A 72,089-nucleotide genomic window follows, 5' to 3' on the forward strand; every position below is an offset into this window, starting at 1 on the left:
TATCTGTTTATAATGAATGATGCACTTTTGAAGACTTAAACAGCTGTTACACCAACAAACAGCATAAATCTGCTGCTCTTTCAAATAACTCGATTACATGACACAGACTGTAACTGTCTTGCGCACAAAATACTTGTACATGTTGGACTCTACATGCATGTCTAAACCTAGAATAACCGTTAGTAAATACTCTGAATGTATGCAGCACCAAACTGGGTTTGATATGATGCTTATATTATGGATTATGACCTAAAGACTCACGGTTTAGTTCCAGATTATGCTTCTTCTAAATTTAAAATGATCATTTCCAGTCTAGAAGTCTTTCTTATTCTTTCTTGTATCACCATACTGACACTAAAATTCAGACAAACAAGTTCATCTCTATTGAAAATAGCTTGAGAAATGTTTATTTATTATTATGAATTGGCTTTGTTTTCAATAAAGAGCAGTGACTGGATGTTGTGTGTTTTTCACAGTGTAATGCACACTTATGCATCCAACTTGAATATGTACAAACACTGTGCCTAAGTTCCCTATGTTCTTAGCATTCTAGATCCTGACAGTGGTGATAGTCACATATCGGAACGGCCTCAGTGAACAGCAGCCGCTGTTTATTCAGGTTTAGTTGGGGCTTGTTTGAATAGAGCTCATTCATTCTCCACCAGAAGAGAAAAGAGAGCGAGAGTGTGCGCTCTCTCCATCCTTCACAGATCTCCACGCGTTTTATTCGTCTTTTCCTGAACCCCCCCCCTCCCCAACCTCCGCTCTCGTCCACCCCCTCCCCCCTCCTGGAGCGACACTCTCCCAGGTTGTGTTGCAGGCGCTCGTTATAAAGCGGAAAGCTCCGCCGTTCCCTTCAGATCGGAGCGCTCCGTCCGCTGCGTGCGCCGGCCGCCAGACAACCAGGACTCGAACCCTGCGCACAGCGATGACCCCGCTGCTCTCTCCACCTGGATTAACTCTCCACTAACCGCTGTTTGTTGCCCCCTCCCCCCGAACCCTCTGACAGCACCCCCACCCCTCCACCCTCACCCGGAGCAGCAGCATCAGCATCAACTGATCCTCCGTCCCCTGCGCCTCCTCCCCCCCCTCCCCCTCGCCGTCTCCAACTCTCAGTCTGTGTTCCGCGGACATGGGGCGCACCGTGTTCTTCTCGCCTGGGCTGCTGAGGAGCTTGGCCGCGCTGTGAGACAGACACCGGGTGGATTTATGGTCGGCAAAGCTTGCAACTACCAGCCGAGTGGGACATTAGTGGAAGTTTGAGTGCCGGGAGGATGCGGGTGACGTGCTGGTGCGCCGTGGTCCTCCTGACGCCCGCGCTTTGCCTGGTGAGTTTGATTCTCCCGCTCTGTCTGTATTTCTGCTTTTACACTGCCTCACACTCAAAGTCTGGAGCACACACTTGTGATTATGAACTCACAGTGGAGCACTTTACTCCGCTCACACGCACAGCTGCCCGCGGCTGTTCACTGGCTCCACCGGGTGCCACTTTGGATAAACTGTGTGTAAAGCAAGAATCCAAACTTTATTTAGACTTTTTTGTGGTTGCTTTTGTCACTGCACTTAGTACACAAATGTAAAGTTGGACAGTGAAACTTGCACCGCGTGTTCCCTGCCCTGTGTCTATGTGCGTAATACGCAGCTCCTTAATATTGTTGAGGAAAATTGAGCTTCCACAAAGAAAGAACGGGTCAAAATGAGTCTGATGCTATTTTAGAGACAGCTTGTCTTTTTATTGGATATTTATAGGCTTTTGTTCAGAAATAATACAGAAACGATGCGCCTACAACAGAAATCTTTAAACAGCACATGCAGCAAAATGGTCTCACGGGGGCGCCCTAACAAACCAAACCTGCCCTGACTGCCTGGACTGTCGGAGAACACACTCTCCGAGCGGGCTAGGCAGGGACCCGGTGACTTGTCCGGCTGGTTAAATAACCAGGCGCGTCGTGGAAAACAAACTGAAGCTGTGGGAGATGCACTTTTTACTTTTGGTTCAGTTTATTTTAAATTAATCAACAAGGTAAAAATAACAAGGTGGCAATCGGTCGTTGAGTTAAACTTCAACTCCTGGACGAACTTAATGTGTTTGGTTATAAACATGGAAATATGTTCTAATACATGATCCAGCTTTGTGAGTGTATAACAAATGATGTTTTTTAAACTGAAGTCATTAATGGTTTTATTTTGACTAAAGTAAAAAGCAGCATGATTTAAACTTGCAGTGTCTCACATAAACAGGTAGAATGCATAGAACATTTAAATTGATCCTCTTTAAACCTTTTACATTTTCACACCATTCTTTTTAGATGTTCAGACCATATGAAAAAACAGAAAACGCAAAACTTCTAAATTCTTATTTCCTCTAATCAAACATACAACTCAAAGATCCATGACCAGATTCTTTATTTTATCTAAATATATTTGTTGTAATAACTTAGAGATGTCAGACCACTACCAACAGGTGCAATCACTGTGAATTCAATGAATTACATATGGAAATTTATATGAAAGTCGGTGAAGTATAAAGTGCATGAATTAGTCAAATGTATCACACACACACACACACACACACACACACACACACACACACACACACACACACACTGTTTAATATAATCCTGCAAAATGTAAATATGTGTGTATTACTTTTTGGTGGCAGTATTGTAGCTTGTGTTTGCAGTTGTTCAAGCGTGTTCGTGCGCGTGTGTGATCGTGCGTGTCCGTGCGCGTGTGTGTCCTCTTCATTGTCTCAAAGCCACCACGTAGCGGGTGGACGTGGAGCTCTCCAAGGTGCTGAAAGCGGTTCAATCCCCTCCGCGCCTCACACCTTAAATATCTGCAGAACGGGGATTAAACCAGGCCAGACCAGAAACATATATTCCATAATTTATATATTTTTTTTACAAAACTTGAGATTTTTTAAATTGAAATTGTCTTCGCTTATTTTTAAACTTTTCCATTCTTTTTTTTTGCCTTTGCAAATTGTTCGGCCTTTTCTTCTTCTTCTACTAAATATATATATATATATATATATATATATATATATATATTTATTTTTTACCTCGCCTGCTGTCTTTTCGGATGAAATTGTGAAGCTAGATTTAATTTGTCGACATCAAATATCGTAAGGAATTTATTGTAACAAAAAAATTCTGCTGTCGAGGAAAAGATGTGTGTGTGTTTGAGTACAGCGCAGCAGTGATTAAAAATACGAATTTCCAACTAAATCCTGTTGTCAAAGTTGAATTATAGCTGGTAAACACACACACACACACACACACACACACACACACACACACACACACACACACACACACACACACACACACCCCGCCTAGAGTAAACGGAGTTTATTGTGCAGCGCGTTAACCATCAGCCTTATCCTCAGCAGCGGAGGATTAGAGCTGAACTTTGATGGTTTTATTTCGTGTTTAAGGCTCCAGTCTCCGTTTAAGCCTCTTGTCTGCGAGCCGCGCCTTGACCCCGATAACAGGGCGGCAGGTAGACTGTTGCCGTACAGAGGCTGAGCGGGACCATCACCTATGACTCTACTTATTTAATTAACACACCTCTCATTATTCCCGGAGAAAAGAATTCCATTTGGGATTATCATGATTTCTATTCATACATTATTTGAATGGGAATTCCGCACGTGTAAACCGCAGCAGTTTATAGGGATAAATGATAGAGGTGTTGTGTCTTTTTCGGCATCCTTATTATACTCTAATCTGGTATCAAATTGTAGTTAAAGTTTTAGTTTTCTTTCCATTTTTGAATAACCTGCAATTTTGCTGCTACACATGATTTTCCTCATTCAACACAGTAAATAAGTTGATAGATATGAATGAGAGAAGAACTGTGCTGAGGTTTTGACGTTAATAGCTGTCTGTCTATTTGAGACTAATGTGGGTTCAGGGATCTCAGTGAAAGACATTTTGAAAACAGAGTTCTCAGCTCTTGAATTTCATAGCTGCTCGATCTGGCCTTTGACAATGGCTTAAATGTTACTGTATCATATTTCATCCATATTTGAGCACTGCTGATTTTGCTTATCTGCTCTCACAATATTTTTCTTATATATCCTCCTTTGCTTTATCATTATTATTTGCTGGCAAAAGATTTTTTATTTTCTGGGGGAATCGTTGGATTTCATGTCCTCAGTTTGACTTCTTCTCATATTCATAGACAAAAACATACTACAGGAGGGATTGTAGGATTTGAGCCATGTTGACATTGTTTTAATGAAAACAAAAAATGGCAGATATTCTTTTCGCCCAGGATGTGGTGCAGCATGATGTGAGGTCTCTGTGGTTGGCGGCTTCCTCTGCCGCTGCTGCCAAACCCCCACCCGCCCAAACCGCCTCTCCCTCCTGTCTCCCCTGGGAATAACAGATGCAGTGGTCCCACTGGCAACAGCCACCGCAGTCACATTAAAGTGTTATTATCAAACAGCGCAAATGGGGCCTGGAGTGTCAAGCAGTCTGCACGGTGGGGAGGGAAGGAAAGTCCCACTGAGATCACTACAACACAGTTCACACAGTGTGAACACCCACCACCACCACCAGCAGCAGCAGCAGCACCCGGCGACCCCCATCTCACACACCCCCTCTTCAGTCCACAGGCTTGGAAATGAGCTCAACATAATGAAAAAGCAATATGTTTTCAATGAGCTGTTTGAAGCTGAAATCAAGAGTGGACCAGTATTAATTAAATTATATAGCAAAGGCATTTGTGCAAATGCCCACATGCTGTGCGACACACACGCGCACACACACACTCACACACATAGTAAGAACAAGTGCATTGTGTGGCCATCAAGTGGGAGCAGTGGGGTGTGCGAATGGTAAATTGTCTGTATTTATACAACACTTTTCTAGTCTTGATGACGACTCAAAGCGCTTTACAGTACAGTTCAGTGCAGTGTTATGTTTTTTTTCTCTCTGCCCAGATGTCAACAAAGTGAACATTTCTCTCAGTTCCTTGTTCAACCTTTGTGCTACTTAGCTTTTAGAGCAGCATGGAGGTGTCACCTCAGAGCTATTCAAGCCCCGGCTGCTGGAGAGAGCCGAGTACAAAAGGGCTGAGAGTTCAGTCTTGGAGAACAACATGGCAATTCCCCCCGCTGCCATCTCACTGTCCTCAGCTCAGCCCTGTTACCCAGCTCTGTGCATTCAGCAGCTTTCGCACACAACGCTCACACAAACCGCCACTCCTTTTGAGGCGTTGACAAGTGGGGTGGGAGGTCTTGAAATGGAGCCCGAGGAAGATTTGAGGGCCTCCAGGGGGCCTCAGCGGGTCTTTAAACATCCCAGAGGTTCCACTGCAGGCTCGAAGGCATTTGTGTTGTTCTTAATGAGCGCGTTTGAGGAGGCTCCAGAGGTGTTTGCAGGTATCATGGGATGTTGAAAGTGTTTTAGGGGTCATTCATGCCGGTGGGGATTCTTGATTCCTTTGGTTGTTTTTTACAACTGAAGTATAATCTTCAGCAAAATAAAGATCACACAAGGGATTTTAATAACAGGAATAATCAATACAGACAGAGTCTGTCCACAAGAGAGCACTGACAAGTTTACTTTTACACTGTAAAATGTCCTAGTCACTTTTTGTATTTTGGTTTAAATTATTTTATAAACAAATGTATTTATACAAAAAAACAAAAAATGAATAAGTAAACTCTTATATTCATGTGATTTTGTTTTACTCTCAAATGTAAATTTTGGTATTGAGATTTTTGTGATGATAAAAAAACTGAACACTTCAATAGAATATCGAGGTACTTGATAAATATTAAAATAAATCAATTTATAGTGTCAGCTTTGTGCGAACATATAGCTTAAATCTCCAAATTTGTATGTTCCGTTGTTCTCATGTAAATTAAAACCTCTGGGAGTAAAATGATGATAAAATGCCATGAAGTCACCAAAGAGACACATTAACATGACTAAAATGAAACTATAATTGAAACTGAGGTCGCTTCTGTAGAGCTGACCTTTGACCTATAATCCCAGTGCATCTCGGTAGGCGGATTGAAAAGGCACAACTTTGGAAATGACATGTCAAGGTGACCTAGTCTTGTAGCAGCACTTAACACTGTGTGAACTGTCACCTCTGTGAACCTGCCTGTGAGTCCTGGGCTCCTCTGATCTGATCTCAGCCTCCCCAGGCGGCTGCACGCTCACACAAACAGCCAAAACAACACTTGACCTTGGTGATGGCCATAAAGTCAATGATAATAGCACACACTGTGGTGTCTGGAGTCCAGAGGGGGGCTGAACGAGGGGAATCATCCTTGGATTTGGATCTTTGAAGGTGTTAAATTGGAGACCAAGATCCCTTAAATATTCCCACAATAACCAGCCAGTTTGACTCCGCAGCCTGTATTTCGCCTGTGTGTGTGTGTGTGTGTGTGTGTGTCTGCGTGTGCGCACACGCAAGGTGGTAGGTGTGATTAATGACCACAGCCTCTATTCTCTACACAATGCACTGCTCCAGATTTTCAATCGCGTTCCACAGTTCAGAGGTCAAACCTGGAGCTGATCACTGAAGGGTGTTCTCTGGAAATAGAGCGCCTGTTCACGACCCGGGTTTGATCCTGAGGGAAGCTTCACACCCCTCGATTCTCCCTCTCCTCATAGTGCAATCCTTTTATGGCGAAGCAGCACCTCGATAGAGGCGCTTTGAAGTAGCCCGGGGAGAGGGATGTCTCTGAAAGTAGGGAGCGACTGGATAACCCAGTCCACCCTGCTTTGCATCTCCAGGTGCTCCTGTGGCTCCAGAGTCTTTGGCGTGCACGGCTCGGTCTCAGCTGAAAGCGACGGAGCAGCCCTCTCTAAAACTCACATCTGCATTCACATGAGAGGATTCAACAGCCCTGTTTGATGGCACTAGGCCTCTGTATCCACCATACTTCTCAGACACTGATCCTGTGCAATGAGCAATTTGCATTTAAAATGAAGACCAAAAAAAAAAAAATCATATATGGGTATCTGTGAGTGTAGTAGCTCCACTGATTCTTAAAGCCGCACTTATTGTTTTGATTTGATGGCCTGCAGCCTTACACTCTGGTTCAGTCCCAGCACTCTAATTAATCTCATTTTCAGCCGCATCAGTGAAAACCCCAAAAAACTGTTCACTTCCTGCCCAGCAGCAAATAGCACAGTTATCAACTAGCTGTGAAGCTAAACAGAACAATAAGGAGAATGAATACTGTATCTTTGACTCCAAATGAGTGTTAAGATGACTTGTTTTTCGTTTTTGTGGAACATATTGAATTTCTGTGATGGTTCTTGTTGCATTAATGCTCAACTGTTCAGTCCAAATGATCAGCAGGAGCTAAAATGTGCTGAGAGTGTGTCTAATGACAGCTTCTCAGGTGACATATTCGGTGTGATCAGAATCTGGCTCGTTCTCACTGAGTGCTGGTCCATAAAATCTTCCTCTGCAGCTTTTATTACTCTCCACTGTCTGTAACATTTTGGCTGCTTCTCTTTACAGTTTTCTGTTCTATTTTACCAGATTTACCAGAAGGTCAATTAACAGCCGGGCCTCCCCTCTGATCCATGGGATATGCATTATGTGGGCTTTTTTTTTTGCCCTTAATCAGATCAAGGTGCTCAGCCAGATGTAAATGGAGGGTGGAGCAACTACGTGATCATGGTCTTAATCAGGCCACCACAACACCTGCCCTCCAGATATGACTGAGGTTATGAGCCCAATTCATGCTTCTGCATCAAATCTACGCAGTAGCTCCGGCGTAGCCTTTGATAGACGTGTACCCTGACGTGCACCTTCCATAAAATGTAACTATGTGTCGAGGCAACACGATCTGCAAGAGCTGGGATTGTCTGCTTGGCAGCATCGTATTTCCAGAATTGTCTGACTCTGTTTAAAGGTTGTACAGACCATCTCCTCCCACATCCTTCTTTTCTTCTTTGTGGTTTTTTAAGAAAGAGTAATTCTTCAACATCTATCAGCTCCAACTCAAACATGATTACACTCTCCATTGTTGTGAAGTAAACAGAGACTCTGAGAATTTGTAAATAGGCGGAGAGGAAGCAGGAAGACATTCTATGGCCACTAGTGTTTCGGCTCCACGCCCACTTTTGGTGGTGTAATTGCAGAGCTACACAGCTACGTACAACTATGACTGTTCACAGCGGGGTGGGCGCGTGTGTAGGCTACGTTCATATCTATAGCGTAGCTTCAACGGAGGACCATGAATTGACCGTTAGTCCCCTTAATCAACAACAACTTTTTCACAATTGTGCTCTTTTTTCTTTTGATTTAAGATAGTTTTGGGAAAAAAAAGAACTTCAATAAAACTAAACATAGTCAGTGTTTTAAACTCTTGGGCAGCTGGGATGCCAGTTGATTCTTTTCACTTCATAAGAGGAGCTTCATTTCCCCCCTCATTATCATGTCCATATGGTGTTTTTAATATGGTGAATATCAGGATGGAGTGTTTCCACCATGAAACTGCAGTGAACCAATAACAGTCTCAGAAAAACACTCTCAGACACTCAGGGTCTCATCCATCACAGACATGAGGAGCTAATCCTGTCGACGTGCGGGATGAAGTTTTCATATGTAATTTCACTGTAGCATCCCTCATTTCCCCATTAGCATTAGAGCTGTACCAGAGTAGGAGTATGGTGTCATTATCAATATTTTACAATAATTTATCTAAGTTAGGGAAGTCAGAGCGGATCAGGACCAAGGTTTATCTAACATTAGCAACATGTTATCAGCTGTATGATAATGCAGCTCAGCGGGAGGCTCACGTTAATATTAATGTCACCTTTCTAATGCTGTAGAAAGGGATACATAAATACATTAACATTGTTATACATTAACCTGCAGGCCACCTCTTCTATTGACTCATCATTTTCATGTTCTGCTTTTTGCTCTTCAAAGTTTTTGCTTCAAACACGCCTGATTTCCTCCCATAGATACTGTATCAAGTGAAAATAATATATCATATTAGCGGCTGTCTGTGTGTAGTTAGAAAACAATCAGTGGTTTGTGTGTTTGATGAGTCGGAGCTGCAGACGAGCAGCTGGGGGGGGGGGGGGGGAGCTCATATACAGATTCAAATGTGTGTTAATACTAAATGAAACAAAGTAAATATGCATCCAAGACATTTTAAGGCCACAAAGGGATCTTTGGAGCAGACATGAGTTTATATAATGTGGATGAAACCATTGTGACACCACTGGAACTTAGATTTAGACAGTGAAGCGAGTGCTGTGCCCTGTGCAGAAGCTTTGCTATGTGACCCTCATACTTCAGCAGGAGAGTCATTTTTGGCATTTCTTCCACTATGTTTAAGTAAATCAAATCATTTCTCTTCAGAGTCTTTAGCAGATGATTTAAAATAAAATGTTTTCATCCCTTTAGAGGACTTTATCACCAGCTTTCCCCACAGATCTAAATTTTCTAAAAATACTCACCGAGCTTTAGTACAGTTTGTTACTCATCACTTCATGTGAATGGGATTACAGCTCTCTAGTTGTACAGAGTGAGAAAACACATCACATTAAATATGATGTGCAGTTGATAGAACACCCTGATGAGGACTGCAAATCTTCAATTCTGTATTTGTACATTCACCCCATCTGTAGTACACAGTGAACTGTGCAGCAGTGTTCAACGCACAGACCACCATTTGAATACAAAGATTATTTGGCGAATCAAATATTATAGTGCAATACCGAAATTATTTATTAAAGTAATTAATTATGCTATATATTAAGCTATATGTAGCTACATAAAAGTATGTATTGCTTTTTTAATATTGTATTCCTCTCACTACTTTTGGTGTGATTTATCATCAATTGTGCTAACAATGCTAACAATTGATTTGTATAAAGGTTTATAACATGGAAGAAAAAATAATACATTATTTCTTAAATTGTTTCTAGAGCATTGATTTATGGTTTTATTTCAAGATACTATACAGGGAATTCTGAGAAATCTAAAAAACTCATCCTTGAGTTGTGATAAAAAGGCAGAGATGGAGGCAAATGACCCAATAATATTGATATTATAACATCTAATATTGAGGATATAAGTGATTTAGTTGGAATGACTCAGGCTGAATTTAGTCATTAACCATGGTTCACCGCCACTGTTGTCTGTACTATGATACTGGACACAATGGTGATGCAGACAGTGGATTTAGATTTGTATAGTGATGGATTGCTTTGCTTTCTAACCTTATGATGGGCTTGACTGACTGGTGAAACAGAACAGGCTGAGAGCCTGCACTCCTCGGGGAGGCAGCAGGAGGAGGAGGAGGTGAAAACTGTGGAAATGGAGAGGAAGAAGGGGTGTGGGGGTGATGCTTCCCTCTGCCATGTCGGCAGTGATGGATGTCCCATCGGAGCTGCACAGTCCAGCAGTCATGGCGCTCAGTGACGGGAGTTATCAGCCATGTCCGTTATCTTCTCCTTTAGATCTTTCCATCCTGTAATGTTACAGTGACTAACCATGCGAACATTGTCGCCCTGCTCCAGAGACATGGATGACTTATAAAAAAATCAATGAGTGATGAATTCTCATGTGAGCCCTCAAAACCTAGAGTTTAAGCCCACATATCGGTTGGAAAGATTGCACTGTTTCTGAAGCAGAGAAATCATTTCAATGCACTGAGAAAGGATTTTACTCAACAGTGTAAATATTGCAATGAACCCAAACTTTGCCCTGTGGAAAGAACTGTTCAAGAATTCTCTTAGTCTCACTGGAGATTCACTGGAGACCTTTAATGTTAAATGCTCTGAGCACTGAGTGCTTCGGTAGGTTTTCCACCCAAGAACTGATCTAATTCCAGAGTGAAACTCTAGTTACTTGGAACATTTTAAGCATAAAAACACTGAATCTGTGACACCCTTTTTTCCTTCTGGTAGTACAGGCTTCCCTCTGCACTTTGATGACAGTCTGTCATGTCAAGTGTTATCTGTATGATTGAGCTAGGTTCAGGCACAAAAATCTCTTTCTCATAATGTGCTATAGACACAGGATACAAGTCACTTTTTCAGTTTTTCCTGACCCCACATCCACAGTGATCTTCAGATCTGAAGGCTCCTTAACATCACATTTTCCCACCTTTGCTTGTTATAGAGCAATCAAAATCAGCATGGCCACTCGAGGTTCTATTCATAGTTAGGTTTATTTCATCACCTGACTGATCCTTTTCCCATGCCATGCCAAACATTTTATTACAAATAAGTTATTCCAATGAGGGTTTGCTACCCCCAAAAATCCCCCCCTTAAACATATTAAACAATTGAAAATTACTTAGAGGAATGGACAAGGATGGTGTGTATTTAAAAGGCTATTGATCACAAAATGTTATTACATCATATGTAAACTCATGGTAAAATTGGAGTAAGTAAATTGCTGTCATTATGTCTCTAAAGATAAAACTGTGCCTGAATGTTGGTGTTCCACAGGGATCACTTCTTGGTCCAATATTATTTACTTTATATTTAAAATATATCTGTAAAGTATCCAAATTATTATGCCATCTTTAGAAATATAATAATAATTTATAATATATTTATAATTAATAATTTAAATAGCTGTTTGAGAGAAGAGTGAACTGAAATGATTTGATCTTTTCTTAAATGCATGAAAAACAAGCTACATATTTTGGGAAACCATGCCATACATACAGAGGCTACATCAAGGAGAAATGATGGAAAAAGTAATTGTATCAAATAATGTAATTTTGGTGTAATTCTTAATCATGAATTATGATAACAAATGCATTTTAATCACACAAATGTATTGCACAAACAGGCAAGTATTGACATTTACAGTTTAATTTGATAATAGATTTGCACAAATAGTGTTTGAAATATAAAACAAATTGTTAGCATACAGTGTTCTTAACATGTTTGCAATGGAAATTTATGTCTGAGAAGTTTAATTTCTCTGCGACATATCACAGTGGAAGTCACAGTTATTCAGAGTGGCTGAGCTCAAGGCCCTGGTCACTGTGAAGTGGGTTGTTTGTTATGTGCTATATCCGTTCTCCTTCGCTCTAGAGTGCAGCAAAACCCTGACATTAATTCTCCAAAGCAGCAACTCTCCGCTTCATTTTCTGAGTTTTTACAGCAAATCCAGATGAAGGGAAAGAAACGTGAGATGTAGAACAGAGCGGGCAAGAGGGAAGGGGGGTGAGCGAGAGTGACTTTTATGCTCGGGCTGCTTTATGAGTACAGTATTCCAATTTGTCATCGACACCCACATGTCTGTCAGACCAGGCTGTTTGTGCTGTCGCTGTCACTCCGAACAAACAAGCTGATATACAACACAGGTGAGGAGAAGCAGGCTGCAAATTGTCAACACAGATGTGTGTTTGTTTTATTCTTTGTTTCCTTTGAAGAGGGACAAACGATAAAGCCAGTTAGGTTTAGCAGCAAACTGACAACCGCAGTGTTATCCCTGCCTCACTCTCTCGCTCCCTGCTCGTAGGAAAGGTAGAGCGAGCAGGGAACATCAGCAGCTGCCAGCATGAAGAAAACAGTTCATTAAGAAAATATTTGATGTGCTGAGCAGGAAGTAAGTTCTATTTCAGATGGTCATTTCATTTACTATGATGAACACTGGTCGGTCCAGGGCTGGAACAAGGACTTTCAGTGCAAACACATCAAAGTACATAAGAAATGAAACATGGATTTGTGGTTAAGTCTGAATGACCACTCATAGCGCTTTTATAAAACAAGTCGTACATACCCATTCATGCACACATTTTATATGTAGTGCTTTTTTACACACCATGCATTCACTGTCGGCGCAGACATCAAGGGCAATTAGTATCTCACCCAATGACAATTTGGAATGCAGACTGGAGGTGCCAGAGATCAAACCGCTGAGCTGGTTAGTGGACGTCCCTCTCCACTCCCTTAGCCACAGGCACCTATAGTGACTGTTATCACTATGGGATAACAGCATTGGTTGGTCACATTTTCTAAAACGACCTCCTTTTTCCAGACTCATCTGTTGGAGGATGAAACTGGTAACTTGTATTCCAGCAGTAACTTCAACAAAGGATGTGACCCTCAGCCTAACCATGGTCAAGACTTCCGTAAACTTATACAAACCTTAATAGTGGCAGCTAGCTAGCTAGGAAGTAGCCAAATGGATACTGATGCAATGAACTGATGTGCTTTAGATGAGATTAACAATCAGACAACAAAAAAAGACCTATTTTATCATTTAGTTTGGAGGAGTTACTATCCTCATTATCATTCTGTAGGATATCTGCAGGGAGCTTTTTGAACCCCATTACTTTCATCATGGAAAGTAAAAGTAAAGCAAACATCAGTGGTAAAGGTATCAGATCCATTTATCAAATCAGAATCATTTTAAATCCTTTTAAAATCATTTGTTGGCACCAAAACGTACACAAAGGTACAGTTCAAAGATATAGTTCAGATCTGTTATCTGTTTTTGGTCAAGAAGCTTAGAATGTAACAATTTTTGCCCTGGTAGTTATTGAAATAAACTACAACACTAATTCATTTTCACAACCTGTAGCTGAAAACGAGATGAATGAAATATGGAATGTTGATTGATATTAAATGACTGATTTTACACCTTTTCATGACATGATCCAATAACATTGGTCCTGATTCACAACTGTGAGATTAATGAGCTACAATAACAGATCTGTTATGACATAAACACTTAATCTGGGGCTCTCTTTTATTTAATGTGCCGTGGCAGTTGATAATTTCTCAGGAGGCGCCACTTTTTCCAACCACAGAATCACTGAACACTGCAGGTGCATGTGTCGTTTCACTCACAGCTTTGCGGAGTTCAGTCAGCAGGTTGGAGAAAGCACATTAACCGAGAGACTTGAGTTTTAATCTCACACAATTAACATCAATCAGCTAGAAACAATATAATCTACTGCCTGTGAAATTTTAATCAACCAAAGCAATGGTTAGCAAGTGGTGGATCAAGAACATGGTATGAAGTAAGCTTGTAAAATCTGGATGTGCCTTGTTTTTTAAATTCAGATACAGTTTGTTTAAAATAATATCTGGTGATAACATTAGCTCGCTGGTAGTGAAGTTAGTATTCTCATTTCTCACGGCTCAGTACAATGCAGGCATATTTCTGCCGTCACACTGCTTGGCTTTGGAATCCAAAATTTAATTCTAAATTTAAATACCTTCCTGGAGCTGGACCTGGGCAGCTTCCATCGTCAGTCAGTGTTAAAGCCAAATGGCCCAAACTCGTCGTTTCCTTCACTGTAACAGTGGTGTTATCAAACGGCTGATCCTCCAATCTTGAACTTTTGAAAAAGACTCACATTAGTCATATGTTTCACCATTACTAGGTTACGTGTTTTTAAGCTAATACTTCTAGGTAGCATTAACTCGCTCCTTTGTGTGTGGACACAGCCTCTGTAAGCCCTAAGGCCAGTTCTGGTCTGCCAGCGTTACCAGCATGTTGAACTTTGCTTTTTTGCATCTGGGTATGTTGTCGATGGGGAAGTGGATTGCAAGTCGAGTATCTAAACCCAAGAATTCCATAGAGGTGTTTCTGCGAAGAGGTGTTTCTGCGAACTGTCAAAGCTCCCTTCAGTTTTCCTAGTGATAGACCAGTCCAGTGACCATACATCTATGACCCGTATTCATGAGATGTAATGACCAGTTCCACCTGGTTAACACATGCAGATGTCAGCATCACAATATGGATAATGAGAAAATATTTTTCTGGTACAACATACTCTATGATGTACTTGATCTCAACCCACAACAACATTTGTTAAAGAAGCTCTTAACTTGAGAGAATGATGCTCTGGTACGTGTCAGTGTGATTGTGACTGTAATTGTGATGTAAATGGTTTTTTGTATTAAAAACCTAAATCTTAAATAATCGATCTAGGCCATGCATCAGAGCAAAATGAGAACACAATATTAACATGTTATCACCACATTAAGTGCTATCTGGAATATGGTCATTAGACACAGAGCAGAATTAGCATCACTTCGGAAATTAGTTTACTTAAAGACTGCAAGCCCAATAAATACTCTCTGTTTTGCTCTGTTGTTACCTTACCAGCTCCTATCAATAAGCATTTAGCTTTAAAGGCACTTTATGTACCACCATGTTTACAAGGTGTCGTTACTAATGTGAATAGGTGCTGGATAGGTAGAGTACACTAATAAAAAAAACATTGTACTGAGCTTTTTCACTGAAAAACAAAGTTGCAGGCTGCATCTGAAAATTAGGCTGATGTGAGTTGAGTTAGCGAGCCAGAAATCTAATTAGCTCCAGGAAGCTAAGACCCTAAAATGCAGAAGGGAGTTAGCTCATAAGGCCTCATCACTACATGGAGCATATTATGCATAGTAACTGATCTCCTTGTTAACATAAACATAACGTCTAATAAATATATATAATATCACTAAACTGGATTTACAGGCAGCAATATTAAGCAGCAATATTCTCCCCTTGGGTTTAAAATTAATTTCCAACAGCAGGAGTTGTTAAATTGTATTTGTGCCTGAAGAAAAATGACTGAGGGGGCGATAACAAAATTATGGAGTATAACTTGAATGATAAGAAATGTATTTGCTAAACTGAATCTGTTAATTTGACTGCAAACACACTTGATCGTAGCTTATCCTATTCCACTAATCAATACATTACAACACAGACCTACAGTGTGTGTGAGCCATGATGGAATAGATGATTTGCAGGCTTTATCAGTCCACCCGTTCAGTGAATGGCGGGGCGTCATTGCTTACAGCAGCCCTGGAGATTCTGGTCGTAATGATTTTCAGAATTGCAATTCTATTTGGATTTGCAGTCACAGCAGAGGGCAGAGAAAACGGCCACAAGGGAGCGTGTGTCTGGATCTGAAAGTTGTCAATCAGCGGGATGAGAGTCATCCTTTGGACAGGTGGTGCAGCGGCGACGAGAAGGAGGAGACCTTTCACTCCTCCTTTATCTCTCTTTTTTCATTTACAGCCTCTCTCTTTCTCCTTGTCTGGTTATCGCACTCTCACTGCCTTTCTATTCTCCACACTCCCTCCTCAGATTCACATGAATAACTTGTCTTATCTAAGCTGACCCTCGACTTCAAACGCTCCTTTCCTTCCTGGGAATCAGATGTACCTCATCCTCATTGTTTGCCATTTGCTACATTTTTTATTTTTTTTTTATTTTTTTACCTCTTATCATTTCAATGCCATCAATTCCTGTTTTTCTCACTCAGGCAGAACAAACGAATTCCATGCACAGCGTTGTTCAAATATACAGTGTAAACATGATCAAATGCATTTCCCTGAATTCAGATCTGTGCAATACACGAGCAATTTAAAGTGTTGGAGTGATACAGATGAGATGAAGGAGTTGCTTTTCATAAATCATTTGATATCGAGGCAGTATCCCCTTTAAAGCAGCACACACTGGTGCTATGTGTCTGTTTGCCTGTTTGGTTTATTTATCAGTGTTTTCTCAGCTGATATTTACATGAAATCCCATGACAACCAGTTAAATTTCATAAATTAATTTCATAAATTAATTTTCTTCTAATGCGGGGGATTGCTCTTCAGTCATTACTGATTTCATGAAACAAATTACAACTGACAACAATAATCTTAACTGTGATCACAATCTTTTTCCGGTTCATAGTTTCACTTATCTCTGCTGATAAAGACCATGAGATGTGGTGGAAAGTACCATAACATTGATAATAAGTGAACCTCTAGTTGAGAACGTATTTTTTTATAATTTTTGCACTCAGTTATTGTGGAATTGTTGTGGACAAAGATTATGAGGCTCAGGTATTAGTATATTGTGGGGTGGACTGCTCCCCATTTATTCAGGGCACTGAGATCACAGCAAATGGGATGTGACTTTATGTGACAAAATGTTTACAGGTCCTGAATTAGTCCAGTCACATTTTACAGCAGTAAGCAGGAGACGCTGGTATGAGTTTGATTAACAGGGTAATTCTGTGTATCTATGTTTTCTGCTTCAGTTTCATTAGAAATTATTATTATTATGCTAATTCAAGGGCCAATATGCTAATTCTCAGTGTGTGTGTGATTAGAGAGTGATCCAGTGACGGGAGGAAAATTACTAAACAAGTTAGTGGGTTCTGTATTTACTGGGATCATGTCCTTTCTGACTTCTAATCTCACACTCTTTTAATTAAATACAGTACAAAGTGCACAACACGTACCTTACTTATCCATGTTCAGTTTGTGTTGATGCAAACTGAAACCTGAACAACTGTATGTGTGTGTGTGTGTGTGTGTGTGTGTGTGTGTGTGTGGTAATTTTCTTCTGAGTGCATCGTAGTTGTTGTAGTTATGGACTGAAATATGAAAAGCTGTTTGTGATACAGATCTTCTACAAAGTACAGGAATATCATCAAGTATTTGAATTTGTGAAAATAAAAATAGTATTAAATGTACATACAGAGGATAGAAAGACAGAAAATCACACAGTGTATTAGTCTTTTTTTCTTGACCCTGATTTAGTTGCTTTAAGTCACCACCTCCTGTGAAAACCTGTTTTTGTCCTCCCATGTGAAGGATCCTAACAGAGCGTGGACCTTTCTCTCGCTCTGTGTGGCTCTCTGTCACACAGAGCTCCCCTCTCGAGCATTCATCAAATCAATTACTGCTGATGGGAGTTCCTCCTAACAGGTAGTGAGGTGTTGTGGCACTAATTCATCCTGTCGCTTTGATGGATTCGCTCGGCTCTCTTGAGCACCAGGCCCTGCAGCTCCAGAAGATCCGTCAGGCCTCACAAGCCATTACTTAAAACATTAGCTGCTCAGGACACAGAGTGCCACTACGCCACGATGATGTGCCGCAGATTTCTGTGCAGCAGATTTCTGTGCAGCAGATTTCTGTGCGATTGCTCTGAATGTTAGGGACAGAGGCTGGACAGTTACAGATGGAAACGCTTCAATGAAGAAGATAAGAGATATTTCCCTGGTTAGCTGAGATATAGCTGCACTAACCTCCCTGAAAGGTGACAGGGAAGATGGTTTCTCCTGCAAAAATTAGAAACTATTGTTTTCACAATTACAACATAAGAGAACGAGACTGGAACTCAGTCCAGCGCCTGCTTCTGCTGAGGCCCACTTAAAAAAAAAAAAAAATCAATCGAGCTGCAACAAATTCCACAGAGTCATCGATATCATCAGCACGAATATATGCACTCCACCAAGTTTTGTGGGAAAGCATTCAGTAGTTTTTGTGTTATCCTGCTGAAAACACAAACAAACAAAACAGTCAACGATCAGCACACAAACAGGGACGAAAACATAACGTCCTCGTAATGACATAAAGCTTATTAGACTAATGAGCTTGCTCTTTTATTGAATGTTTATATTGGCTGATTTGCAAGAGAAAGTGTTCGTCTTCACAGCAACCGGTTTTACCTCGGACACCAGCCCCCCCCCACCAAGGGTGTTCAGAGGGACAAAAGGGTTTTGCAAGTTAAACAAAATGGAAGCAGGGAAATGATAACTGAGGAGAGCAACAGGAGACGAGAAGCTAACCTGAGATGTGCCAAGGGTAAGTTAGTGCCAGTATGGGTCACTAGCATCAAAATACTCTCATGACTGAAAAAAATAATAATAACAGTGAGCATTCTGAGAGGGACAATATGAAAACCTTTGGCGAAGAAAAGAGTGATTACGAATTGTTCAGTAAAGTGTATTTCTAAACTGTGGGTAAGTAGACAATATGTAAAACTGCTCTTTTAAATCCTCGGAGGTGCTGCAGCCTGGACAAATAAATTAAAAGGAAGAAAGTGATTTAACCTGATCTCCAATGATGTGAACAGATACACTGCTCTTTATTGAAGTGTAACAGTAAAGCAGTGTAATGAATTACTGCTCCCAGACACTAATAAGTAGTAAAATGACTTGAGTAATGAGGCCATCATTAAATAGAGCTTGGTGCAGTATTGCTGCTGTAGAATGTCTCCCGCTGTTACACATTCCCCAATAAAACCACAGTTTGTATCTTCGACTCAGCTAAAATTGAAAAACTATTTGGCTCTAAGTCTCAAGTTAATGGCTCAGGCAGTAAAGCTCAGGCCAAAAAAAAAATTAAATAATAAAGTTTGGTGGAGTTAATTGAATGTGTTTGCTCTTGCAGATTTCTTACAGTCAGCGCAAATGCAGACTTTAAGCTGCAGCAGAGCAGGGCCAGAGGATGGGACAGGAAATGTTGCACTGATAAGAGTTCATTGGCTCCTTAGCTGCCAGATACTGAGCTCGCCATGTCAACAACACGCCACGACTGACGGGCCAAAAGCCAAAAGGGAAGCGGCATGTCGTCACCGCGCTCGATGCTTCTTACACGTCCCTTGTGGTCGCCTGCCTGCAGTTAGTCAGTGACTGAATAAAAAAGTACATGTCAATCATAAATGATGTGCTATCATTATGAAGACATTAGCATGGCCTCTTAAACTAATGCATACCACGGGCCCTGTGGAACGTTCATGTGTTCGGCTTAATATTTCCCGCAAGGAAATATTTTTTATCATTCGCCTGAGTGTTGTGTCTGATCACACTCTGAAATTCAGTCTGTTATTGCACTGTAAGCCATGCATGCCGCCCGCTCTCTCACTGTTTGGTTAGCTTGCCGCAACCATCAGCAAAGCATGTAGTGCACACACACACACACACACACAAACTGAGCTCCAGCACTGGCCTGCAGTGGGGGATGCAGGGATGGAATTGGCTCTCTAACACCACCGCCCCCTATCATTTTTAAACGATGAAAAAAGTTGGACTAAATCCTCAATGGCTGTGAGCTGCCATCAGTCACCGGGGGAAATAGTCTGTACAGCTAATACTGCAGCTGTTCAAATGACTGTGAAATACTGTGGAGGATCTCACAGTTTAAACTCCGCAGCATCGCATCAGACGGCTTCGAGCCATATTCAAAATGGAGGGGAGTCAGTCGGACTGTGTGTTTGCCGTGGGACAGGATGAGCTGTGAATCAGGCAGGTGATGTGACTTGCTTAAGATCAACCCTGAGAAGCATAGTAGTTGCCAAATGATGACAGATTTGGTAAATTGCTGACTCATGTATCGAGAGACCAGCTTTACCTCCATAGTGAAGTTTTGCTTTTTCTATGAAAGCACATTTTTCTACCAACACATGAAACTTTGCTATAGTTAATTCTTAAATTTTGGCATGGGCAGAATAGTTTTTCATTTTAACAAATTCTTACTTTTTAAATAAATGATTGTCTTGTCTTTTTTTTACTTTTTAATTATAATTTATTAAAAAAGATGATTTTTTAATCTCCTGACATTTTCATTTGCTGCTTTTTCAGTCCTCCCTTTTTTTTTTTGTCTTGATAAATTAATTTCATCAATGCCACAGCGTATAATTATGTTTACCACTCTGCTTATTTTTAATTGTTTCTACTTTGCTTTTAGTAATCACTGTCAGGATACCATCAATAATACTGAATGCCTTTACACATTCAATACAAGGGCATGATTCCTCAAAGGAAAACATTCCTCCAAGCCATTGGAATTCATTTGTGAATTAAAATACTTTCGTTGTTTAGCAGTGATTGAATTTAAGCTACATTAGATTGGATTTACCAATTTTGTTTCTTTACCCCAGAATGGACCCTCTCTACGAAGCCGCCATGTTTTTTTTACCAAAGTCCAGACTGGACAAACTAAAACCTTTTGAGTTTTTATGACAACTGAAGCTACCACAGGTTTTCTTTCATGTTTAGAAGGAGAGGGTGAGGTGAGGGGTGTTCAGCTGCAACATGTAATTTCACCACTAGATATCACTAAATTCTACACACTGGACCTTTTAGTTCAAGTTCAGCGAGATCCCCTTACTTGTCCACTTGATGTCACTTGCTCTACATTTAATTGTAACTCTACAACCCCTGTTGCCTCTAAGTGGTTGAACTGCTCACCCTGTTGCAGTGAAATTCAAATGTACTGCAGGGTTTGCTGTTACATCTCTACTTGTAGTATATAGCAATAGACATACGCTGGTTTAAGCCGTCCAGACAAATCTGTCTCTGAGATCTGGAGTCACCCCAATGTAGTGAAGCTCATTGGCTTGGATAAAATAACATAATGTAGAAAAAATAATACCACCATTAAGGTAAAGAGCGTGGGGCATAACCATAGAACACACAGTTCAGCAGTCCCAATAGGCTAAATAGAGTTGGTGTCTGTCGCTGCCGGACATGGTTTCTTTCACATTACAAGACGAGAGGTTATCATGCTCTCTCTCAGCAGCACTGCTTCACCAGGGCACTGGATGCTACAGTGACTCGCTTTCAGACGTGACAAGACAGGCTGTTGGCATGCTAAGAGTTAACATTGACAGACATAGAGATTAAGGCCTCGTCTGCACTACTGAGGTTATTTTTTTGAGCTTTTTAAAAAATATCCATCCACACGACCGTCATTTTACAAAACATCTCCATCCAGACGAGGACACACAAAAACACCAACAGACGCTGTGAGTGCTGGTAATGTGGTGCAGTATTATTACATTTGGCTGCAAAATTATAATTAGACCTATAGCACTGCTAAACAAACCTAGAGAAACTGGTATATTGCCGTCGTCGTTGTTGTGAAGCCATTGTTTCCCAAATGCTCTGTTTTTACACGTGGATACACAGAAAGGCAGGCGTTTGTAAAAAAGTCTGTTTGGCAAAAATATTCACATTAGTTCTTTGAGTTTATCTGATGCCGAATGTTTCAACATTTCATACAGATTAATCTGCTAGTGCAAATGTTTACTTTGCAAGGCCCTCTCACTAGCCACAACTTCCTCTGGTTAGCCACAACTTCCATGATCTGTCACCCTGGATTAATGCAGATATTAACCACTTTTATGTATTGGAAGGCATGCATGTGCGTGCGGTGCACACACACGATCAAATCACTGAATCAGAGGGGGCTTTTAAACAAATCATATTCCAGCAATTATAAATCTGCAAATTACAAATTAAATTCCAAGTTATCTCACCGCACTGCTTGAAAAGTGACCAGCAGCAAGTCTTAAAGTGAAGGCATCCCTCTGCCACAGCTTGACAAGGGACTTTCGAGAGAACTAACAAGAGGGAAATGTGTCTCAAATACACTTAAAGACTGCAGAAGTTATGACTCTAAGCTGAACTTTGGAGTGCACTTTTACACATAGTGAGGGCTGTAATTTGGTCCAAGCAAGACCTGTTTATAGTCAGAGCCCTGTAAATTCTCATAAACGCCAGTATTGAATCAAAATCTCTAATTGATCAACACACTGACCGGTCACTAATAAGCACAGAGTGAAACAAGGGAAGGATTGAGGGAATTAGCCTCAGTCTATACACAAGCACACACAGTAGATTTAATATAACATTTGTGAGACTTTCTAACAAGATAAAGATACATGGCATCAACACACAAACAATCACAGACAGACAGAAGGGTCCCCAGCCCACAGACAAAATGTCCAAAAGCTTCAAACACTAGCTTTAAATATGTTTGGGTAAAACCATCCCTTAAATAGAAAAGGTAAAATAAAAACATTAAATCAAACAGGAATATTAATAAAGTGTCTTTAACTTAATACACTGAAGAGTGAAATAACTCTACACCAAATTGTTAAGGCTAGAGTTAATATTACTTAAGGCTAGCAGAAAAAGAAAACACAAAAGAAAAACCAAAATCCCCCATTCCTCATTCCGACATGGTTTAGTCCACATTGAAACCACCTGGTGGAGATGTGGCGTTCACTTGCACGTGTTCATGAGCAGCAGCCTCAACCAGGAAGTGACCCTCAAAGAAAACAAGGATTAGAAATCAAGGCAAACCATCAACAATAAGACAAATATTTCAATCAAAATATATTAATTTAAACAAATGCATTTATCAACTAAAGTGGATCCTAATCAAGCTGACAACACAAACAGAGAAACAAATAGTCTTAACAGAAACATATTCACAAATATTCAGAATGAATAAAAGAGCTGACCTGACTGGTGAGGGAGTGCAGCTTCCTCACATTCTCATAATGTCAACTTCTGACCTTTTGAAAAAGGTGGTGCGTATGTTTGGTGCATTAGTATTTGGGACAGTAGGTTGGTGTATGTGGGGCTGAGTAAACATATACTACAGTGTGTGTGTGTGTGTGTGTGCATGCTCATGGTAATAGAGGAACATGTCACCCAGTGTTGCAGTGTGGCTCTCTGGTGTGTTTGGACAGAGCTCTATGGCTCAGATGAATAAGATAGATCAGGTCTTATTATTTTCAGTTTGCCTTACACATGCTATGGCTCAACCCCTGGATGGCCAACTCTCTTCTTCTCTGGCCTCTACAATTAAACTCAGCCACTGCCATCAACCCATCAGTCTGAGGATGTCAGCCAGCTTCTGTCCTCTGTGATTAATGGTACACAGCGTCAGGCTGAAAGGCACACTGCGAGGACAATAAGCATTTTAAATGGACATTATTCCTACAAAAGCCCCATCATGCTGCTGAACAATAGGATGGGTCCTGACACAGTCAAGGTCAACCTATGCACCTTTTGTTCAAATATCAGCGCTTGTTTTTGTAACAAGGACTCTATAAATGGCGATGGAGGGTGCATTCGTTTTATTGAATGACTGTTTCAAAATAGGTTTTATTCTGATCCGTGCTGTATATGCTTAGGTGTGCAATGGCAACCAACAAATTGGCTGTAGCTAAAGGGAATAGCGACAGCCAACCAGAAGGTCGGAGGCTCAATCCCAGTCTCCCCCATCTGCGTGTGTTTAAATTGTCCTTGGGCAAGATACTGAACCCCACATAGATGCCCTGTGTGAATGTGTGCGTGTGAATGGGTGCATGGCAACTGTGATGTAAAGCACTTTGAGTGGACACCAAGACTAGAAAAGTGCAATATAAATACAGGCCACATAACTTGGAGGACATTTTGATTTATTTAAAAAATATAAGGAGGTAATGCTGTCCTGCACAAATAAACCCTCTCATTATGTGTTTCATTTGGTCCATGATGAAGCCTCCTGAATAATTATACCTGCAAAGTTTGAGTGGATATTCATGGCCCCCAGAGGATGACACCGATGAGATTAGTGTGCCACTGAGGGTCATATCTAGGCCAAAAGAGATATAAAAATCTAATGGGCAGAATACCATGAAATATACAGTAATGTCCCCTAGATGGTGAACCTCACTGAATCCTTGACCTTTTGTCATTCTGCACCATTGGGGAAAAAAGTCAACTTTGCAAGTATCTTGCACCGTGGAATTTGCTCAACATGTTAATGCACCTAAGGGACAAACCATTTTGATTTTAAATACCACATGGTCTTCAGTCTGGTGCAACCCTTTTGACAAATTTCACATTAGCTCCATTACTGCTAATTATAAAAAACAAAGTAAAGCAACATCATATTTGATTTGATGATGTCGTTCACAGAAGAGGTGGGATTGTCAATTTACAAGCATGTCCACAGGAAGATGTGTTTATTCTTTACCAATGTTCCAAACGGCAGCTGTAGCCTCCCCCTGGCTGCAGTGTTGTGCAGGAACAAGTTAAATTGTTCATCGAATGAACTGAAAGATTCAATTTACAAATGATGAACGTGAACAGTCACTCGCTGCTCATCATCGTTGTTTAGACCATCATGTGAAATACCAGGAGCGAGTGGAAATGTGTGTGTGTGTGTGTGTGCGTGTGTGTGCCCCCAGACTCCTCAGACTGGGAGCACATATAGGCCCCAGGGCTCAGCCCCCACTCACTCGCTCAGAGCTCAGAGCTACACACACAATGAGATCAGAGGAGTGTTAATGTTGAAGCAGCCGGTAAGTGACTTTGTTGAAGAACAGTGGAAACAAACTGTGAAAATACACAGTTCCTCTCTGGTCCACAGCTGCTCAACAAAGGTTTGTATTGTGCTGGAGTTTCCGTGTCCTTATCCACTATCCTGCTGAGCTGCTCTTACTTTAACTAACATTCATCACAAGTGATCAGGACCTGATCAGTACATGAAGTAACTTAGAGATTCAGAGATATCTTGTGCCCTCATTACAACACGAGACGAGACGCACACAGTCAGGACTCAGTGTTCAAGTGTTAACGTGACCGGAGGATCCAGATTCACGATCCCACACCATTGATTTATAACTAAATACGTGATAGTAAATTTGTCATCTAAATCATGATCATCACAATAAAAAACAGGATAAATGAACGTGAGCTAGTTCATTTTCATCTGTATGAGCTGAACTTTGAACTCTGTCTCTTGAAGTGTGAAGTGGCACAACACTTTAATGGCTGCGTAGCGCTGCCTCCCCAAGTTGCCTCAGTCAATAGTTCTGTCTTTTGCACCCTTGTTGTCTTGACAAGAAGAATCATAGGAATAGAGATGACACTTTCAGAACATGTTCTCTTATAGTGGTTCAATGTGTCGCGCTCCGCTGTGCACTGCATGTGAAAAGTCATGGAAGCGGTTTGGTAAAATAAAAAATAAATCCAACTTTCAAAATGCCACACACTTCTAATAGGACGTAAACTGTGCTCGTGATTGTTGGACTGTTCAGGGAGTTTAGCTGCAAAATATGACAGACACCTCCTCTGAACTATACAGGGACATTTAGATGTAGTCTGTTTCTTTGTAGAAGTTACGCACTACCTCACTGTGTATTTGGTGTACTTAGTCTTACATTCAAACTTACATTCATAACACAAGTATTAATCTGCCGTTAGATTGTTGAGGGGTTGTTACAGGGAATGAATGAATGCTTCTAATAACCATAAGACACTTGCCCTCCAAATAATGTCACACCACATTAGACTTCGGAGCATGGATCTGGTTTTGAATGTCGCTCCTCCTTTAGATCTTTGGTTCACAGATCATTTTGGTGCCTTCCTCTGTTAGACATCGTGTCACAGTAATAGCCTGTCTGCAATGATGTGACCAGTACATACCCCACTGCCCCGAGATCCTCGAGAACATGCGAGCAGAATGGATGACTTTTTCTAGGGCCGCTATGTGCCACACTTGGATAGAGTGCTTTGATAAAATGCCACAGTGTGGCCACTCAGTCGCTTCAGAGCCAATGAAGTGAGCAGGGATCTGATATGGAATTAAAGGGCCAATTAGTCCTCAGGTAACGGATAACGGCTCACGTCTCTTTGCTGCTCTGCTTTGATGGGACACAGAGAGGAAGACAGACACGGTATGAAATCCTGAGCACGGGCATTCTCTTTGCAGCTTCCACCCTCTGGCTTCAGATGCAGCGGAGGCCTTTGATTTTCCCATTAGTTGCCGGAATAGAGGACACACTGCTTAAACCTACCTGGCTTATGATATTCAGAAATGGGCGGCGGAGATAGTGTTAGCCTAACCCCCGCACCCCCTCCTCCCCCCCCTCACATAGGGCCTTCAGTCAGGCTGATAAGGGACAATCTGTTCATTTACAGCCGGGCTCACCCAGATTCCACACCGATGTTGTGTGGCGGGTCTCATATCCACTCGTTGCAGCCCTGAGATGCAGGTGAGCGCTCGGTTGGCTTCACTGGAATGGAAATGAACTCCCGTCGCAGGTGTGTGTTTAAGACGTGCAGCAGGGCAACATGCTTTGAATAAAGAGCAGCTGGTAAGAATATAATTGGAATAGAACAATGAGAGTGGCTGAAAGGCATCTATTGGTTGTCCCTTTGATTTCATTATCAAAAAAAGTGCTGGATTTTTTTTCAGTTTATGACTTCAGACAGTTTCCAACACACTTCTTTATGCACTATGGCAGCAGTGAATAACATGGAGTTTCATTATTCTCAACAATATTTGAATATAGATCAATAGTAATAATAACAGTATTATTGTTATTATATGTGTTATCATTATTATTATCATTATTATTATTATTATTGAATTAGTGCCAATAGAACTCAAAGGCACTTATTTGGGATTGTGGTATCAATTATACTAAAAGTCTCTGAAACTTCAACAGCTGAATGGAATTCAACCATCATTCATTTTATAAGTACACCTGAACTTGGACGCCAAGTTTAAAAGAAAGAAAGAAAACAATCTTAATTCATTAAAAAAAAAAAGAAACTTGATTCTGAACTGGCTGTTTCAATGTATATAAAACTGTTAGTAGTTTCATAGTACAATTCAAAACAGTTAGTTCTACTTTTTCCATTTCTTTTATTCTTTTAAATCAGGTTAAAAATAGATAGAAATAGAAATCCTGATTCAGTGAATGTGCATTAATGCATAGACACCCACTGCCCTCCCCTTCCTCTTCCTCTTTAATGTCACCTCACGACCTGAAAATCAATGATGGACAGTAGCAAACTAAGGAGCATTTATAAAATGCAATTACAGGCAGCCAATACAACAAGCTGGTGTGAGCCTGTAACTCCATCTTTTTGTCTCAGCTGACTTCAGCTCTTATATCATATTGATTACAGCTTGTCATAGGTTTGAGATGAGGTCCTCCGGGGTCAGTGGAAGCAAAAATGGTAGTTTATTGGATTATGGCTTTAATTCAATTTCAGGCAACAACTCAGCATAGTAATGATCTGTAACCGCTCTCCTATTGCTCCTTCTTTACCTGCCTGCCGTTACTCCCCGTCCTAATACAGACCCAGGTCAGAACCAGTGCCCTCCTAATTCATCTCCCAGCATCTCTGCTCTTGAGAGAAGAACAAATTTCATTGTGAGTGCAAGAGCAAATCAAATAAAGCAGCAGACCAGTCGCTGTCATGTGGCTAAAAAAGAAATATATATATATATATTATCACACATAAGAGTCTAGAGGACGTCAATTTATACTGGAAACCATAAATCTTTCCCTGCCAACTTTTGGATTATAGGGAATATACATTTAGACATATTACACTGTGCAGTTGAAGTACTCTGTCAAAAAAAAGTATGAGGGACAAAAAAATGACATAAGTATAAATAAATAAATGCAGCAATCAATAATTAAATACATAAATATATTTTGGTAATGAAAAAGGCTATTCATTTATTTATGCATTAATACATGTATTTATTTTTGTATTTTTACATATATCTTATTATGTTTTTCCACATTGTGTTCGCTTATTTATTTTTGTATTTCTGTCTCTATATGCTAATAAGGTAGGCGGTCCTAACATCAATTTGGGCAAACCTTACGAAAGCAAATGATTCCCATGAAATCTGACACAAGCTATCCAGGTACACTTGTTTGGACAGACAAACTCAGTTTAGCTGAGCGGCTCACAGCAAGCTACAAGCGAAGCCTCCCTGTACCCGTGAAGTCAAGGCAGTAGTAGTAGATCCAATCACACCCTATAACCAATCCGTCTTTCTACTGAGGTAGGACTCCCTACCTTATTAATATTTGGGGTTTAGAAATCATTTAGAAATGCATAAATAATGCAAAAATAAATTCATATCAAAATAAGAAAATTATTGCACTCATAGTTGCTTTTTGCACTTGTTTGATTCTTGTTGTTCTGGGTTTGTACCCTCATGGTTGAATGCACTTATTGTAGGTCGCTTGGCACCCATAGACTGTATATAAAGAGTCCACACCATGTCTGTCCTCAGTTAGATTATAAAATTTGTTATAATCATTGGTTGAATCGTGACAATTTCATGGTAGCAGACATGTAACAAAAACAGTGACTTTAGCCTAAATGATTAAATATCGGTTTGACCTTTATTTGCCTCAACTTCAGAGAGATCCAGGCAGTTTGAAGTCATTTAGCACAATATCATGCCTCCTGGTTTAGAGTCAGTATGTTACAGTGGTAATTCAAGTAAAGCAAAACCCATGAGGGACGGCTCCACTCACTTTACATATTGGGAGATTTTCTTTGTATTATTATCTCCTGTGAGGCATGCAGTCTTCCAGCAGCAAAGATGAATAAACGGTGGGCTGTCTTCTTTAGATTGTATAAGACCAGGAGAGTTTGTCAGTTTAAGGACACTTTGGCATGCAGATGGGGAAGACTGGGGATCGAACTGCCAACCTTCTGGTTAGAGGATGACCGCTCTACCCGTCAGCCACAGCCACCACACGATTTAATAAAGATCAAAAAAGCACTGGGGAGAGAAAATTTAGAATGAGCTATTAGTACTCACCTTTTTTGGAATCGTGAAGCTGACACAGCAGAGTGGCAGTTGTCATTCAAATCCATAGTAACTGTAGTAACAGTAACTCAAAGTTAATATTAAATGGAACTAGAATATATATTTTATGTCTCAGCTATGACCTTTGACCCACTCAAACATCCTCCATGCTGTTCAGTGGCTCGCCCACTCTGGGAGCCGTTCCCAGGTGAGCTGAGCAGGGTAGCGAGTCAGGCCTCTGCACACCACCATGGCCCCGCTGAGGGCCAGGCTTGGACAGCTGAGGCACCGAGGCCCGAGGCTGCTATCTCGCCTTCAACTTAACAGTCACTCAGGGCTTCTACGAGGAGCAACTGTTGTGTTGGCTAATGCAAAGAACTAGCTGCAGCTCAAGTAAAGAAGGGAATCATAAATCTGAGAAAAAGGAACTTTGCACTTTGTTGAAAAGGTGTAAATGAAATGTATTATTTTCAGGATGTGTTTAAAAATAATTGACAATTTATAATCCTCATTATATTTTATGATATCCTCCTTTAGAATCCAAATTACTGCCAGTTCCTCATGCTCCCATACATCAGAGTTGTCCAATTATCATAGGACCACTATCATCTCTATATGGTATTCTGGTTGTTGATGCAGGACATCCTCTATTCTACGTGTTTTGACCAATAACTGATTAGCATGGAGATTAAATGGAAATAGGGGACCGCACCCAAAAGAAGATAACAGGAGTCCATCCTCCTCTACTGCACCCCCACCACTTCACACGGACTTCCCTGCAGGTGTCGCCGTTGAAGCATTTTAATCAGAATATCACTAATATCTGTAAATGATAGAGATTTTCCAAAGTTTATTTCAACCATTAACTTCTCTCTCCTCTTTGAATTCCCATTTGTATCTATTAAAAAAATATCTATTTTACAGAGTGTTGTAAAATATACAGTTATCCAATTTGTGTTAAAACATAAAGTAAGATTTAACGTAGATCACACTACAACTGTTCATGTTGGCAGAGCTGCAAATTAAAACTAGTATTCCTCTTTTGGCAGCAGAAAATAAGATATTTCAACTCCAACGTTTTTCTTCCATCAGGAATAATAAGATATTTCAGAACACAGCAGATGTAATTTCTTGCCAAGATAAGAGACTGACCATCTGGACATCTCCGAACTTTGCTGGTGTCACCCTGAAGACAGGTCCTCTAATTAGTAGATTCACATGTCGGGTCAAATTTCTAGCACTGGCTATACTGAATATATACAGTATATATATATATATATATATATATATATATATATATACTGTATATATAGTATATGACACATTTTGGACCTGATTTAAACAAATGGGCGAATAATCTTTTTTTAGTGTCTTTTCAACATTTCCTACAGAATAAATTCAATCGATGGTGGAAGTGCACAGAGGTTGCTCTCAAACACAACAGATTTCAAGTGACAGTTACAAAGACTTAAGAGTTAAAAAACAGAAGTCCTCAACTTTTGAGTAAATGCACAACTGCAGCTTAAATTATTAGGCCTGCCTGTTTGCATGGAAAGTCTAAATATTGCGGACAATAGCGTGAGCATGCTGCAAATAATGCTTCAAATAGCACTACACGCAGCAATGGAGCGAGACACCTAGTTAGAGATCTCTTGTGTTTTTATGAGGGGTGTAAAAATGTTTTTGGTTCATTGTTAACCTGTGGCAGGACGCCACAGTCGAGATAACGAATGGGAAACACTGGTTTGACATGGTGAGATGGGCCCTTAACCTTGGTAGAGGTATGAGCTCTCAGACGGTCCCTCTAGTTTGTTTCGTGCTATTAAGAAATATATTTTCATGCACCAGACAAATACAATTTCATTAAGACAAATTTTATACCTGAAAGACAATGTGAATGTCTTTTGTTTGTTGTTTCGACAAATTGAATTGGCATCAACTTTGTTAATCATAAATGTAACTGAGAGTCACATCTTTTTTTGTATGTGGTTGAATAATATGTAACGGGCCATGACCTACAATATACGGGCTCGTGGTTCATACTAAGCTTTACATAGTGTTGTATTTAGTGCAGCGCCCGAGCCGAGTGAGAAGCAAGCACCACATCCCCGCTGTACTAAAGTGACTTGTGAATTAGCCTAATGCTAAATTAGTAATCAAAATAATTACACTAATCCCAGAGCAACATGTTCAAACAACATGGTGTGTTTGTGTGCGCAGGCAGCAGCAGACTAACAGGGAACAAACTCTGCATCAAGCACCTCAGACGTCAGGGGAATTCAAAGAAAACACCACTAACAGCTTGCTGAAGCACACATTAGATTAAATGTGCTCAGGTCTGAACCTGCATTGTTGAAAATGTTCTTCAGAATCAGGATCATTTGTGTTGTTTGAGAGATTCAAAGTAAAGTTCATTTTTCACTCAAGACCACAAGTGCAATATTGTAGAATGTATATAAAACATAGAACAAGCTTCAGCAAAGGATATGTTCTGTGTTATTATGTAAAGCAGGAGACTCCGAGGCTATTTTAAGACAGTCCAAGCTGTAGGATTTATTGATGGATTTCATTCTAAGGGAGCAGAAGTGTTGTGAAGTGTCTGACTTTACTTTTAGAAATAAAACACTTGAGTATTTCACATTATTTAAAAAAAAAAAATCTTCACTGGCTTTGCTGTTCTAACACCATCGCACTCTGAGCCATCCAAGCCTGAAAAAGACTATTTTAAAATAACTTAAATTGTGTGTGTCTTTACTTTCATCAATCATTTGCTTCATTCTCCCATAGAAATTAGAAACAATCATAAATTCTAACCGTAGCCTACGTATTATAAAATATTGTTTTTTAATCATTTTGTCTTAAGTCCATGCAAATAAAAAGAGCTGCAGCTTCAGTTGCACCAGTTAAGTTTACCGCACGACAGGAAACATTGGCGCCGGTGTTAAAGGATCAACTCACTGTTGAAAACAATAGCGTGAAACCAGGTGTTCTTCCTGTAACCTCCTGTTAAATGACTTAAAGCAGAGCCTCTATCCCTGCACTGCAGCACAGCATGGAAACACTCCATGGAGGAGACCCATTTGATTCATTCAGACATCTCTCACACAGAATGAGGGCAGTGATTTCTGCCTCCCGTCACGTACTGTTCATTCAAAATGCCTTAAGAAGGGATTTCTTAATGGCTGGGATGAACAAGGGGAATTATTTCAGCAGGCAGAGACTGTCTTGATATCCAAACAGCTCCCGGCTATTGCTTTAAGACTGTTAAAAATAAGTTGTCTTCTAAGTTGTAGGGGAAAAAAAACTTATTTTTGTTTGTTATAACTGCAAATAATAAAAAGAAGCTTGACTCAAAAATTTGAGAGATAAAGCATATTGAAGTTATAGTTGAGCACATATTCCAGTCGTCTTTACCGATTTTATTAGCTGTTAAAAAAATGTAATAATGAGCCATCTTCTTTTACGAGCGTTTTCTTTAGCATAAATTTGGCAAAACCAGAATAAAGTTAAATTGTTGAGAATAACCTTGAAATTTCAAGATTTGAGTCAAACTCTCAACAATATATCAAACAGCCAACATTAGCACATGCGATCGCCTCTTACAAATTCCTTGTATCAATTATATTGTTATTTAGTTTTAGTCACAAGTTAAAGTTTCAAGTTTTATTTGTCATCAGTACAATGAAAAGTGTCAAAACAGGTCAGCTCAGCAATGCAAGAACAATTTGAATCAAATGAAATCCTATAATACATTAGAGGATGCAAGTGCAAAACCATAATGACAAGTAAATACTGTATTCCTATGTATACATAAGTTACTGATGGTTTTACAGAGTGTGTAAATCAGTTTTAGGACTTTGAAGAGATTGTGTTGAAAAATGTCGTATATTCAGAAGAAGAAACCCCACAAGCTTTGTGCAAACTTCTCTAACTGTATCTGACAGACCAATGGAGTTGATTTTATTCTCAGAATACAAATGGAAATATAAATCTTCCTCTTTTCCTCTTGTTTGGTTTGTCTCTGATGCTCTGTACTTATCAGCACAGCATTATTTTAAGAATTCACTTGAAAGCCACGATACCACAATGTGAGTCAAAAATGCTAAAAGCCAGACAAACATCTGACTCACCAAAGATTAAAAGAAAAAAAAACAAACAACATATTGAGATGGAGACCGAGTACTGCAGTCGTGCATTTAAGTATGTGAGGTTAATGAACACACTCTGATGACAGCAAGTGGGGAACAGCAGGATCTAGTAAAAGATAACAGCTTTAATGTGCTGCTCTTTATGAGATCCTCTCAGTAGCCTGACACATCACATTTAACTTCGCACTCATCAAAACACTAATCACATGAAATAAAACAGCCTCTGCAGAGGGCAAAAAGAATGAACAGATATTCTATTTAATTAGACTAATGTCGATGTGCATGTTTGTGTAATTTTCATGATGATTTATGACTCATTGTTTGTTATTCCCCGGGACTGGAGAAGTGCAGAAAGTGCTAATTATGAATAATAACGCCACACATTACATGCCTACTGTACTTTCAGCTGTGTGTTTGCAGGCTGAATAATTTAATGTGATTTGTATAAGTAATAATCCTTCATAATGCATCGTTCACTGAGGGGAGGAATAGACAGAAGGTGCAGAAGCGGTTGCTTAAAAGCATTTGGAGGCGATGGTGGGAACGGCAATGGCGGCGTGTGCTGGGGGAGTTATTGCTCCACTTACTTTACAAACTGAAAATCTCATTAAGTGTGACACTGAAGATTAGTTGAGAGGGACCAAAGTGGAAAGAGAATGAACTCACAAAAGGGGCCGTGAGGAGGCTTTGGCTTTGTTTGCCATCATTAATTCAGTGCTGAAACAACTCCGAGGGGGGGGGGGGGCTCCGAGCCGCTGATCAGAGGAGCTGCAGATATGACAGGCGAACAGGTGCCCTTTTCCTCTCCAAACACTTTTCCCTTTTAGCTCCCCTCCTCGCTTCTTAATTGAGGTGAGTTGTGTATTTGGGCCATCTGCGTGCTGACAAAATAAAGCCGGCTTTGATTTATGGTACCTCGGGACGTATTAGCCTCTGAATTCCACCAGCACCAATCCCAGCTCTGCTCGTGAACTCCAACACAATGAGAGTGGGAACGGTTTTCACTGCATGTTTTTCTGGAATTCACAGGATTTATCTGATGCAAAAACAAGCAGGGATCTCATGGTGCTTGTTCATCCAAAATGTCCGAGTCCTTTGAAGGTCACTGGGGGCTGGAGGCGATCCCAGCTGACTTTGGGTCTGGATGGGTCATTAGTGTATCGAAGATACAAAGAAATGCTGCCCTGAAAAAAATAGTTTTATCAACAAGTTACAGTCAATCTACACTTTTGGTATGATGACTTGAACAAAACAATATAGTTGCTTCCTCCAAGATGAAGGTTTAAAACAAATTAAAATCCAGTGGTGACTTTCTTGTTTTTTGGGAATGTCTGTACAAAAGTAATAATTTAATAGTTGACTTCAGATAAAATGGGAGAAAGAAAAACCTGAATCAGATTAGTATGAAGGAGACATATCATGCACAGTTTCAGGTTTGTGGTTAATACTTGACAAAGGTTCAGAAAACACATCCCTTTAACTGTCTATTGCTGCAGCTCCTCTTCTCAGCCTCAGTGTGAAACACTTGGTTTTAGTTCTTGTCTCTTTAAGGTCCACTGGGCCACTCTGTTGTAAATGTTTAACCACCTCCACCACACGCAGGAAATAAACAGTTTGCCTCTGTACTTGCTTTACCTGGCTTTGTTATGGTTCATGCTAGACTCCCTCCATGTACTGAGCAAATGTGAACATCACAGTGATGCAGAAGTATCGTCCTCAATATCATACTGGTGGCAAGATGTTACAGGACATTCAGGAGCAGACTTTTCTTTGGGGGAGAGGAGCTAACTACCAACTTCTGTCTTTTGAACGCTTCAAACTTTTAACACACTAGAGAAAAGAAAGACTTAAATAATACTAGTGTCTATGTCGTCACATAGAAAGGTTGTAAATGACATTAAATACATTATAGATTCGTAAAAACTCTGTCTTAACACAAATTGCAGCAATATCAGTCACACACTCGAACATAAACATGCGCTGCAATAAGGCCCCAACTGTATATCAAGTGGTGCTCCACGCACAGAGGTACTCAGTCAATCAGAGATAGATAGAAGACTGGGTACTTATCTGCACAACTCAGGCTTTTCATCAGACATCAGTCAGGATACGCTTTTGTTCTTTTCCCGATAAAAGACATGATTTTATAAAAGCGTCCTGTCTTTTTTTTCCTTTGAGGATGAAATCATTTAAATTACATCTGCTTGCAATATCATCGGGACAAACTTTACCCTCAGAGAAAAGATGTTTGAAATCTCCTGGGCAGACTGAGATGGAGCACATTCATGGTGTCTAGAGGATCCCATGGTCTGTCAGTACCACCCACAGGGAAAACGTAAAGCACCCATGTTTGCCACGTTCTTAGAGAATAATCAGTGTGTTATTTGTTCAGTCCAGCACCGTTAAAAAAAACGTCATCAACACTACATCTTTCGGAGGGATTTCCTAACTTCTAAAATTCTAAAAATGGAACGGATTTATTTCTAGGGCAGTTTTCGTATGGAGTGAATCATTGCAACGGCTTAAATCTGTGGCAACATTTAAATGTAGACATGCTCAAATGCACCAAGACAGAGAAATAAGGGCAAGACCTTAAAAGGCTGGAACACACACACACACACACACACACACACACACACACACACACACTGTCTGGATTTGCACTCCGACAGAGCAGAAGAAAGTCTGCTGTGATGATGTGTCTAACAGTCTGCTAACATGACCATCAGGCAGCTCCAGTACACAGGCTTACTGCGACGTTCAAGCACCACTTAGCAGCAGTGTGGTGCCAGCCGCTAATAGTTTAACTCATATTGTGTGGTGTGGGTGTAGATAACTTTTAGCGACGGCGTTTCATCACTCGTTCTCTCGGAGGATCACTTCAGGAGATGTGGGCACTGGGACTAATAGCATCCTTGGAATGCTTCGGCCACGTGTGGATGTGCTGCTCAATGTCGCAGGGAAGAAAGCACATCAGAGGAGAGTTGGTAATCTGCGTTAACCATAAACATCTCTCCCACTTATGGAATGTGTTTTGGTCAGCTCGCAGAAAAAGACCTTTTCCTTTTGATTTTTTTGTTGTTATCATTTTCAGTGCTGTTTGCAGCCACACATCAAACACAGCCACAGTCCCGACACTTGGAAATGACTGCAATCGCACTTACATTCAATTTACTTTACGGTGGTCAATGGCACTTTCGTACTGAGCGACACTTAAGAACAGGTATTGCTGTGCACCATTATACACAATACACCGTAGTGATACGTCGTTCGCAAATCATCAACTACAGCTCTCTGGTAAGACTAACGGAACCGTGTCCCGAATGATGTTGCCCCACGCTTGTCCCTTTTGTGTGAACAGTGAGAACACACGATTTCTGTGGCTGAGAAGAACAAGGTGGAGGGAGGCTTAAGTCTAGCTACACAAGTAACTGAGGGCTGTTAAACCAAGTTCACACATGCAAAAAAAAATGCTAGTGGGGTATCTGATTCAAATCTCACCCTAACCCTCATCATGATTATCCTGGTGACCCAGTTGACCAGTCTGCAACACAGTATCATTGACAGATGTGGCATTACCCTAATTAAAATGCACCACATACCCAGGTGTTAGTGCTGACACTAAGTTTTCTCCATTTATCTTCGGTTGTAGCCTATGGATTTCTAACTTGAAGACCTGGGTGTTGTAACTATTTCTAGCTCAGAAACTGCATGTGTACATAGCATCATACCAAATACCATTCCTTCTATTCATTGTAAAAACACTACAGATAGGCAGACAAGCACTTTGGGTATAGGCCTTAATTGGCTCTCGGAATAAATGAGCAGAATTTGCTTATTTAAGGATGTTGCTTACTTTGACATCTTATTGCTCCCAGTTGAAATGTTCAATGTCATTAACAGCTGCACTCTGTGATTCCCCGTGTTATTCCCTCAGTAGGGAACTCTGATACCTAAGAAAAGATGTCGGTTGCTTGTGTCCGTGTCTCAACCTGTAAAATGTACATCCTCGCAGGTCTTTCAAGTATGTTCATTTATCAGTGTACAGCTGTACACTCTGCTGAAGTAAAGGTTAATAGTCCATATGTTCAGGGTCAATACTTCTCTTCTTTTTTGGGTCTCCTCTTTGTTTTCGTTCTCTGGAGCTTTCATGGGCTTCTTCCATGCACCACATTGTGCTCAGGCCGCGATTCTTTGCCCAGCATTTAATTCTGGCATGGCTGCGCGGCTCCCTCTGCTTCTCTATCATGATTGTGAATTTTCCAAAGAGCAGAAAAGTCTGGAGCTCATCTCATCTCAGATCATTTTTCTTTTTTTTTGTCTTAATTGACTGTAAAAACAAAGCCAATGAGATGGTGCCAATGCTGCTCCTGCTTTGAAAATAAAAAAAGTCTGAGACTGGATTCCTTTGACTTTTTTGCTCGTCATAAAACTGACATTAACATTATTATTATTTGCTTAACAGGGCATATGTTCCTTGGGTATCTGTTGTTGCTAGCCACTACAATATGTACAGTATGAATTCATACAGTCTGAGCTCTCGGGCCATTTCCCTTTCAAGTCACAGAGGAGCAAATTACCATAGTGCTCACAATACAACATGGATCACAATGCAAGTGTAGTGATTTGATTTATTGTCCCTTTCTCCAGCTGTTGGCAGTAACATGGCCACATCAATAATACCTGTGTGTTCAGCAAAAAGCGACAAGTTAATTACAAGAACAAATGAAAGAACTCCCTGGATTTCTCCCAAAGAGAGCTCAGTTTAGGGCACTGCAGTAAATCTGTACGGATGATTTTTATTATCAGTTAATTTTCCTTAATTCAAGTGTTTGCCAAAATTCTACTAAGTAATCTTTTCCACTGATACATTTTTGCGGCCTGTGGCTCAGGAGAGGGTCATCCACTTTTATGAAGGTCAGAGGGTCAATCGCTCTGCTCCTAGAGTCCTTGTGTGGAAGTGTCCATAGGCAAGATCCTGAAGTGTATGTGAGAAAGTGGTGTGCAGTTGTAAAACACATTGATTGGTTTAGAAAAGTTCTAAATAAATGTAGTACAATCAGTTTGTCATAGAACTGTGTACACCGGTATGAATTCCCTCCAAAAGTAGACATGTGTGCTCTGATGACAAAGGCGTCCACTTGTCCCACTTATGGTTACCAGCTGACTTCCAGCTGCAGAGTGGAAATATAAAACCTTTCAATCATGTTCAAATCTCACAGCTTTGTGATAACGTTACCTTACGCACTGAAGGCGATGACAACCAAGTTTTCCTGCACTGCTGAAAATGTTCCCCATAAACCAGTACATCTTTGGCTTTCTCTATATCATAGTAAGGTCAAGCTCACTGTGTTAAGTGCCTTGTGATGAGATGTGAGATGAGATGTATTTTGCGATCAAGTGCGATGCAAATAAAATTGAAACTTGACTGCTGCTGATAACATGCTCTGTGCCTGTAACTCAGCCAAACTGCAGCCCAAAGAACTCCATTTGGGAGCTTTGGCGTGCATCAGACTGGTTCATGTACCAGACAGTGGGCAGACTCAGCATGTGTTCACCTGAGAGGATGTAAGCTAGCCTGTGTACATTACTTCTGATTCCTGCAAATGTAGATATGGTTGTTTTTTTACTGTGAAAACACACAAAGATTTGTATTTGATTTATACATTCATCATAAAAAGAGTCATATTTTAGCCTTTTTGCAGTTTGAGGTGACAAACATGTTTTGTGGCCCCATGGCAGGAATGTTCACGTTTAATTCTTCACGTGGGATTGTATAGCTGCAGTAGTTGTAACAGTTCTGTTGTTCTGTTGTGTTGGAACCAGAGAGTCCCTTCTTCAATCATTAATCAGTCAGTCCTGATTAAATTCAGTGCTACACTTGTGTTGCTCTATGACAATATGAACTTCTGTGAGAATCTTTCCACAATTCACCGGATCCATATTTAACAGAAGTACAGATTCTGCTTTCGCTGGCCACAGGTTTACTGTAACTCTACAAGCTTCACACAACTCCACTCTTACAGACCATAGTCAGTACTTCCTGTGAGAATACACAGAAAGTCAGGCAGATTTTCATGCTGCATATGTTGCCACTGCATGTTCAGTGATCAACGCATTCTTCAGATTATATCGTTTCCTAGTGAAGCTCCTCCTCACAGTTTGACACCCTTTTCAGGCCAACAGAGAGAGAATCATTGTACACATGTAAGATTCATAGCATTAAAATATTCTGCAAGCGAACAATATCTTTCTGGAGCAAACACTTCTCATGCAGGAAGTACTGTGTGTATTGTTGTTTATGCTCAGTAACCACTGGGAGAAACAATATCTTCTTGTTGACAGTGAGTGAAAGGACACGGCCAGAGGTTAGTAACAGGACCAACAAGCAGTTTATGATTCAAAACAAGTGAAATGCTGAAGCCCATTCTATTTGGTGTCCTACGTCCCTTTTTTGCCACAGCATTGAGAAAAAATCCATTCTGATTGTGGCCACTCATTTCTTTTATTACGCACAGGAATCCACTGAACAACAGATTGATTTAAAAATCAAACAATGCACGTATATACACCTGACTTACACACTTCTTATCTATAGTATCTCCTCCTCCATCTTATAAATGGTCTATAGTCAACTACCTACTTGGATTAAAGAACACACATACACGAACAGATTACAAGAGGTTTATTTCAACATAAACACCTATCAAGTTACATATTAAACAGATTGCTTATTAAGTGCACAACCACGTAACAAACCTCTGCAGACAAACAATTGCAAACTTCAGTATTTCTGACTATAATACAGCACAAACATTCATATTCACACAAACAATGCACATTTTAGTTCATCGGTTACAATTAATATGTACACTCACACACACTGTAAGCACTGAGAAAGAGGAAGGGTTGGTGTGTTCAGTCACCAATGCCCACTGGAATTCACATTCTTCACTCGTCAAACAAAAGTGTCCCCTCCTGTTCTCGGGTGGCCGTGCTCTTACTCCCCCTCGGCTCGGTTCCAGTGTTTGAGTAGCTCGGCTTCTCAACAGACAGAAAACCTCAGTTAAAATAGTCCGAAAGGCAAAGTGGATATCATCAATCAAAACTGAAACATTTGCGTTCCCAGTGGCAGGAGGGAATTATGAAGCCCAGTTCCCTAGTCAAGGGATTATGAACTTTACCTGACTACTCTTCTGCTAACTCCATATACAGCAGCATTACACCACACAACCTCACTAATACAGTATTTACTACACATTGCAATCCAGAGGGGAGCCGGGGAATGTTATAATTTCTCCAGCCAGAGCGTCCAGATTACCAGTCCACCCCTGTGCTGAATATTAAACTGACTGTGAGAGCAGCCATGCTGAAGTGATGTCATGCTGTGAACTCTGATTTGAAAACTGTTTTACTTCTTGAATATTTTTTCCTACAAGTGGGAAATCTTGAAGTTCTTGCATAGTTGTGCTATAACAGCTTGTGCTTAGGCAGCATTAAGTGCATCTAAGAAGCACAATGCACGGTTATAATCAGCCCAGATGTGTGACATGTTAAAACATTACCGTCATAATAATGTAATTATCATAAATGTGTCTCAAAGCAGCCACATGTCAGCTGTTTACATTATGCAAATGCTTTAACTGACAACAAGCTTTTAATCAATCTCTCATAGAGATGAACATGTTTATAATCGCTAGAATAATAAGGACGTGTATCAACGTTAGCAATTAGCAGCATGAACATTCTCGTGAGCTCTAGAGCACACACACGAAAACAATCGCAAGTAGTATTTTGTCAGTGTGGCAATGTTGTACCCAGCCTAGACACAGACACACATTCTTTTACTTCTGGCATAATGCATTTGCCAGTTCATTATTACAGTACATGCCATTTAGCTGACGCTTTTATCCAAAGCGACATACATGCATTCGACATCAGCCATTTTTTTGAAGGGGTTCAGCATCTTGCCCAAGGACACAATTCGAAATGGGCTGGGATTCAAACGCATGACCTTCTGAATGGAGGACAACTGCTCTACCCCCTCAGCCACATCTTCACACAAACTGACGATCGCATTTATGTAGTCGATGATGTCGGACCATAAACCGGGATTGCCACTTTAACCCTGAGTGCTGGCTGTGCGTGTCGCTCCTTGTATTGAGTGTGGCAGGTGAACTGTTGTGTGCCAAATGTTGGACTTTCTTTTCAATGTGTTTAAATACGTCTCATAAACTACAGAGTAAATCAAACACGAGGTAAACGTCACACATGCACACGCCTGTGTGTGGCACACGGATGCTCACTGTGGTCGATGCTGGACAGTTTTTACCATGAAAGTCACACCGTGGCAATCAACCGTGGGTTTAATGAGCATTTAAATTTCACTTGGTAGTACTAACCATCGGGAATTTCACTGTGGTTGATCATGAAACCCGTAAACCATTTCATCCCTACTATCTATCTATCTATCTATCTATCTATCTATCTAGCAAGAAGATTAATTCTTAGCCTGAGAGCTTTGTCTCACCACAATTACGAAATTATTGTCAAAGACAAAGACTTTAGTAAAGAAGTCATGTCTGATGATGAGTACAGACAGAGACTGTGCTGCCTCCTCTTGCCCAGCAGTCTTCCTTGCCTAGGGGCAACCAACTGTCTGTCTGGCTGCTGGTCAGGAATCTGCAAGGCGTGTGCTGGCCGCAGTGTCGGCCATGTTTACCAGATGCACCGTTCCCTCCGGTGAGCGTACTACAGCTGGCAGCTTCAGGATCCAGCAGACCTGCTGGCCCTGAGCCCAGAACAGGCTGCAGGAGGATGTTGGGGCCCGAGAACTGATTGACCAATCAGAGCTTTGTGGATGAGATTAATCGAGAGCTCACTTTCCTCCCACATACTGACACAGAAAAACAGGCACATAAATGGTGACAGTTGTGGATTCGATTGACGCAGATTGATAGATTGACATACACTGTATAAAACTTTAAAATGTACATGTTGTGGAAACATACAATTAACTCTGTGCAGCTGCCATTGCAGCGTCTGTATAGACTGAAAGGACACAGGCTTGAAGGAGACATTTAATACTTAATTGTTAGGACAACACAGAACAAAGTAAAACTCCCACACAGACGTCGGACGCAGGGTTAGACTGAATGATTGCAGTTAAACAGAACAGCAATTCAGTTTATATGTCAGCCTAACTAACATTGTTCAGCTAAAGCTTTAATGCACAAAGTATTAATCTCTTGTTTAAAGGCTCCACAACAAATACACTTGTTTGCTGGTCTTTGAGAAACAGCTGTGTAGAAAATAATGTTAAGGGAAGCAGGCAACTGCCCAGGGAATCAGGAATCCCAGCCCCGGAGGCCCTCAGTTGTCTGCAAGGCAATTATTTTGTGGCAATCAGATTAATTGCAAATTCGTATAGTAGCATGCATCACTAAAGCCCAATTAAAAACTGAAATGGTAAGAGCTCTGTGGTGGCTGCTGCCTTTTCACCCAATCAAGTTCAATTGCCAGAGAGACTTAATCTGTCCATGTTGTAACTAAGTAAGATGTTAAACCAAGTAGTAACTTTAACATTGAATAGTTACTTGAAAAGATTGCATTGTATATGATATATCCTAGATAGTTAGAGTTAGTAGTTAATATTAATTAGCAGTATATAAAATTACCCCCACCTCCACCAGCTACATCATAAAAATGCTACATACATATTAGCGGATTGATAATAATAGATATGTAAGATTGAATGTATGGTATTTACACTGATAATTTGATTTGTATAATATGGTATTGACACTTTAATTTGTGTTAAGGTCCTTCATTTGTAACCCCCTACTGGTTAAGATGTAAGTTTTCAGCTGTATCCTGGTCTGTCTGTCTACAGATGACAACACAAACTAATTCTAATAGGATGAAAGACATGACAACTGCTTTGTCTTTCATTTATATTCGTTATGGTAATTTTTTCCCCAGATCATCGCCATAAGCGGTCACATTATCATGACTCCACCACAATGTACACCTCACCCACCACCACACTGTGATACTGTTCAGTATGAGGAGGACACCTGACCTGTTTGAACAGGGAATGATTGCTGAGTGTGTCTGCCTCACGCAGCCAAGTGCTGTCTGAGTTTAAACCTTCTGGCTAAAGATAGATCCCCTGAGATCCTCCTCACCTCCACTGAGTGCACCGATCACTCAGCTTCTGTCTGTTTCCTCACTTTTGATTTTCTTCATGTATTATGTGGAACATATAACTACTGTTCGTTTTTAAATCTTAAATTTAGTCTGGTTGTAGTCTAGAGGCAGACTCTACTCTGTATCTCCGGTTGTCATTCCCAAACAGAGCTATCGACTCACTGCTGCCATTGTTGCAGCCGCCACTGCGGAGTATTTATCATCATTCAGAAGCTGTATTGACTCACTATAGGTTGTCAATACCACACAGTTTGCTTTTAGTTCAACATAATGTTATACCCAGGCCCAGACACACTAATACTAATACACTTACTGATACTTTCTAATTTAAATCACAATGTACTATGCCAAGATAAGTAAACCATGGCTGTGTTATTCACTATTCCCTACTTCACTATATAGTGATAACGATACAGAGCAAAATAGAGTGAAGTCATCAGGAAAAGAAAAAAAAAACACTTCTGGACACTATTTGGCTCATTTCCTCTATGCCGGTAATAATGTAACTGTCGCAGGATTATGACACAACAAAATCACATATTGCTCAGTTTTTAGTTTATAATATAAAACAGGTAACGTACACACTGTCCAGAAATTGAAATTAAAAGTTCCTTTTTAATCATTTTCCAGCCGGTGATGACATTTTCCAAGACGTAATTCACAGTACAGGTATATTCTCCTTGTAACAGTATGTGTAGAGGAGACTGTGTGTCCCCATGGTCCTGAGAGACACACTGTGAGGCAATTCAATTCAGAGGGCCAACTGATTGGTAGCGAAACCTTATTTTCCAAGTATCGATCCTCAAGGCAGCCAGCAAAATGCAAAAACCTCAGCAAGATGTATCTGCTGTCACGTCTTACAGTAGAAATCAGGCAATCAATGTCACATAGCTCCAGTGGGGCCTGCATGAACCTAATTCCACTCATTGGCACTAAATAGTGAAAACCCATGGGTTCATCAATCATCAATTCAAGGAGCACTCTTTAGTTAATAGTCTGGTCTTTACCCGCTGAACAGCCACAGCCTTTATCTGTGTAAGCCAGTAGACACTCCTATTTGACATAGGGAAGAGATGGGAGCAATATGTTTTACTTTGATTGCTGTATTCTCTTTCTCGCTCAGCTTGTTGCACTATAATTCTCAATTTGGAGCTGTCCACTGTCATGATTTGAAATTGAAGCTTGCAGCAAGGATTGATTATCTCTTACACCCTATGGAATATATGTGATTGGTCAATTTTGTAGAAAATGGCATGCTTGAAAGTGAAAGTCAATATTTCCTGAAAGATATAGATGATAAAGATAAGTAATTTATCATGGCACATCACAAATACAGAAGTATGTTCTTGTATTTGCAACAAGCCGAAGCCCTTCTAGGGCTGGAAACTGAGAGTCACCTCCTTGAAATTTCACAGGACTCTATAAGAGAAATACTTAAAGTTACATTTAAAGGCACTGAAAGTTTAATACTGAACAAGAAAACTAGCTGGCCAGCTACATTCACAGTAATACACAATACATGTGTAGTGTTGACTTCCTTGATATCAGTAATGAGCTATTTGTATGTTGTTCCGCTGATGCACAGTTGGTAATGGGAAGTTGCCAAGAACAATTTGTAATGTTCCAGTAAAACCCTAAAAAAAACACAGTGATGCCTTATGTGACAAAGCCGTAGTCACAAAAGTATTTGCTAATAATTAAGGCATTTAATTATAGGGGGGAAGAGAACAGTTACACAAAAGCTCAAGAATATTCATTCATTACTTGCTGAATTTGAATAACTTTTCAGCTGTGTTGATAGTGTGTGTGCTCTGAAAGATGTCACAGTGCGGGTAAAGTTTAACACCTTGGGTATCTTGCATCAGTGCAGACTGGAGCTGTAGCTATTACACAAAATTCACTTAGTGTCAGTGAGAGTTTGTGGGGATTATTTGTCCAGTTTAAAAGGGGTTTTAAAAGATATTGCAGACCCGTGTTACTATAGACGAGTAGCTGGTTAACAAAGATATAGACAAAGTGAGTTTGTAATTGGTTGGCTTCACAAACAATGGAAGCAAAATAAGAAACATTAAATGCAAACTCTAATCTTTAAGTGATGCCACCAAAACGATAAAGGTTAAAGTGATAGTAGCCTAAAACAATATTAAAATCATAATTATATAACATATCAGCTCATGGATGCTTTTTTTGTCCCCTTCCCAGGTTACAAGTGCCCATGTCAAGTCGGGAAGCCCCAAATCAACGCTAAAGCATATATGGACAGAGAGCAGCAAGGATATGTCAATCAGTCGGCTGCTGACACAAACTCTGCATGGCAAAGAAAACAGCACAGCTTTGGACCTTCACTATGACACTCCAGAGCCCTACTCGGAGCAGGACCTGTGGGACTGGCTGAGGAACTCCACAGACCTGCAGGACTCGCGGCCACGGGCTAAACGGCGGCCCATGGTGAAGACAGGTAAATTCAAGAAGATGTTCGGCTGGGGGGACTTCCACTCCAACATCAAGACGGTCAAACTCAACCTGCTGATCACCGGTAAGATTGTGGATCATGGTAATGGCACCTTCAGTGTCTACTTCCGCCACAACTCCACAGGTCAGGGCAACGTGTCGGTCAGCTTGGTCCCTCCAACAAAGATAGTGGAGTTTGATGTGGCATCGCAGCAGTCCGTCATCGATGCGAAAGATTCAAAATCCTTCAACTGCCGTATCGAGTACGAGAAGGTGGAGAAAGGTTCCAAGAACATACTCTGCAACTTCGACCCATCCAAGAGCTGCTACCAGGAGCAGACCCAGAGCCATGTTTCCTGGCTCTGCTCCAAACCTTTCAAAGTCATCTGCATCTTCATTTCCTTCTACAGTACCGACTACAAACTGGTGCAGAAAGTGTGCCCAGACTACAACTACCATAGTGACACACCCTACTTTCCCTCTGGCTGACAGTTGCATACACTTAGCCACACCATGGACGAGCGGAGCACAGAATGGGGCTTCTACCCATTCCAGAGAAATGTGTATGTTAGCCTTACTGTCCCTAAACATGTCTAAACCAGAGTGTCAGTCATCCCCAATGATTTTCCAATTCAGCATTCTAAGTTTTGAGGGAACAGTTACTTATAACTATTAACTGTTGTTGATAAAAGGTGGTATATAAGACTCTAATTTGCTTACAATGACCTCAAAAAAACTGATTGCTGTAGTAATAGTTAGTTTGTCCCTAAATTATGTTGAATCCCAGTTAAACCATGTGTAGATAACAGAGGCTTATTGGCCCTTTTGGTTCTTTGTTTTTTCTTTCTAATCCCTCTGATGTGTTTTGCTTTATGTCTAGTTCACAAAATAGATGTAATAACTTTGTTTATCTCTTAGCATATTTCATATATGATAAATTAACTCTCTGGACACCAACATATTGACTGTTTGCCCCTGCTGTGCTATTTACGCTCTGCAGTTCATCCTAGAAAATAAAAATTAACTCCTTATTGAAAAACGTTTAAAAAAATAAAATAAAATAGCTAGCCTGGGTGCCTGCGAGGCATCTGAAGAGGAGAGTGGAGACTAAATGTGAGTTTGATGCTTTTAGAAATGTGAGGTGGTCTTATTTATCTAGGGGTGAGCTTGGACTGAGCAGACTTCTCCCTCAGGGGAGTCTCATCCGGGAAAGAAACTGTTGGTAACAAGCTCAGATACTGTAACACTGTCAATCCTCGGCTGTGCTCCTGCCAGCGCAGGCAGACGTTTGTTTGGAGATTGCTTCACTCTCGGCTGACTGAACGTCCGATCACCTGACCGATTGATCAGTGACTTGTTCGGGGAGATGGGGCTTGCTCATTGTCACTTAATATATCAACTGTAATGTATTGAATTCTATATCTTAGAGCCTAATTTGTATGAATGGTTTGTATTGTACATAGTTTATCCCAATTGCGCTGCTTCTATACATGCCCCCATGAGCTGTGTTCCCCTCCGCTAAGTCCTCTTGTTCACTCCATCTATGCTCGTTTTTGGTTTCTCTTGCAAAATGATGTTGCTGCCCTAGATGTGAATTTCATGAAAACAGCAATCCTGTAAAAAAGCTGTAAAACTGACTAAATATATTAAAAGTATTGATTGAAATTTTCTTTACTGGGGGATCGGGGGTGGGATAGGGGTTGAACATGTACATATGAATTAAAGAATACAGTAAATTTTATCAAGTGAATGCTGGTACATGTGACTTATTACTGAGTCTTGTTGTCAGTCATAATCTGCTTGGTCTGGTAACACCATACCTGTCAGCTGTGGAAAGAGATAGGTCTAAAACACCAGGCAGCAGTGTGTAGTAATACACTAAACTACAACAAAGTAGTTTTTATTACCTTCTCAGATTAATGCAAATTAATGCATTTTTAGTAAGATATGGCCTAACTGGCATATTCAAATGGTAAATTGAATGACATTTATTATTTGATATTTAATATAAGTAACCAACTGGGGGAAATTTCATGGTGATATCTATTAATTATATTTTAGATTTTTGATACACACCATAAAGTCAATAAACTAAATAGTTTTTACAACACTTGCACGTAGCAGTTATAGTACAATTCAATTTAGGGTTAAATCAGTGGTTAAGGAAAGATTTTGTGCATTGTTCCCCTTGTTTGACGTGGTGGTTGGGAGGGCATTGACAAAAACTAAAACCTTTGCCGCATGTATGACAAAGACGTTCGATCATCGTGTGCTGACTCATGAAGCTGAAAAACACATACAGGTGAAACAGGTCTGTGCTGGTCTACGCTCAATGAACAGTATGTGTCGCTGTCAGCTCCGCACACAGAAACAGTACCTCTGTATCTGGGTGGTTTTACGCTGTAGTGCAGCTGCAGCTCTGACCAAGACACCATCCTCCACCCTGCTCATGGCACCTGGACAAGAGGACATTGGACAATATGAGCGGCTACCCTCATCACAGACCTGAGAAGTGAGATGGAGAGGTATGTAAGACCATTGTGAATAAGCCACATAAATAAACGTTACCTGATCCTATGCTGTGTATCTGCTTTATTATATCACTCAAAGCAAATTACTTTCAATCAGTATATCAATTTTGGGGTATATGCACCAATTTGGACTATTATTGTTACAATATTCAAAAATACACAACACAGGTCGTTATATCTTCCAGTACAATGAACACAAGTGGAACAAATAAGCTATGTATAAGGTGAGTGCCATGTTCTCACGTCCACATTGTGTTAATGTGTGCTACACAAAACAACATTGGTTTAAAAAAGCTATTTGTAGCCATTCACCAACCTTTAAGACGTCTGTATTGAGGTCTCTTCTTCAGCTGCTATAGCCACTTACCAGCTAACTGAGTTAAGTTGAATTCTCTCTCTGAATCATTTTCTCTGAATATTAACAACATTTTTCAGACACCTTGAGCTTATCATATGTGACAGCTATAATTCTTGGCTGTTTCTCAGAATGTCTCCATTTCATTTCTACAGTAAAGATGTTGACAGATGGGAAGAACTTCTTCAGTCGTCATGAATTTCCTCAATTTTTCTCCCCAACAAGCACTACACTGGGCTGCAGGTTAAACCGGACTGTCCAAACATTCACTAAAGTCAGACTTGGAAACTCCTGAAAGCCTTGTCTCATTTAGGTAGATAGAGTCCTGCACTAGGTCAGGTACCCTTGGGTACACATAACGACCAAAACCACCAGTGTAGCCAATTCCATCATCACAATGGCATCCCCTGTTTCACACTTAATTTCCTAAAAACACATATATTTCTCTCTTGTATAGGGAAAACTCTGGCTAGAGAAGAATGTCAGAATCACTATCATCAATGAAATTTAATTCTATTTAAAATATAATGTATGATATTATATTATATTGAAACTCAAACTCGTTCACTACTGCTGCTATAGTCTTAAAAGACACATGTGTTTTGCCATACATTAGTATATAGGATTTACATGGCGGCTCTGCTCTTTATTTAACTGTTACCACATTGATATGTAGTATTGAAGCTCCCTTGATTCTTAATACTTTCTTGACCATGCACTTACTTTACTCAGAGTGAACTAACTCTGGTCAGGAGTTTTTAATCTCAGGGTTCCTCAATGCAGACTTCATGTTTAACATCAGAGCTGCAGAATCCCCCATGTGGTGAGGGTTACCTGCTAGAGCTGACTTCCACATCAAATGCGGAGAAGGGTTTAAAAAAAGCCCACAGTGCACCTGCACCACAGCCATCCAAAGTCAATTATGTTTTTGAAGCAGAAAGACTTGTGTGTGACTGTTTGACTTATCATAGAATAAATACTAGGTGGTTTGATATTCCTTTCCCCATGTAACATTACAAGCAGAAGAGGCAGGAAAAATGTATTTCATATTTAAATGTATGTCAGAAATGCAACAGTTAACACAGTAGGTAAGAGCTTTACGTTGGGTTATCACCATGAATGTAACCGAAGCCAAAGCATTATTTTACAAAAATAAAAATACAATTAGATTCTATAAAGCTGAGCAACAAGAAACAGAAAACCAACACATGCTATAAAGATAATACAGATGATAAAAACAATAATCTGGACCAAGATTTATTTGTACAACTTCTGGCCCGCCTGTACATAACCTAAATAAGGCGTGTTTTATTATTCTGTGCTGAAACAGTAATGTAGTCTGGTGTGGTCAATCAGTTTTAGAACCCGTCGTCAGATTTCACGGCTGTAAAGATGTTGTATTTGCCCTTGTTGAACAAACTAATCTAGATATGCCGTCTGATGAGAGTAAATATCGACACATTATCATTTAAACACATGACAGTCAGAGCACAGCAGGGGCAGAGCTGCAGTGTCTCTCTGATGTGGAGACAAGCAGGCACTTTGCTTTTCAGTATATTTTTTGCCTCTTAGATTTACGGTCAATGGCGTTTTTTAATGGATTTTGAATTTACAGTGAAAGCTAATGGTACCGACCTCTACAATGCATTACATATTTCGTTAGGCCATTTAACTTTAGTCTAAATCATTTATGAGTGATGTTATTGTGCATATGCTCATCTGTCCATTTTATCCCAATGGTTTGTTTATCCAATTCTTTTAGAAATCGAGCAATATGTTTCCATGTGCCCACATGAGGCCTAAGACCCACTGTTGTGCTCTGTCATGCTTTCACTTTATCTCAGAACTAAATACATGAATACATATCTGAGTGCAGCGAAGTTTGGCGCAGTGTGTGACTTCAGTTTGGTCTCTAAGGTTGTGCATCTGCCAACAGACTTCCCACAAGAGCTCACAGGGAGCAGGTTGAGTGCTACAGACGCAGCGCTGCAGCCACTCACTGCACAGAGGTGGTGAAGAAGGAGTCTTCAAGAAGACAACCAATAAATAGATCAACCAATCTGGGCTATTCTGCAGCCTCACAGTGATGTCATTGTCAGTGCCACTATCAACTCTGACCTGGATATTTAACAAAGTTAATCGCCTGCTCTGTATTGTACTTGTGAATACACAGTTTATAGATAATCACTGTGCTTTTTATGAGGTACAATATGACAATGCTTGAACTAGATCTCTTCACAAATGTAATTTATTTCACCACATCTCAGAGGAAATTACTCTTCGACAAATGATCAATTCTTTAGTATGTGTCATGGTGAATTATGCAGGCTCCATATTTCTCATGTGCACAGTGTACAAACACAGTGTATGTAAACAGTCTGTGAAAGGCGTTGCACTGCCTCCACAGTAAGTGGAGCGACCCAGAACACAAAAGCTCCATGCCTGACTTTAATTACTTCTTGGAGCTTCCTCTGATCTTGCACCATGTGTGATCGAGCAGATTTCCTAATAACCGAGCGTGCCAGAAAGTTGGACATGTGGAGGCGAACTTGTATTTCAGTCCCTGGGAGATGTGGAGATTGGGATGCAAGACTGATAGCGTCTGTTCTGGGACTTCACAGTGGCACCTGCCATCGAATCCTCCAACTCGGCAGTTAGGATCAGCAGTCGGCTTTAAACAGATTAGAGCCTCTGGGGGAGGGAAATCCGCTGCCTTTAGCTTGCTCACAACTTATCAGTAATTAAAGTGGATGCCAGGTTTGTGTGTTCATTGGCGGTCTGTAGGGTGCTTTTATAGCTGTCCTCATTAAGGAGCTGCCTCCAACAGTTTGCCCTCCATGCTCACTTTTAACAAGCCAGCAGGGATTTCTTGAACATGTGATAGTATATGCTTAAATAGCATTAGTGTAGAAGCAGACACCGAACGCAACAACTCGTGTTGATTCTAAATGTGATGGATACAGGGTCAGTATTCCTTTCAACCTTAGCGATGACGTAGAGGACCTGTAGGGGATTGTAACATTTCATATGGACATTGATAGATTATACACAAACAAATGAAGGGGTAGAACAGCTGAAGGAAAGAAACCATTGAGATCTATGCTGACATGCGAGGTATAATGTATCATCTGGCAGGTACAAATGAGGGAACAGCAACAACTCTAAAAATAAATTACCCTGTAATCAGTAGCGAGTCATGCCAAGCCTTTTTGACCATGTTCCTTTCAAGGTTATGTGTGCTCAACCCTATCTACTGCCAGACTGAGTGCTGATATTTGCCAAAAACCTTAATTAATGGCCTTGAATAATCTGCAACGCTCAGTACCAAAGGTTTACCTTTATCATGACTGTGGCCAATGCTAATAAATTAAAGATAGGGCAGGGTTTTATTTGGACTGCTAAACACTTGCAGTAAAGGACCCACCTAGTAAGGCATTATAAGTATATTCTTTTTTTCTTGGTTCAGATAAAGAAAACATACCGTAGTTTAAAATGAAAAAGTGCAAATTGGGTTAAGACAATGTTTTTTTAATCATATATTCAAATCTACAATCATTCCCCATCCTTAATCCAAAGTGTTTTTGCTTGCCAAAACCCAGCCGAGAGTAAATTTGTTCAGTGGTTTCTCTCTCTGTCATCCACCCAAAACCACTTCTGTGTGACTCTGGTGGACTTCTTAAATGCATTGTATTTGTCACCCGACTAAATTAGGAAAACAATTCAGTAATGTCAGTATAGACGTCAGAGTGAATCTTTGAGAAACACAAGAAAAGGACACAGTCTGTCAACCAGTGTTCAATGGAAAACACGGTACATTATCCACACAGTATATTCACAGCTGTTATACAAGCCATGAGCATTATGGTGCTACTCAGCACACGCTCAGCTTGTTTTATGACAGTGATATGATGTCAGAACACAACATTTGGGCACATGGGTTTTGAATACAATGAATCCCATTCGTCTGTTCATGAGGCGATGTATTAAAGTGGTATTACAGGCCTGTGTGCTGTATTTACAGTGTCCCTAAGTAACCCATTCATAATGACAGAAACAAATGCTGTCAGTCTAAGTTTCAGGTTATCTTTGCCAAAGGGACACCTCAGCAGTCCAACAAAAGCCGTCCAGTTGAGTGTACTGCTGCATAATGACTCGGTTTTCACTTGGCATTGAGGTGCAACTGGAGCACAATGCGGTACAATATTATACTGGATTGGTGATGCTGCAGTAAGGAAGGTTGCCAAAGAGCCAGCGGGCCCGGATACTAGCTGGACAGCAGCCTGAGCATCTTCTTTTGCATTTTTCTATCTTACAGAAATCTTATTTGCGTTTGGATTCTGGATACCACTGACACAGTTGTCTTCTTGCATTACTAACATGTCTGTAGTTGTGTTGGCATTGCTACAAGGCTTCACATAATACATTCCTGTTTTGCAAATATTCAAAGGAAAATAGATTTTTGATACATACACATGGAGGGATGCTGGAAAAAAATCTTGCTGCAGGAGTAAGATTCTAGGTCACAACTGGAATCCATCGTAATTGTTATGACTCCAAGCCGATGTCAGCTGCCCTCGACAAATATCTAAGAAGCTCTCAAACCCTAGTAAAACCTAGCAGGTGCTCCAGAGAATAACACAAACATAACCTTGTATTTTGGACACTTCCCTTTACCATTACGCTCACACAAATATGTCAAGTTGTAATGAGAGACCTTATATTCCAAAGATGAAGAACCCTCATCATAGTTCCACTAACTATCCTGACAAGCTAACAATCTCCTAATAAATCTAAAGCCATGCTAGGTGATTTGAGATCCTGTAGCAAAATCCAAACTGCTCTCACCGTCAAGATAGTTTATTATGATCATATTTGAATAGCTATACTTAGTAGCCCAGTTAAATGCCACAACAGGTTCTTCTTGTGCAAAACCAAAGTTTAAGTAAATTATCCAATCTCCAAGCTCCTAATATACTAGTGCCATGTCAACAGTTGAGATGTGAGAGAGTATTACTCCCAGTTTCAATCATTTCTAATAATGTTTGAATTTTAAAAAAAAATCGTTTTTAATTCACATTTGTGCTTGTGAATGTCTGTAAACCACATTGAATGACCTCTATGCATGAAAATGTGCTATACAAATACATGTTATTCACCTTGATTGAACCGTATGGATATTATATTGATTTCTCTCCTGATTGTTGTTTCTAATATATTTCTTGCAAATGAATTGAATATCTCCATGCATCAAATGCAATTCTTAAAGGTAAAAACATCTCATTTCATGACCACAGTGATACATTTGATCATTAGAAGATATGCTATACACACTGTTAGGGAATTTATTAATAATTAGAAAAACTAAAGCATATATAATATGAATAAATTCATTAATGATTCTCTGATGGATAAATATTAAAATATAGTAAAAATGTATCAAAATAATTATGATCATGGCGTTTGCATCCAAAGTCATCATCGATTGCCTTTTTCTCTGCGACATGATGGAGCCTGATGAAGGTGATAGAGGTGATGGTAGTGGGGGGGGCACCCTCAGATTCAGGCTCTTAGCTGCATAGTAGGGTTCTTTCATTTTCCAGGACTTGCCTGTTGTAACTGTTTCTTGTTATACATGATAAACTAATTAAAACTCCTTTCAATAAACCTGTTTCTGTTTCATTGGCTTTCTCCTTCATTTTTTTTGACCTGTTTAAATCAACAATCCTGCAAAAAGATAAAATGTAAAACTTTTTAAGAACATACCCCACACCTAACCCTCTACATGAGCTGTGTTACTTTGATTTGCACATAGGGGTCTGTAGCATGGAGCCACCTTCTGATATTATCATCTATGCATTCCTTTTGTGTTTAACATTCAGACTGTAACACGTTCAATAATCACCACATAATGATGTATCAGCTTCTTCAACTTGTGTTTAACCCACCCAGCTTCCACATTTCTTTCCATCCCGTGTTCATTGATGAAAATGGTCAAATTATTGTGAGCCTTTGAAATGGGATAATCACAAATGTGACACATTATACCTTTGCAATGATTTCCTGAATATCCAAACTAGCTGGTCAACAATGAACAATTTTAAACATCTCAGCAGAGCAGAGCAGTAGCCCCTCCCCTATCTCTGCTCTGTTTCTAATATGCAGCATTCAGCTGTAGAATAACAGGAGAGCAGTGGTCATGAACATTACTACACAAATGCTCTTTTCTTACACAAAACCTCATCATGTTATTTGTTATCATCTATATTTACAACTCTGCTTGCCTACGTTGTTATTAACCAACATTAAGACTAAAAGGCTAGCAGATATATTACATTTCAACAACGATAGAAATACATTCATTATGGATATTAAAGCCTGTAAAACAAGTATTAGACCATGTACGCACCATATTGTGGTTTGATTTACTTACATTTATATGCGAGATGTGTCTGACTGCTGCTGGTGACATCCACTGGATATTCCTCCATACAGTCTGAAGGAGCAGAATGCATTTTAGGGCGACTGAGTGTGTCCAGTAAGATCACGGAGCATATTCAAAATCTTGCCAAAAACACAGGCATCACATGACCAATGGGGCATAACTTGGCTGGATGTTGAAGCCATTTGAGACAGAAGCGATTGCCCTATGAGAAAATTGTGATTTGTGAATATGGGCTATACAAATTAAATTTGATTGACTGATTGCTTATCCTTGGTATCCAGCATGTTGAATCTGATTTTTTATTTTTTATTTTCATTTAGTATCTGAATTTTAGCAACTTCAATCTATGACTTGAAATTCCTAAAGCATGAAATTGTCATTCTGAATTGTGAACATTGAAAGTTTAACAGTGAAATTAATTATTAAAATTTTTTATTCAGTTAGAGTCAGAGTAAAAACAAATCTGATGCATCATTTCTATACAAAAAAAAAAAAACAGTTGGTAGAAATGTACAGGCTTTCAAATAAAATGAAAAAAAAATGAAATGTAAAATAAATAAATGAAATCTGAAATCTATAATGGATACGACTCTATAATTATCTTCCAAGAAATAACTAGTCTCATTTTATGTAACTGCCATTTTTAATTTATCTAATATGCAAACACATTTTGTGCTGGCACGTCTTTTCATTGACATAACCTGATTCCGATAATTTAGAATTATTAATATTCATAAATATATTAAAATACCATTTATATGTACTATTGCCTACTGTCTCTCCATTCAGCAGCAAATCAGAATTTGCAGCAGAGGTTGTGTCCCTCTCAGCTGTATGATGAATGCCTGCAATAAGTGGAGATCAGATATGCAGCCCGGTGTCCTCTTGTTCATGATAAGCATTCTTGTCATGAGACATATCTGCAAAATCGGGGCATCAAAACAATGACTTTGGGATCCTGCCCACATTAAGCCATCTTTGCCAATCCAATCCTGACCTAAACTGTGGTTTTGCCTGAACAGAATTTCGGCTTTAATCAAAAGTGGAATGGAAAAAGGACCCTGCGTGCCTCTGGGATATTTTTCCATTAACCATTTTGACACATGACTGACTGTGGGGGATTATTGGTTTTTGAAGAACTATTAACAGCTGTACATTTGCATTTTAATACACTTCTCCTCAACTTACTAATGCAATTTGCTCCTCAGCTTTGTTGCCCCTCATTCCTGCAGCAATTCAGACTAACAGCACAAAGCCCTCCAGCTTTAATCATTTTAATTTTCATGAAAAGTTTTCATTAATCTCTCCTGAATCTTCACAGTTTAAGACTGGCCATTACAACTCCACTCCAAACTGTTGCTTGTTGCTTCTGGTTAGTTTTGCAGCAGGTTGGTTGAGACAGAGAGCACATGGAATTCTAATTAACAGAGGGGAGGGTTCAGCGTAGGTCAGACAAATATTTTCTTCATTAATATGTTTGCTCTCCAGGTTATCATTTTTAGTTGTTTTCAAAGAAATTACAGGGGCAAATTTAAAAGGTAACATTCATTGCAGGAAACTTTCCGAGAAGCTATTTAAATTTGACTTTTCTGAAATTAGCAATAATATTAAGAATATAAAGAAACATTAATTTGACAAAAATAGAAAATTTCCAATTTCGGTTTAGTATCCCTGGCTGGCCTTGTTGGATTGGTTAGTGAAAAGGTTTGTGGGAGTGGTTTGATAGAGGTGCCTAAAGGTCTCTTCACCACAATGAAAGAAAATATTCCACAGGATTAGATATTAGAATGATTTAACATTCTCCCTGTTAGAGTACCTTGACAAGGGGAGAGCTTACTCTGTACATGTGTCTCCCTCTGCATCCACCAACCTTCTTTCTTTGGCAGAACACAGTCACTGACTGTTGTTGGACTGTGAGTATGACACACAAGCATTTCCATCGCATGGCGAAGGGACAAAAGTCAACGGAAAAAGGGGGTTTTATTTTAAATTTTTGGCATTTTGTGAATAGAGGCATTTTGTACCAACAGATAATTTCATGTAAAAAAGTCTGCAGGAAACATTTCATGGAGATGTCTTTAAATGGCAGTGGTAGATCAATTGCCGGAACAACTGAGACGGTGTGACTTTCCAGAAAATCTCACACACTATCACACTGCAGCATCGCTTTCACAGATCATTCACAGTCTATCACTACTCATTCATTCATTTTATTTGTATAGCACATATTCAGAAATTGCAATTTGTCTTATAGAGCTTAACAAGGTGTGACATCCATGTGTAGAACGTCAGAAAAATAAGAGGTGAATAAGCGTGTCTTGTTGTAATCATAGTCCACATGGCCACCATGATCTGGATACACCATCATAATCCATTGTCAGGATCCACTGCTGCCATCAGTATCCACCATCAGCTGCCACCTCCATCATGGTCCACCACTACGATGCCAGCACACTTATACAATTATTATTGTAACCATGCTTTAAAGCTATAACATAGAACAGATATTTAAAATCAAAGCCTTCCATAAGAATGAGAAGAAGTTGCTGTTTGAAGGACTGCACCATAGCAGGCTGTTGCTCTGCTTTGTCTTCAGGTGCACATGGTGGCTGTGGTTTGGATTTTTATAGACGTTTACCCCCAGCAGCCTCAACTAGACTCCAACCATACTGGATAATGGAACTGATTTCAAAACAGCACATGCTTGAACTTGTGTCAGACTTAACTTGCATTGTTGCGGCTGCAGCCCTGTTTTCATCTCCAACAAATCCTGAGAGAAAATCACAATTGTCTCTTAAGCTGCTGAGTGAAGCTGAGCCGTTTGCTGCTAACAGTTGTGGGGTCATAAAAACTAAAACAGCTCTAAAAAGCAAAGAGGAATGGTGATGATTGAGTCTCATCACATGCAGCCCTTTGAGTTGTGAATACATTGAAGATATGGCTTCAGTCTATTTTGACTTCCACAATGATAATATCTCTTAAAAAATAAAAAAAAACTTTATTTTTTCACATTCAGGTAAAGCTGTGGGTCGACAACATAAATCTTTCTTGTGGAAAACTGTCAATCCTTTTAACTAAACTCTGACATGCGTAGGACTTAAAACTGGCAACTGTACATTCTGTTTCTGGTCAAACTCTGGATTTCATTGAATTACTACAAGTGCGTAGCCATTGTTCTAAACATCTTAGACTCTTAACCTCCAAAACTCCGAGATAAATTAAGTAATCTTGACTGCAACCTAAAATTCAATGGGTTAATAAATAAATCATTCAAGGATCATTTGGTCTGATTACACAGAGGATCATTAGTTACTTCCTTTGTATAGGACACATTTAAGTACCTATTATGTTTTGACATAATCACTATTAAACATATGATGTCCATCATAGGGACACATGAGTGTGAATCACTTGAACTAATACATCTTGACAAACTATATGAAATTTATAACCCCCTCCCACCCCCATTTACATTCCCCAGATTCCATTAGACCTACATCAGTGAGTCTGAAATGACACGGAGATAGAGGTTACCCTGATATTTAATGATGAACATTTTCCCAGGGGACAGTTTTTTAGAGGGTTCTTAAGGGGCCTCTCAGTAGGTGTTTGTTACCCTTATTAAAACTTTCTAATATACATGGAAAACAATTTAATTAATATTGTGTCTTAAAGAGCACTGCCTCCGGGCCTTGGAAAATGTCTGATGAAACAAGTAGCGTTTTAATCCAGGAGAATGAATTACCTGCTTAAGTAAACATCCCTTTTTGCCACTCTCCCCCCAGGTCTTATCTTTTTGACCTTTTTCTTATTTCTTTTATCCGTGCACAGCAAATGCCACGACAACTGTAAACTACTCCTCCATGCAAATGTTCTGACTGTGAGTTTGGCGCCTGCTGACGTATTGCTCTTCTGGCTGGGGTTTAAGAGAGTCCAAGGCAGGGCAGGTCATTTTCTCCACGCATATGAACTCAAGGGTCAGGTTTAAATGTTTATATATACCGATTCAATGGGAGGTTATTCATATGTGAGATAGACATTTTTTTTTTATCCCACACTGGTAGTCAAACACTTTATAGTTAAAACTCTCTGCTAAGCCCATTAAAAGATAAATGATGCTGCACTCTGTGCTCACACTAGAAAATCCTCTGCCCGCAGCCCTAGTGAAGCAGAAGTGAAATAAAATTAAAAAAAGACTATGTAGCACTAACTTGAGAAATACTACAAGCTGTTATTCAAATATTCTAGTTGGTCGGTTTCAAACATCAATAGATCACGATCAACTTAATTGAAACTACACTTAGACTATTGGCCCCCCCTTTATTTTATGCTGATGATACTATGGTTTCATATTTTTCGTACATACACAATCAGATAAAAGGTGATAAAAGATAATAAACTCAATTTGCCCACACAGTAAATCCTGAGTAGAGTGCGATCTGGCAGATCATTGCCTCCCCTCTGGTTTGTTGTCTCCATGAGACGTTCAACCAATGAGTCCCCACTAAATTCTCGAAGCTGCATCCACACAACTCCCTACATACCAAACCTTGATTTTTTTGCATTCAGTAGCACTTGTTGTCATGACCCACTGCTTTGACTTGCTGATTAAAAAAGGCCACATGTGCAGGGCAGCTACTGTATGGTCAGGTTAGGTTCAGGTCGTTTTCAAATTCTTAAATACAGGAGCTGCAGGCTTGATTGTGTTTCTTGAAGATGTTTCACCTCAACACAGCAAACCTGTACATTTCAACACCCTGAGATAGAAGCTTGTCCAACCCAAGGACAAAAGACCCAGACACAAACAAAACAATGTGTTTATCCAGTCCAATCCAATAAGGATTGCTCAGACCTATACATTGGGGAAACATTACAACCAATACACAAAAGGATGGCACAGCATAGGAGAGCCAGCTTCTCAGGCCAGGAAATGTTCACTCACACCTCAAGGACAAGGGATACTCCTCTGAGAATGGTAATGTAGGTATTTTGGCCAAAGAAGACAGATGGTTTTAAAGAGGAATGAAAGGAGGAGGTGGTCTCAAGCTTAGTTTGTGCTAGCCATTTCTGGCGGCATGCCCCAGGAATGATATCATTTCCACTGGAAAGTGTGCACAGCTAGCACATACAAAACCATGGATCAGATGGGGACGAGAGACTGCTAACAGGTCCATCTCCACAGACATCTGTATGCCATTCTCATTAATGACGGAGCCAAGAGAATCCCAAATGGCTCCTGAAGGGAGATTGCAGACTGTTGGTCATGACTACTGAAAACTATGGAAAAACCTCCACAAATGGTGTGTCAGGGCAAAGAAACATGCACAAGACTGAAGCAGTACTAATGGAGGAGACAAGTTGGAGTCAAAACTTTTCTGTTTGTGTTTCCTCTTCTTTGCCTTTTATCCTGGCAGCGTGGTTGTATTTCTTTCAGTTGCGAGAACCTTCTTTAGGAAAAGGCTGCATTGAGTCAAACTCAGGAACAAAAGGCATAGGAGTTGTGTTGATGTCACTGAAGAATGTCTCAGTCACTAGCAAGCACAGAGGAATCAAAGCCTTGTGTAAGAACTAGAAGTTGCTGTTTTAAGGAGTGCACCCTACCGGCTGTTGCTCTGCTTTGTGTTCAGGTGCACCTGGTGGCTGTGCGCTGGAGAAAAGAATGTTATATTACTGACCCACAGAACGGAGGCTTGTAACACATGCAACTCTCATGTTTTGGTTTGGATTGTTAAATGTCCCTTTTATAGATTTTTACATCCCGTATACTTTTAGACCCTACTGTGAATTAACACTGCTACCTCTGTGAATCTCTCAGCTGCTTCTGTCTGCAGACATATGCTGTCTTGCTAACCCTAACCCTTACTCTTGCTGACTAAACAAGTCCAAAGGAATAACTTGTTTGCTAACTTTTGCATTCAAACAGCTAATTTTAGTAATTAAGCACTCCCATAATCCAGGAACAACTGTCAAATAACACTTGTAAGCAATCAATCTAATGACACCTCACCACTTGAGAGATGACTGTTTGATAAGGACATCAACATTTTGATGCAGGAAAGCCACCAAAGTTGTAGTAGGTAGTTCTCCTACCCAGAAAGAGAGGGGGGGGAAGTGAATGGCTGCAATATAAACTTCACCACTAGGTGCTACACAATGCTCCTTTAAGTGTTATGATTTGCACTGCTGTATATATTGCGTCATGAAAAAGGAAGATTTGTCGACAGATACAATGCAGAGAATAAAGCCCCCGTTGTCTTATCTTCCTTTTGTTTCATTTTGATGGGGTTATCAATTACAGACAATAACAGGGGACCCAGTGGGTGGGGAGTGTGGGTGACAAGGGTAAAAGAGCTATTTGGATTTCGAGAGCTACACTCCAGGCTTTCAATAACAGGATTAATGTAGCCCCCAGTGCTGCTGTTCCGGTTGGAAAAGGATCAATCGGAAAAAAGGCAAAAGCGTATTAAAAGGATTATAGATTAGCAATTAGATGTCTTCTGACTGGGGGTTAGAAAGCACTCACACACAGTATTTGGAGTCTTAAGGTGAGTTGTGTGACGGCTGGCACTGTGGTCCACTTTTTCCCCTCACAGTATATCTACTCTGAGAACCCAGAGGTTCATCTGAGTTGAATGACTGTCTGCTTCCCAGGTACTGATTATCTTGTTTCTGCAGACCTGACAGCTTTTTATTACCCATTAGAAGTTATTCAGCTCAGAAGTATACCATCACATTTCTTTTTCCTCATTTGTTTTATTTGGGTTCTGGTTACATTTGGGATTTGAACAATAAAACTTAGTATGCAGAGATTTATGTGGAGCTCAGTCAGTAGAGATGAGAGAGAACATCCATGCTGTTAACAATGGTTCTATACAGTGTGTCCAGATCACATTAATTAAAAAGAATATGAGAGGGACATCACCACTCCATATTCAGTGTGGAGGAAAACAGAAGCCAAAGCATTGGAGGGGAAGAGCAGGGATTCCTAGAGATGACATATATGTTAATGTCAAATTAATTTTGTAGGCTGACAAGTAGAAAGTGTGTTTGTTTGCTTGTTGTTTGCCCCAATAACAAGCTCTGGGAAGGTTCTTCATGTCAGTAGATGTCATAGGCCTAATTGACTCAAGATACATGCTGTGCTATACACGCCTGCAGTCACAGTAAACTAACACTGTTGTCCTTGTTATTCCACACTCCCTGGCTGGCCAGAACAAACTTGTGTGAAAAGATTTTGAGTGAAGATCATATTTATGTTTACTAATCTGTTTGGGGAAAAAAAACAAATCTGCTAGAACCATAGACTGTATATAAAATATAGAACTAGCTTAATTGGCTGTCTATACATACAGAAATATCAGTTTCTAGTAGCTCACAATGTACACAGTACCAATAACAATGTTCATAATGTATATATACTTTTTTTGTACCATACTAAAAAAGCCAAAACACCCTTTGATGCTGACGTACACAACTCGTGATATTTTCCTAACAACCACTAGGGGTCGCTGGTGATCCCAGACATCTGCTGGAGGTCGGCAACTAAACATCAAATATAGTGTGGACTAGTGTAAACCTTCAAACATACAAGAGATATTCACCATCTTGTCCTTCGTGTAAGACAAATTCGTTATATATATATTGTTATATTGATGTAGCATTGTAGTCAAACAAGCCATAGCATTTGTTTCCTTTTGGGGTAACTGCATCTGGATTCCGAATCACCCCTGATCAGAGACAAAGTTTAGTTCCAATAACTCAACTCAGAGGTAACAACAGTTGAAACAAACTTTGTGATGTTACTGCCCATAGCCATGGCCATCCCAGACCCCCTGTCCAATGTTGTTTTCTCTGACTGTTAACCTGAAATCTCTTGTGAGGGTTTTGTTTGGCCTTTCTAATGATCACTTCCGCTTTTAACCTTTTTAACACTATTCTCCTACCGATTGCTGGATTACTAAACTCTACGTCCATGCATGCATCCCTGGCCTTGATAAACACTCATGCTTCTGCTGTGCTGGGATGTTCAAGCTGCAGAGGGGAATGATTTGACTGCAGGGACAATGAGCACTTCCAGTCCTACATTGGACCTCACACAGTCAATCCAACCACATGACCCAGAGGTTTGTACCAGAAGCAGCCTGAAGAATTTTGGTAAATACTGCGACTTCATACCTACCAGCGCATTTAGGTTGCAAGGATGCTACTAACAAATGGGGGGGGGGGGGTTGAAATTACATAAATTATGTTGGATAATGACATTGTTACCTTTAAGCTCAATGTGCTTGTTCAACATGAGCAGGATGGACTGATGAGTTGGTTATAGCTCTGGAGGTAGAGCTGGTCGTCCACTAACCATCAACCACTAACCTCTCTCTCGTTCCACGTGCCGAAGTGTTAGGGCAAGATACTTAACCCCAAATTAACCCTGATGGCTGTGCTGGCAGTAAATGATTGATGTATGACAGACAAAGTGCTGCACATAAATGCATCGTATGAAAGTGTATGAATGGGTGAATGGCAAAAATGTACTGTAAAGGACGTTGAGTGGTCATCAACACTGGAAAAGTGCCATGTTATTACAGACCGTTAACCATGGAATAGAGGAAAGCTCTGTTTGCGTAAGTGGATCTCACAGCTGTTACGTTTGTTTTAATATGCATGTGGGTTTGCCCCGTTGCAACTACAGTGTTGCTTCACTTTAAATGTTGCTGCTGCAAAGAATTGTGATACAGTACTTTCTCATTTCCTGTCATAAGGGATGGTCCAGTGTTTTCTGTTCTAAAGGAGATAAGATAGGATTCATTATCATAATCACTTGAAGAACTTGCAGCCCAATGAAAATAGACCATTTGACCACAGCCTTGGTTTATGATCAAATTAGAGCAAATTAACTAATTTCAAATCAGATGATTGATGTATAGGTGGCACATGCACACTACTTATATACTATGCACACTTAACTATATAGTATCCATGCAATGAATTATTAATAAGATAAATCAAAAGTTATTACATTCATCAGTGATACATTTGTGCAGGTTTTATTTAATATTTTATTACCCCTGTGTTTGTAATGACGTAAAGACCTGTTTCTCTTCACATGTTATCTTTTCATCTTTAAAGGTATATTATATACTTTTGATGCATATCCTATGAGTCAATATGAATTGTGCAATGTAAAAGTCACTCCCCTGCCATATAAAGCCATAGCCACTGTTCATTTGGCCCTTGCTGTGGATGATCACTCATATTTGTTAGGTCATTGCTGGATAACTAAGCCATGCAATTCTTGCATCATTGGGTTTCTTCTTCAGCTACAGATCCATGGGTTCCTCATTGAGAAAAAAATATTCCTCAAGAAGTGACCTGTGACAGACTTCACATGGCATCTGCTGTGTCTGTGCCGTCACTTTGAGCTGTCTGTATTATTTGTTATGTCCAAGGTGACTCCACAGGGTCAACACTGGCAGATCTGGCTCTTGGAGAATAAGGGATATTTCTGCAGCTTCACTGACATCAAATACAATTCATAAGACTGCACATCATCTGTCATGTTATTAAATGACATATTGCAAAATAAAAGTCACCAAGGTCAGTCCAACTTTGATTTTAAAATGTTGAGGCTATTTGACCGTACTGAAGGAAATAGCTACTCTGTTTTGAATTGACTTCTTTATGCAAATTCTTCTTTAAAAATACATTCATTGGTTGACCAAATGCCCATTAAGCACTGTTTTCATTCCGTACCAGGCCAGAATTAGTTTTTGTACGACTTCCATTTATTTGCCTGTGAGCGTCTCTCATTCTTTTCAAATGTTGATGTACATTACATTACATTTTATTTAGCTGACGCTTTTATCCAAAGCGACTTACAATAAGTGCATCAAACACGAGGGTACACACCCAGAACAACAAGAATCAAGTAAGTACAATTTGCTTAAAAAAAAAAACTACAAGTGCTACATCTAAGTGCAGCCATTTGTATTTCTTTTGTAGCACAACTTTTATTTTTCAGGAGAACTATTTGATAATGAGAAAACATTGGGTGTGGATAGTTGCATTAGATTTTGAAACCACAGAACAACAGGCATTAAGTTCACTGTTTAATAATGAGTTCAAAGTCTTAGTACTATGAACGGTTCAGATATAGAAAAGTCTCTGGTGTGGTCGTCGTGTCTAAGCTTGACAGCTGGTAAAGTCTGTTGGTTTCAGCAACGCAGCTAAAACCAACAGGCTGGCAGGATGCAGGCAGGTTGGGCAGGCAGGTACAAATCTGAGACAGGCAGAGAGACATAGGTTCAACAGATAGAAAAACAGATGGAAATAGTAAAGCGCCAATACAGAGGTTGATACCATATTGTATAATCTGAAGAAGAGTGCAGTGAAGCCCAGGGTTCTTCTACTGCAGCGGGTGATCAGTGATGATCAGCTGCTGGTCTACCAGGGACCTGCAGAGGTAAACCACAACCATGCCCAGACCTGCCAAACCAATCACACACATCCACTTGGCATGCCACACCAATCAAAGCTAATTCAAAACATTCACAATCACACACATACACACACACACACACATACACACAGGCAGGAGGGGCAGTCAACGTGCAGACCATGACAAAATTGTAATACATTTCAAAAATATCTAGAGGGGTCCAGGTGAAAATGTGAAGTTGTCAAATATGTTAACACATTGCAAATCAATAATCCAACAACTGAAATGGAAGAAGTGTAACTAACAGCCGAATGTGGATTATGAGAAGCAAAATTGATGACATGCAACATCAAACCTTTACCCCAAATAATTTGATACCCTAGATCACTGCCTACTTGAACATTTTACTTGATATCTATGACTGTAAAAGCAGAAGACCCTTGTCAAATTATGGAGTTAGAGACCTGCTTGTCTGCTTTGAAAACTGAATTTCACATAAAATTGGTCCAACACAGACACCACAATCTTATGTTATGTCAAATTGATAACCATGGCACCTATGGTTTAGGAGATGGAGCAGGTGGTCCACTAACCAGAAGGTTGGTAGTTCGAGTCCCATCTCCTTCTGCATGCCTAAGGAAGGCTCTGTCTCAATTTCTCTCCCTTTGCCCAACCCGAGATATGAAGTACCCTTTCCTGGTAGTGTCCCCTACAAACGTAGCCGCAGGGGAGAGGGCTAGAAAATCTTCACCTAGGTTTTCTCGCAGCAGCCAGCCAACGTTATTACACTTACAAACAATATCAACTAACTTTATTATATTACCAGCCATTATGAACTAACAGAAAAAGTAAGTAAGTAAGTCAGCAGGCTGCAGACCCTTTCTTTTGTTGCCTCCCACCTCTGCAACAACCACCTTGCTGACATCAGGCTGTCTGACTCCACTGGGGCCTTTAAATCCACATTTTAAACTCACTTTTATGCCTTAACTTTCAGTTAATTCATTCTTCTTCTTGCACCCCTTTTTATTCTCCTGGGTGGATCAATTTCACTCTTAAATATATTGAAGTCAGTATGATTAGCATACATTATGTTACTGCGAATGACATTACTATAAATGTTCTTAAAACATCTCTCCAACCCTTTTTTGTCTATTCCCTCAAGCACTGTGGCCCCACGTGTACCACATTTTTCTCTCCAAACACATCTCAGGGCAAAAGCAAATTAACCGTGCCTGAAGGAGATAGACATCCTGAATCTTGTCTGAGATGTGTTGGATCTTGATCTTTGTCCTCTCTCTTTCCTTGTATGTTTTTACTTCTGACTGTTCAGAACATGAATTTATTTATGTAATATAATTATTTTTTTGCATGTATACTAAGAACTTAACAACAGAACTTTAATATAAATAGATATTCAATTCAATATTATTTGTACAATGCCAAATCATAATATACATTATCTCAAGGCATTTTACATAGTGAGGTCGAGACCTAAAAAAATAAAATACCAACAACTGTAAAACTGCTTCATTTTCAAAACCCAAAAGTTAGAGATGATTCTTTAAACACTTAACCGAAATGCCTCTGCCAACCAGTGTAGTTTTGCTCTATATATTTCTTTGACCACTGAAATGTAATCACTTTATCTTGTCCAAGTGACAACTGATTGAAATTCCCTCAAGTCTGTGTTGAAATATCACATTCAAGAGGCCACTGTGTTCTTGACCTTGAATCACCAAAATCTAATCAGTTCATCTTTGAGTCCAAGTGAACATTTGTACCAAATGTAAAGAATTCCTTCAAGCTGAATTTAAGATATTACTTTAAAAAAAAAAACATTAACATTCTTTGTTCGGCATCGTAACCTCGTTCTTGGCTACAAAAATCTAATCAGTAAATCCTTGATTTGAAGTGAAGGCATTTTTGTTCACGTGAACAGGATGGACGGACAAATAGAAAACATAACGCCACTGGCTATTGCTGGCGTGGAGGCTTAATATTATTTCACAATATTCTGTCCTTCAAGGTATTCAACATTATAATGGCTATTAAGCTCTCGTTCGTTCTCCATTTCACCAACATCAAACATGTTAAAGTGCTTTTATATAATATTCCAGTTTGAAAAGGAAACAATTCTCAGTAATTAAAGACTTAGCCATTAGCTTGGTGCAATTTGAGAAACATAATGAACATCAGCAGCACAGTCGACCCTAACAAAGAGACATTTGTAATTGAATCATGTCAGGACCCAAAAAAAAACCATGTAAAATCCACGTCCACATTGCGGACATATTGCAGGTGACAATGATCCAACTGCTATTTCCTGGCTTGCTTTGCTACACATGGGATATCTGAAGAGTTGCATTTCAACTGAGTGTCTCTGTCCACTTCAGTGGTCAGCAGGTAGCTTTTCAGCTCCCCTTGAAATGTCTCCTCGTCTGAGAGAGATGCTCTGCTCCCAGCTGTGTCTTTTATTTTTCTTCAACCTCTGGTGGAGCCATCGTGGGAGATGTTGAAGTGCCAGTGGCACTTGCCTGTTGCTCTGACTTTTGCTGTTTTAGTTTTGATGTCAAAGTTTTTGATTCTCAATATAGGTCGTTTTGAAGCAGGGATAAAGAAGAGAGGCCATATCTTCTAGGTGATCTGTGCCACAGTCCAAGTACTTTTCATTCAAGTAGTTTAGTTTACTTGGTCAGCTGAGGGTCATTCTCTTCCTCAGCAGGAAGGTACTGGCTTGTGGTAGAAGCCTTTTATACTGTTGCTACAAGAACAAGATTGCAGATTGTTCCAGACCAACTGGATGGCATGATGTTCTTATGTCTCATGCTATTTTGAATGTACCATTATCTACAGTTCAAGGCACTCAGACAATATCACTTGCTACAGGAGCATAAGTACTCTGGTTCTCTGGCCAAAAATCTCCTGGTAGGGATAATAGTGATGGCTGATGTTTTGGTTCTCTTAATACTATGTGTTATTGTCGTTATTATTATAATTCATATTTGATTGCATCATTTCTTAGTATCAAAGAACGTATTAAAAGTTTTTTTGAATAACACACTGAAATGTAGAGGCAAGGTTCAATGGGCAACTTCACAGTGACTGAACACGATTTACCCTATTTATTAATAAGATGCAAGAAACTGAAGCACACTGTGTGAAGTGGCCCATTGAACTGTTTCCATTATGTTGTCATTGTGTGAGAGCACCCGGCTCTGTTTGCAGAGAGGCTGTAATGCAATAGATCCTCATTTACGTACACAGGGTTTCACAAGCAGACACAGTGAGCATACTGTACACAGGCAAAATCAAAGCAAAAATATTTAACTGGCTGAAGGTGACAAACCATTTTACACAGTTACAATACACCAGCATATCCAACATATTTGCCCACATGAGTCTTGCAGACGGATCTGTTTACAAGTAATAAGGTAGTAACTTAACATGTTTGGGAAGCTGATCACTATACAACTAATTTTGCTCCAATGTGAAGATATGTGGACCCCACCCCTTATCCGCCCAGCGTTGCTTTACAGGAAATGTTAAAGTATCATACCAGCAGCTTAAAATTTTGAGTAAAATGATCGTACACGACCAGAGTGAAGATGGGATGCTCAATCCTGGAGTTGTTAAGCTGTGTCGAGATTCCAGAGCAGTTTAGTGTACAGAAAATATTGTTTTCAAGTGTGAAGGATATTTTGAAACATGAGACAGGAAGGACTTTTGTTAAGCATGCCAGTTGCTGGTCACGGTGTCATGATCAAATTCATCCCAAGCATGATTGGCTGACAAGACATCACTTGAGTAGAGAAGTGTAAATACAGAAGTAGGGGTCCATATTCATGTTCAACATCACAACAGGCATGATTTGCTGGGAAGACGTCATGTGAGAAGAGATGCATAAACACACACGTGATCCATATTTTACTATTCAGATTACAACTGATAATACTTAGTGTCGCAAAATGATCAAATTATCGTACATCGTGCATTATTGATCGTACAGGGGGCAGAATTATCGTACAAATATGATAATTATCGTACATCTGGCAACACTGTCCATCGCAAGATTGAAACTGAAAAAAGTTTACACTTCACTAAATTCATTTCAGTACATGGCCAGAAGAAGACAATATTTCTCTAAATCACCTTTACTCTTCACCGTGGATTCCACTTTGATAGGTTCCACACTTGCACTATTAAAGACAGAAATTACTGTTTTAATGCAGCCTACTGATTTTTGATATTATAAGTGTTTCTCATGTGTAATAATGAATGCATTCATTAATCTCATTCATCAGTTTGAGGAAGAGTGAATATTGAGATTTGGAAGTGAAGGCTGTTTTCCCCTTGACTCTAAAGGTTTGCTCTCCCTGCAGTCGTTCTGGTTAAAGGACAATTGAGGCAGGAGCTGGACTGTGTCCACTCTCTATTGATTGTTGGCCTACGTTGGCCTGTGTACTGCTATTGGTGTAAATGCACAGTGTGGGAATGTCTAGAAACAAATGGACTCCTTCATTGGTTGTGACAGCTGTGCGAGATGTGACAGACAGGAACTAATTTTTCCATCATACGCAAATAAAAAAAAGAAAAAACAAAGTCGAGTGAATAGGTGTCTTATTAGAGGCAGGTGTTGAGCAAACCCTATAAATGCAAATGTCTGTCTGTTTCCATTCTGATGGCTCTGTGCTTGTTTTATTCAGACTGAAAAATCAGACAAATACAGAATTTCGTTTAGAAATTTTCCACATTTAAATAATTTTACCCTCAACAGTTGAGCTTTGTTTCATCTAGAGACAATGAATTCAACTTTGTCAATGGAACAAAAAAGTTTTTTGATAATATCTTTCCTGTTCCTTTAGTAAAGTGACAGACATTCAGCTGGCATTAAAAACAGACCAAACCAAACCCTGCCAATACCTGTTCCATTATTTTTTATATTAAATGAATTACTCATCGAAAGACAGCTTCAAATGGAAAAGGTCATTTAGCCTCATGTGCACCTTTTAGTGGGTTCAGATCCTGAACTCTTGAATGTGATATTTATGCCCAGATGAGCTTTGGCTAATCACAATGTTTTAAATATTGAAATCTACATAAACTACATAAAGGCTTACATGATGTTTTGATGAAAGAAAAAATAAAAGCTGCAAACATTCTTTTCAGTCATTTTTTTGCTTCCTTCTTTACAACTTCAGCACAATTGTAATATTGTATCTCCACCATTTTTTCAAAGTTTCAAATTTCTCGGTTATCCCATTGCATTTGTTCTAAAGCTCAAACATTATCTGAAACCCATTTTCAAATGTGTGAACTGTCTATGCAGATGGTTTGTATTTATATAGTGCTTTGATACTTAGTCTTGAAGACCACTCAAAGTGCTTTACAGTACAGTTTGCCATTCACACACATATTCATACGGTGCATCTATCAGCAGCACTCCTTTTCTATGGGGGGCAATTCAGGATTCAGGATCTTGCCCACGGACAGTTGGATTCATGCAGATTGGGAAGACTGGGATCAAACTGCTGGCCTTCTTCTTGGAGGAAGACTGCTCTACCACTCAGCCACAGGCACCCATTTGTATTGGTGAAAATGAAAATAGGCAGAATCAAACCATGTCCAAAATAATCTACTTTACTTTTGGTCAGATCTGGATTGGATTATCCCCACTTTTTTTACGGCCAGTCTGGTTAAGCGTCACAGACAAGAGCTGAAAAAAAAACCCTGCCAGAAATCATGTAACTCACAAGTTCAGGTTTTTCAAATGACGATTTGTAAGGTTTCAATTCTGAAATAAAAAAAACAAGTATCACGAGAGCACAGTGACAAATCTGAAACTCAAAACCTAGTTTAAATCTTGCCAAACCATTTTTTATTAGATTTTAAGCTTTCAAAATCTTTAACCTTTCAAAGCTTTTAAATATGACTCAATAGTCATCCCATAATCCTCGGATACAGCCCATACAACCATAGCAGCGGCAGGCGTACCTTTCTCTTTAGGGTAACAATAATATGAGCATAACAAAAGGAGGCCTACTGGACCTTAGTTGTCATGGCAACAATAATAAATACACAACTAAGGCCATTGGGTAAGTTTAGGTTTCAAAAGGAAATGAACAGCAGTCTTCTGTGTGACATGATTATGTCCTTTGTGTCACTAAATGCCTCCACATCGTGTTGAGTTTCATTACAAACAAGTTGTGATGTCTCACTCCACCATGCTGGCATGTTCACACGTCAGTGAGATTCAGGTGAACAAAAACTGTCCTCCTTCATCAGATGAACATAAATACAAACTGAACATTCATCATTCTGCACTGTGAAACTCCAATAACAATTTACCTATTAGACAGTAAGCATATAGCATATTGAGAATATAGATAAATAAATCTATCTATTATTCT

The 72,089-nt window shown here is 39.9% G+C and overlaps 1 protein-coding gene across 1 annotated transcript; it reads left to right on the top strand.

Moving 5' to 3' along the window:
* Positions 1-822: 822 nt before the first annotated feature.
* Positions 823-47,613, top strand: nxph1 (neurexophilin 1). The gene is made up of 2 exons (XM_020090399.2): positions 823-1,328; positions 45,671-47,613. The coding sequence occupies exons 1-2, from the start codon at positions 1,275-1,277 to the stop codon at positions 46,406-46,408; spliced, it is 792 nt and encodes a 263-aa protein (XP_019945958.1). The 5' UTR covers positions 823-1,274; the 3' UTR covers positions 46,409-47,613.
* Positions 47,614-72,089: the final 24,476 nt, after the last annotated feature.

This window comes from Paralichthys olivaceus, chromosome 20, assembly GCF_024713975.1.
Source record: "Paralichthys olivaceus isolate ysfri-2021 chromosome 20, ASM2471397v2, whole genome shotgun sequence".
NCBI lineage: Eukaryota > Metazoa > Chordata > Actinopteri > Pleuronectiformes > Paralichthyidae > Paralichthys > Paralichthys olivaceus.

Coding starts and splice junctions, on each gene's coding strand:
- nxph1 (XM_020090399.2), top strand. CDS start 1,275: ATGCGGGTGACGTGCTGGTGCGCCGTGGTCCTCCTGACGCCCGCGCTT. Junction 1,329..45,670: donor TGACGCCCGCGCTTTGCCTG/GTGAGTTTGATT, acceptor TCCCCTTCCCAG/GTTACAAGTGCCCATGTCAA.